The sequence below is a fragment of the Tetrao urogallus genome (assembly GCF_951394365.1).
Source record: "Tetrao urogallus genome assembly, chromosome: 2".
Classification (NCBI taxonomy): domain Eukaryota; kingdom Metazoa; phylum Chordata; class Aves; order Galliformes; family Phasianidae; genus Tetrao; species Tetrao urogallus.
The window spans coordinates 27221915-27294003 of NC_136814.1; the positions used below are offsets into that span (position 1 = coordinate 27221915).

Sequence of the window (72089 nt, forward strand, 5' to 3'; positions counted from 1 at the left end):
TCTTTACCTACTAGTGCAGCATCATACACTCCCTGCTCAGTTCTCCCACCAACACCCCTAATTTGTGTTGGAGTTGATGACAACACTGGTGGTGATGTGCAGGGGCTAGCACAGGGTGCAGCTCATCCAGCAAAGTCTCCCATGATGAGAGGCTGGAACCAGGTACCAGATAGGCCACTGTCCCCGCACTACTGCTGCTGAAGACTTGTGTGGGCAGCAGCAGGCTTTCTCCTACACCAACACATGAGTTCACCAACACATTTCTCCTTCGCTTAACCTAGGCCTTTCCTCACATTGCCAGTGAAACCATGAAAGTTTAGGGAATGGTATTTCTCAGCTTTTGGAAAGATCTTAATTTTATGATTCTGCCGCTTGCCTCATTTGATGCTTGCCTAGGCTTGGGCTGGGGAAGAGAAAACTGAGGCAATACTGTGCCACCACAACTGTACAGCTTTGGGGCATTTGGCCACTTCATGGCTCTAACCCACATACACTGGGGACCATCAGGGAGGTGGGAAAGATCTGGAGGACCTTTGGAGAAGGCAGCACAACTAGTGTTCTTGTCTGTGCTAACTCCTCTGGAGGGAATGGAGAGTAAACACCCCTCATCTTCAGTTTCACTGGTGTTCCCAGGCCTGCAGCAGACAAAAATTGCTGAGCGGACTGGCAACTGCAGCATGGAGGAGGATACTTTATGTGCCTGGTATACTGCCTGATAAAACTGCTGTGAACAGTTTGCGGCAGGGCATGAGCTGTAGACCTCTGCAAGGCTGTCCTGTACCCTAGCTCACCCAGCTACCCTCTGATGCCATCCAAGCTCAGTTCTCTGCATGGAAAACCACCAACCATGCCAGAGAATTAAGTGAAATACCATTTCCCAGCTTAACAGACAGATTTGTTATGTATACAATGAATTACCAGCTCTTTCAGTGCAATAATTGTTCACACATTGTTTCCCTGCCTCTTTCACTGTTTTTTTATGATTCATGCTGTTTGGTTGCCCAGCTGACATTTCCAAAATGAAGTTTTTAAGCCCCAGCCTTTCTCCCCTCCCTTCTCCTCTTTTTGTTTGCCCAGTTTATGGGCCTGAGAGAAGTGTTTCCAATCATGATCATATCTTCATGTTTTGTTGACAAAAGGTCAACCTAGGAATAAGCCAAACTGGTTTTAGGAAAAAATATTTGCTTATTTAGTTAAGGGATATGTGTTGGAGATCAAATTTATGAGGGTGAAATTGAGTCTGGTTATTTAAAGGACTCTGAAATAAGAGCTTCCCACCCACTCACAAGGGGAAGAACAAGAGCTATAAATTGCTTTAGGCTGAAGGGAATGTAGAAATAAACCCAATTTCTGTGCAAAAGGTAATAGGATCCAAAGCAAGAACTAAAAACAGAGCTTAACTGACAGCAGCCCATTCACTCCCTCACACACAGCCCTCATTCCACACTATTATTCCTTTCAGAATAAAGGTTGCAATTTTCCCCAGTATCTGAACATCCGGTTCCACAACAACCATCTCCATCCATTGGCCAGGCACTAACTTGAACTCACAAAAGAAAGATCCAGCAGTTAGATCCTGGGAATCTGTTTTGTAGCATGCTTTCTCTAGTTTGCCTTCAAATTATTGTTCCAAATCAGATACTGTGAGCTGTGCCCATGCTAGGAACCCTACCCAACACAGAAATAGTGAGCTCTTCACTGAATTTTGCATGAGCAAAATGTGCTGAAAAAGCACATCTGAAGGATCACATTAAGGGATCTTTTTCCACTGAAAAGACAAGTCAGTAGTGCAAGAGGTTAAGCTGTCCTTTTTCACAGAGAATGTGAATTTGAAGAGAGAATGTACCATGCAGCTTGTGACTTCTGCTTCTGTTCTTATCACCTATGCACACATAGAATCATAGAATCACCAGTGTTGGAAAAGTCCTCCAATATCATCTAGTCCAACCATCTATCTATCATCAGTATTTCCCCACTAATCCCTTAGTAAATCTCCTCCTTTCATGTGATTACAGAGGGCAAACATACACACACACACACACACACACACAGTTTTCTTCTGCTTCTTCCTCTGTACATCCAACTGACAGTAAGTTGAATAGAGCCTTGGCCCAGTGCTGCTATTCTTACTCCTAGTGAGCTCCAAGCAGCTGTGAAAAGTCAACATTTTCCTCTTTCTCTGGCTCTTGCACAGTTCCAGCTCCTTTGCGTTGTTTAGCCACATGCCCCCTCGTGGCTTGGGACATGAGATTACTTTCCTCTTTAAAGGTGATTATTACAAAATACAAATTGGAGCAAGACCTGTAGTTTAAAAAATTCTTCTAGTCAAGCCTCATTGATGCTGGATAAAGCACAGCAGAATGTTAAGCAAGTCTCTGCATTCTTAGATGGTTTAACTGGTTAGGGTTAACCCTACTACCCTTACAGATATCAGCAAATTACAGAGGGGAAAGAAGACAGAACAATGAAATCTGATTTGCTGTAATTTTTATGTCATTTTTAAATAAGACAACAATATTGTTTATAGATACTCTGCAACCTTCGCTGTGTACAGCCACCATAGAACAACTCTACCTGTTGTAAAATGCTGTTGGGCGCCACGCTTTGAAAGTTGGGCACAGCCACTTGTATCTTGGCTTACAGCCCAACAGTGAAGCCCAGTTATCTTCCAGCATAAAGGCAAAATGAGGAAGCTGCCTGAAGACGAGGTGATCCTCTCGCTGGGAAAGCTACTCCAGATATCAGACTCTTTCTGTCCCTTAGCAGACCATGCCTCATGTGATCTAGTCTGTGTAAAGAAGATTTGAAGGAAGTATATATCCAGGTTTACGGGAATGGAAGCTATTTCTGGCAGTTTAAAAAAGATTAAATTACTCATACGCGTGGACCACCTGGCCTGTTCTCTCCCTAATGGGTGTCAGATTTTTTTCTTTTCTAATTTTTTAAGTTGAAAGCAATTGTGCGGTCAGAGCTATGGTATCTACCCACTGCTCCACACCCAAAAATAAGCGCATCTTCACGTTTGTCTTTGGGGAGCACCAAGGACACTAATCTAAGACAGGATTTTAAGTACCCAGGTACCAAGAGCTAACCAGGATGAACTTTTCTTGGCACAATAACACTGCATCTTCTGCCTACTGCACCTCCTGCTCATTTGCTGTTTCTCAGAGGCCCACCCAAGTGTTCCTCCACAGTCTGCCTTTTTCTACACAGAAGAGATCCGGTCATTCTTTCCTCTCTCCCTTCTACCCCTAACACCACTCACACTTCTGAAGGATAAAACATTGATGGCATCCTTCACTCCAGATCCACACAGTTATTCACAAACAAGATCCTTGACCCACTGCCAGCATCCTTCAGAGAGACAAAGATTTCACTCACTGAGTACATCTTGTTTCTGTTAAACTAACCATGTTTCACTGCTGGGAAAGTTGGGCAGCAAGTTAGTGGCTGTAAGCTGCACCAGGGAAGGTTCACATTGGATATTAGGAAAAAATTCTTCTCAGAAAGAGTGGTGAGGCACTGGCACAGGCTGCCCAAGGAGGTGGTGCAGTCACTGTCCCTGTGGATGTAGCTCTGAGGGATGTGGTAGGTGGGCATGGTGGGGATGGGCTGGATCTTAGAGGTCTTTCCAATCTTAATGATTCTGTGATTCTAAGGAAATGCTGTAAGAAAATCAGGGCTGTGAGTGAATCACAAAAGGTCAGTAGTTGATTCTGCTTGGGCCTGAGCCTGAACTGTTTACTACGCATCTGCATGTTTTGAACAGCAGAAGGAAATCTATCTGCAGATCATCTGTGCTTCACAGTATGTTTCCTTCTATGATGGCTTTGCAAGTGCAAATGCAAGCTCTCAGGCAAATCTGCTAATTTGGAGAGAAAAAATGGCTTCATCTGTTCTGCGGTGAGACACCTGAGCAGCCAAGAGAGCTGTTTCAGGAGGAAGCACAGAGAAGGTCTGTGTAGTTACAGCTGTGCTTTCAACACCAGAAAATAAATCATCCTTCCACCACAGACCCTGTTATAATTACCTTAGCATGTAAGAGCAATTAGGATGTTACTGAATTGCTGTTATGGAGCAGTCTGGAATGCTGTTTCCTTTGAAAAGGTGTAATGGGAATGGGGTGGATGGATGAATGAGCGTATTAGGAGATTCACAGTGATATTCCTCTGGCATCCCACCCTATCTGGAGCTGATAGCTCTGCTGTTCATCCCCTGAAGAAATTCAGGAAAGTAAACCTCAGAGCTTCCCCAACTGTTCTGGTTAGGGAAGAAGGCAGAGATGCAGCCCCACACCAGCAGCCTGCTCTGCTCAAGGTGGGCTCCAGGGTCAAGAGTAACAAATGAAGTGGCTCAGCACAATGCTTTGCTACCCCACAGAAGGAGCAGTGGCAAAACACCAGAAGCAGGGAACCAGACCAGACTGAGTAGAGTGGGAGAAAAGACATGCCCAAGGGATGAGATACCATCCAGAGAGACCAAGGCAGGCTTGAGCAGTGGGCCCAGGTGAACCTCATGAGGTTCTCAGGAATGGCTCATGTCTAGATGTTACGATAAACTGGATCTGAAAGAGGTACTCAAGCAAAACCAGACGGTCTCTTGAAACGCCCAGACTGCAGTTTCAGCAGACTGTGTCCAGCAAAAGCAAAAAGCTGAGATTCAAGTGGTATAACAGGTCAAAGCAGAAAAACAAAGCAATATATTTATGGTTGAAAGTGTGCATACACCTGCACATACATCCACACAGCTGCACAATCAACAAAACACTGCCACAATTCAAGTGTAATTAAACAGATTGAGCTGATGTATTGCCCTTTGCTTTAACTTAGAGAGCACTTTCCACATCTTCCCTCAGATTTCCTCTGAAAATGAGAGCTCCTAAGATAAAATAAACCAAAAACGACTGTATAATGTCTACAACTACACACAAATACATATGCTTAACTTTGTGCCCCAACACAGTAGAATGCACTGCTATACAGATATCAAAATGTATATTGCTTTGCTCAGAGAGCTACAAAACCGTAACACCTTGCAGCCAGCTGCCCAAATACGAGGTGCTCACGGACCTTGTGGTGTTGATGCTCTATAAATTTAGGAGTACTTATTAGGTGAATGCAGAACTGGAATTTTCATAGCAGCGGAAAATAAGGATGGTAATGAGGTAAACACATGCTGCAAAGAAAGCGCCAGCTAAGTGTATGCTCTGTGCAGGAAACTGCAGCTTTAAGCAAGGAACTTCTTCTTCTGGAACCCCTGAGCAAGGCCTGTGAGCTGGCTACAGGATGGCATGCTTGTTAATTACATATCTCTGTGTCCTGTAGCTTTTTACTGTACTGCAAACTCAGTTTGACAAGTAGGTGACCAAATAGGTGTCATGATCCTTTGAAGGCTTTGAATAACCATGTGAATGCTCTTTTCCTTTCCAAAAACGTGACCATTACATGCACGGTTATAGCATCAGTTTTCTTCTGACCATTCATCAGAGGCCCATACGTACCCCCAATCACACAAGGATTCCCTTCTTGCCGATGGAGAGCTCAGGCACAGCGAGGTCTGTGCATTATGAGCTCCCCCTGGAGGTTATATGCTCTAACTTGTGGGTTTTAAAAGAAGCGGAGAGCTAACCTAATAGCACTGGGTCAAAATTAGCAAGGACAAGGGGTAGCTGCAGAGATGTCCTTGCAGCCTGGAGCTGGCTGCTGAATCAGGAGCTGGATGTGGATGTGTTACACTGAGGGGCTGGATGATGGGATGGGCTGTATGGTGGAGGAGGATCATATGTTGAGCAAATTTCTGATGACTTATACTAGATATTAAATCTTAGTCACTTCTTTTTCTAGCTGTGTCTTGAAGCTGTCAGCATGCACAGCTTCAAACAGCCTTTCACTATGAGTCTAGGTACTATGTATTCAGAGAGAAGCTGTATAAGTGTGCTGATACAGTCTAGAGAGAGCACTGAAGTTTTGGTCTTGACTTGGTATTGGTCTTCCTGTTTGTCTACAGTGGCAGTAAAAGCTGTTGGGAATGGGCTGTGTAAGGCCCTGCAGTCAATCATCTTTCTTAAGTCACAGACAGAAATTCCAGTCTCTGTTTTGCTGGAAGTCTCACAGTGCTTACAGCAGCAAGGGCTCTGACTGATGTAGAGCTGTTGAGTGTGGCAAATGTGTGGAAAATGGAGAGGTTGGTGCACAGAAGAGCCATACAGAGTGAGATCCCCTTGTCTGAGGATGTGCTGCAAGTTAACCTTAGGTTAGGTTAGATAGTAGGAGGAAGGTTTTTCAATCAGAAGGCGGAGACGCATTGAAACAGGTTGCCCAAGGAGGTTGTGATGCCCCATCTGTGGAGGCATTCAAGGCCAGGCTGGATGTGGCTCTGGGCAGCCTGGTCTGGTGGTTGGCAAGCCTGCACATGGCAGGGGGATTGAAACTAGGTGCTCTTTGTGGTCCTTGAGCTCTCCTTATCCCTTTATGAACTTTCAGGTTTTGTTTACCCTGATGCTATTTTCAACCAATATCAGAAGCAAAACAGTAATGTCAGTTTAATTGCATAAAACCAACCTAAATTAAATGTCAAGCCTGGAAGTGTAGAGGTGTTTAACATCTTTATTTACAAAAGGAGAAATGAGTCTGCAGTTTTACACCAAATAAAGATAACAAGGCTAACAATAGAGGGATAAGGCAGAAGAATATGTGGGCTCAGGAGTCGGTTTTTTGTTTTGTTTTTACAAGTATTTGGAAGACAAACAACAGGACACAAAGCTCACAGCCAGCACAGCTGGAAAAGAGTCTGAAAACCCATCTCTTTTATCACTCAATGGGTGGTGAAAGAGTCTGAAGTAGAGCAGACCTTCAAGCTTCAGATCTGTTCTTGGGAGCTTGAAGTTTAGTAGCCGTATTTCTCATTGAGATGCGTCTTGCCATCACCACTCTGATCTAAGGAACAAAGATAAAGTTCTAAGTAGCCTAGGACAACAGCATAACCTACCAAAAAACTAGCACAAGACAGATTTGTAGACAAGTATTATTCTCTAGCCAGCACCTGCCAGACAGGAATAAAACCTGGAATGGATACTAGAGACCAAATTGTCTTTTGATGTATAACTCCTCTTAACACAACATTAATATTAGTGTCAAAACTTCATCTATTCCTGATTTGTTTCTCTTCTTTTCCTGGGATCCTTATTAAGACAGCTGACTGTAGAGAGAAAAAGGAGCTCCCTCTTACGGATGCAGTTTACTTAACTTTTACTTACCTACTGCCCTTGGAACCTGCCCACATTGTAAGGTTGCAACAGCCTTAATAAAAGTTATAATCGTGAATCTCGTAAATGAAAGTTGAGCTTTGATCTCATTATAGAAACTCCTATGCACAAAAATAAATTTTCAGTTTTGGAGCAATTAAGAATAACCCCACTTCACTAAAAACACTCTGGAATGAAGGTGTTCAGTTTTAGCTCATCTTCACAAAAGAATTAGCAAGATTTTTCTCTAAAAGATGCCCCAAAGTTTGTATTTACAAAAATCTGCAGAACACTTTCAGATTTCACAGGCTTCCATAAGAACTGGGAATGCTGAGGTTGCTGGAATATTTATCTTTAGTGAAGTTTTAAGCTTTTCTTTCAGATGTGTCACTGTATGCAAATACAGTTAGGTCTCCCAAGTGTTAGAAAACTGAAAAACAGAGTTCAGGTGCACCTGACCATTGAAGTGGAGCTGCTATAGACTTGGTACCATATGGTGCTCTAAGAAATAAATATGGAGCATAACAAGCCAAAAATTGTTGTGTTCTCAGTGAAGTATTCCCATGTTACTTTTTCCTCAATACATTACAGGAACACCCTGACTATTTGTTAGATTCTCAAATTATATGAAAAAAAACAAAGAAATAGTCAATACCTGCAGGAGGAATCCAAATGCAGTAGTCTGGGTCATCATCTGGGTATTGTGAGGAAAAAAAAGGTTGTTGGACCTGCAAAAGGAGCAGAGCTTTTTAAGGTGCTGTGCCAATTCAGCAATGTGTCAGTCAATAAATCTCTCATTAATCCAAATACAAACGCTGACAGATAAGGATTATTTCTACAATGGTTGTGGACTAAAACAAACAGTAAACACTCTATTTCAGTTTATTTCCAGTAGTGTTGCAGAACCAATGGTTAGACTGGATCTCTGGAGATTGTCTAGTGCCAAGTCCCTCTCAAAACAGTCTATCGCCAGCACCAAATCCAGTTATCAATGGCATTCAGACAGTAGAGCTGGGCAGACTAGTCAGGGAATATGAATTCAGTGCAACATTCCACAACTTTACTGAGTAACAGAAGTATATTTGAGAACATTTGGTTTCAAAGAAAGCTCTCCACTTGCTTTCACAACTCCACTTCCAGACAGTTTGTCTCACTCTAATATTTGGCAGTGTCATTCAACACTGAGTTTCTTTATGCAGTGCAAAGCTTTAGAGTAGGATTTTGAAGTACTTCGGTGCTCTCATAGCACAGTCCCACCAAAAACTTCAGGTTTAATGTGACTCGTAGAAGTACACTACCTGTTATATACTTTTAAATGAAAGTTCAGCTATAACTTAGTTTTTCAAAAGAAAACCAATTTTTGTGAGGTCTTACTGGCATCACTGCGATATTTAAAGCAAACAAAAATAAGCTACCGTTGACACAGCTGTATGACAGCTTTTTGTCACATCAGCATTTTCTTGATGCCTTTTGTTTTCAACACGTACAGGTAGCTCACAAATAAAACCATACCACTGTAAAGTGAAAGGTTTCAGAGTTCAAAATGTACCCACTTAGCACTGATTTGCATTACTCTGTAGTGTCGTGACACAGTCCTAAGTTACGCAGTTGAAGCAATTTTTCATTCCCTCAGAAAGCTTTCTTTCCCCAAGTAAACCTCTAAGAGAGTTCTTCTGTAACACTAATGTTTCTAAAAAACATTATACTGGAGCTGAAGAGTTTCTAAATGCGGTTTGAAAAGAGCCACTTAAAAAAAAAAATAAAAAACAATTGCTTTTCCTGTTTTGTACAATTGGAAGATATTCTTCAAATAGCTGAAGAGAAAAAAACATAGGCTGACTTCAGGTTGATATTTTCCATGCAAGATCTGAGCCTGGTAGCAGGCAGAGCCTGCGGAAAAAGTGATTTGTAATGGGAGAGCGAATACAGCTAAGCCATCTGGTATTTGGAGAATGCTCAGTGTTAGAGCAAGCTCTGTACTGATGAGAGGTGCTGACTTGACTGCTTCAGCATGAGAAGCTGCCTTGTTCTACCATATCCATAGAAATGGTGCATTCTGGGCTCTAACAGGCTAAGTTCACCCTTACCTTCTTTATACTTCAGGCCAGTAAGAAAGGATGATTCTAAAGGCCTCGTCTCCAAAATCCTTGGGTCCTTTGCCAGAGCTAGTAAGAGCAGCAGCAGCATACGCATGGTACAGGGAGTTAAGTTTCTTTAAATAGGCTAAACAAGGCTAAAACTCAATGGCCACTACAAAAAACTATCATAATGCTCAGAACTCATGGCCCACCAACTAGAGTAATTGTCTCTGGCAGCCAGCATAAGGGTGGGATGCACTGTAAAGGGAGGAGCCTCACAATCACTAGGCTAAGTGCAAACCATCACAGAAGTTCCTTCCCACCTTGCCAGGAAGGCAACATTTTCCTCTGTCCTAGAACATGGAAGACTCATACTTTACATTTTACTGCAAATCTTATGCATGGAGACCACGTTATTTGGTATATCCACTCAAATTTAATAATAATTAGGCTGCAAAAAACAATAGTCATGTTAGATATCTTACCATATCTCAGTGAAAGGAATGAGGCTTGGTAATGGCAATACAGACTAGCTACAATTTTAGTCCAGCATGTCCTGTGTCAGTGTTTCCCAGGCTTTTCTCCATGAAAGTTTTGCAATACTACTTTGAAAGCCCAGAGATCACCTACGCTCTACAACACTTGTGATAAAGGAAAAGAAGCAATTACCAGAGGCTTAACTTCAGCTCTTCCAAGCAAAAAGCTAGAAAAATAAATTTGTGATTCAATTGGGAAGCCTTGTTAGCTTACTTCAGCTTTGCAGAACACCCCTGTTATGCTTGAAATACTGTGCTTTACCTTCTCACCAGAGACTTCAAGAGCTGCATCCAATGTCAGTGTGTAGTTCTATGTTACTATTACTATTTCACTAATGAGGAATCTACCAAGTGATTCCTTAAAATTCCTAGGCTGCAGGAGACACAGTTGTAACTGACCTTGCTTGAAGTATTACTTTTCTTAACTTCCTCAGATGTCTCTCTGGATTCCTTGCATACTGCCTCAGATACTGAGGGGGAAAAAAAAAAAAAAAGATTTAAGATGCATTAGAAACTTATATTAGAAATAAGCTCACATGAAGACGTATTTCCTTTGGAATATATCCATCACAGCTCACTACATAGGGCCATCATGTTTTTTCTTTATCATTTTACAGTAATGTAGGTGAGAGGAAGTAAAAGAAAAGTATCTCTGACTTTTTTGCCTCTTAATCTATGAGATACTGACCTTTCTGACTGAAGTCTATGGATGTGATGATGAGGACAGGAAAACATGCACTAAAAGAACTTGAGTTAGGGAAAAAATAGAAAATTCAAACAGCTCTCTCCAGTTGCTCGTTACACTTACACACACACACACACACACACACACACACACACACTGTTCATTTTGAGAACTGACTTTTTTGTGTGTGCACGTTCAAGTAGAGGGGTAATTTGGGTCATTAAGAGTGCTAACTAACATGATATAGTAGTGGACAGTACAGAATGGCAGAACTTCCCTTTTACGAAATGACACAACTTAGTGCAAGAAAGTAAAAGGGGGGGGGGAAATGCATTATATTTACAGTCCTAAAAGAATTGTTACTTCTTTTTTTAAACAAAGAATGTCAATGCAGTTAGTGACTATGAAAAGCAAAACAATCCTTCATTCTGATTCTAGAGTCTAAAATAAGGCTTAGTTTCTTTCTCCTAATAAGAAAGCACTAATTCCTTTAGGCAGTTTCTGAATGTAATTGCTACTTTACTGCAGTAATCTAAATTGTACATCTCACCTTGAGGTTTCTCTTGTGAAGGTCCCACCTGAGATTTATTCCTTAGTATCTTTGGCTCAGGCTGAAAACTAACTCCTGTTAAATACATAAAAGGAGTTATGTGAATGCTATGCAGCAATTCCAAGTAGGAGTGCTAGCATCCCTGAGGAAAACAAACTTAAAAGGAACTCTTAGCTACGCTTGTTTCAGGAAGAAGTTTTCTCTTGGAAGTCCTTCACGTTACTTCATCTAAATCCATTGCAATACAGTAATAAAGGAAAACTTGTGATCAGTTAGAACATACTTTTCAAGAGCAAACTGCCCAACATTCTGACAATTAGAATTCTAGAAGGTAGAATTAGGTTTCTGCCACCAAACACACCATCATTACTACACTTTTGCATACATCAATACATTTGGCAGGGGGGGTTGGTCTCGATGATCTCTAGAGGTCCCTTCCAACCCTTACATTTCTGTGATTCTGTGATCAAGTTAACTTAAAAAAGGATGGGTTATAGACAAACCACATAGGTGCAAAGGAAATACCTCTTCCTTCTTACTTATTAAATTACTTTCCTCCTTACAAGCTGTCTAAAACTTCACACAGGCATTTCTTTTCTTATGAAATACCTCTCCCTGCCAAGAACACATTACATTTACTATCACATGGACACTCACCCTAATGAAAGCAAGACTTATCAAAATATGACCATTCTTGAGTCCGGGAGATTATTGCTGTTTTACCAAAAGTGTGGAAAAACTGACTGCCAAGCAGAGTTCCAACTTGAGCCAAGTGAAACTCACCTGTTTCTCCCCTGCTTCCATACAAACGTTGGATTCATGGCAAAAATCTGTGGAAAAGCTATAAGCTGTTGGAAAACCTGTGACCGAAATCTTAGAGGATTCCCATAGCTCTAGACAAGAAAATCAGTAGTTCCAGGCTCAGTTTTGCTACTGGAAAAATCAAAACTCATCATTTACCGTCTTGAAGAGATTCTAGTTTCTTGTTATTACAGGCAGAACCATTGCGACCATTTGCTTCTTTTCCTGTTTCTTCCTCTGCTGTCACCTTCATCTCCACATCTGATGTTCTGCTGCTTACTGCATCTACTTTCTGCTCCTCCTCAATTTCTTCCTCTTCTTCCTCCTCCTCCTCCTCCTCCTCCTCAGGTCCATCATCTTTCATTTTTAACAAACTTTCAGGAACATGTGGACGCTTGTCAGGCAACTTCTGCACGACAAACAATTGTGCATTAATGCGAGGATAATATGGAAGCAGGTGTCACCAGTACTTGTTACAGGACAAAGGATGCATGTTACAGTCACAGGTAGAGAACACTCACAGGATGAAAAATAGTTAAGTTGTAAAGGAAAAGATATTGGCAGAGGTGGAAGAGGAAAAAGGATGTCTAACCCATAGTTGGAGAATGCAGGCTTTTCCCAGGAACAACACTGAGTCTGACAGTAAATGCTTGCTGCCCTGCACATTTCTCCACTCCTCCAATCTTGCTCCTCCATGGTGTTTTTTGTACATGTGATAAAACAGTTTCCACCTGCAGGCTCCATAGCCTGAGATGATGTCTGAGAACTAGTGCCTGACCCAGAGCACTTACCCCTAGGCTTCCAGTTTTCAGCTTGAATTTGCTCCCCCCTTTCATAGCACCGAAGAGAGGGAGGGTAATCTTTTTAGACTTGCTGTTTGCTTCCAGACTGTAACTCCCAGTCCTAATGAAAATTAGATACAAAGAAAAGCAGTATATAGAGTATCAATCAAGTCTTATATTTACAAATGCAAACAAATAAAGATGTTTGCATAAAGACTCTATTTCTCACTTGAAGCATCTAAAGAGGAGCTTTCAGGAGATGACTCCTCCATCCTACATGTCTGTTTTAGGAGTCAGACACTTGTCATAACAGGAGAGAAAAAAACACCTATCTCTCTCAAATTCAAATGCCCTTATATACTTACATATGTATAATATGTATGTGTATACATATAAACACTCGGAGGCCAAACCTCAATTTAAACAAGTTAAGCAATTAAGCCTCTAATTAAACCTCTAAGTTGCCATTAGCAAGTGATGAGCCCAGCACACGCTCCCTTGAATAGCTGCGCAGTATTTGAACAGCCATTGCACTTGACTTCTACCTTTCACAAAATGAGTTTCATATTGTAAAAAGTACTGTAAAATTCTTCAGTTCCTTCTGGATACAATTGGGAAAAATAGTTTAAAAAAAAAAAAAAAAAGAAAAAAAAAAAAAAAAAAGAAAAAGCTGACACCAGGCTTCCAGCTCCTTCCAGCTCTCATCTGGGCTTACCTCCACCTGCAGTGCATCTACCTTGGCCACAGAAGCAGCAGTGGCTCTTTAGGGACAGGGCAGGTAGTTGTGAAGGCATCGTTGCTTCTGCATTTGGAAAACTGTCTACTTAATGGGAGGGTGCACAATTGCCCATAGAAAGTAACAACATTGGTTTTTAAACTTTATCCAAAACTTACGGGGGCTTCAGCTCAGGCAGTTCTGCAGGCTTGACGAGCTTTATTAACCCTTTCAGCCTCTGCTGCTCTTTCTTCAACTCAAATGACCGCAGATGAAGTTTCTTTCGAGTCACGCTGTCTAAGGTGCTTCCTGATTTTATTTCTGTCATGAATTCGTCCAAGGAATCTTGAGCTGCTGGCTGGGATTGGCCTAGGCAAGATAATGGTAAGAGGCATATCGTTGTGAGGGGGGAAATGAGACTAAAGGGAGCAATATAACGTATACAGGAATGACTATCTTCTCTGGAAGATCTTTTTGAATGGGAAATAATGGAGGTTGACAGATCTGGAAGGATGAAAACATTTCTCCCAACAAAGCCTAACAGTAAATCTTAAACCACTTAGATATCAAAGCCTCTCAAAATTGAATGTTTATTTACGAGCAAATCTGTCCATAATGTACATTGGTCATCTCAGTTCAAGATCTGCTGTCCCTAGAAAAAAAAAAGTGGCTGTTGGGTCCTTTTTGTGGTCACAGTCCAAAAATAACCACAGCTACAATGTATCCCAAACCACTGCATGGGGAATCCTGTTTTGGCTTTCCTGGAATGCTGATGTAATTACATTTGCAAACCTAAAAATGAATCACATGATGCTGCCTCCCATCTCTGAAGGACTGAGTATGTATGAGAATAGTTTTCTACAACCACATAACATCTACCTGTGTTTTGACTTGATTTTGTAACAAGAAAACATTGCCCTGTACTTGGGGGGCAAGAGGGGAAGGCAGAGGTGGAGAACAACAAAAACCAACAGTCCTTTTACTTCATCTTATTTCAGATATTAGTATTTCTATGCATATTTGACTAACTAAAATACAACTCAAGAGGAAAAAGCTCAAGCTCTAACAAGTAAGAGAAATAAATACACAGTTCTAACACGAATTTATAAACAAAGCAAACCAGGAAAACTTTTCCTGGGCTTGGACACTGCTTCAAATGTTTTTATATTATGCTCAAAAATAACTTAGAGGCAAAGAAAAACATTGTTGCCATTAACACCTTTACACAAGCAGTCTTCTGCTGTTCTACTTTAAAAACTGGCAAACCTGATATTTATTTGCAGCTTTACAAGCATTTATCTTTTTATGCACATGAATAATTGTGACTAGTGAGTTAATTTAATTCAGCTGTAGCTGATTAAGTAGCACTTGCAATTTTAAATATGCACAAATCTGAATTATTGTTATGAGTATATACTTAAGCAGTTGTACGTGACATGAAATATTTACACAAAAGTCTAATAAGTCTAACATTTTCCAATGTACTCAAATGGAAAGGATGTTTCTGATTTGGAGACAAAACCTAGTTTGCATTTTGCAATCATAAAAAGCCACAACAATAACTGAAGACACACAAGATTAATAGGCTCCAAAAGACAAGAGCATCCATCTTCAACCAAATATAAATAACAATGAAATGTTATAAAAGCTCAGACATAGTCTTTCCTAGCTGCGTGTATGAACTTAGATAGAAATGATCATTGAAAAGTCAGTTAATAAGCAGTCTGAATCAGCCAGCAGAAGCTGAGAGGAACGACCATTTAATTGAAGCATTGAATTGCAACAGTAGCATTTCATGTCTAGTCAGGTAATTCAGAACAGCTGAAGGAACTGCAGTTTCACAGCTCACTACTTTAGTCCCAGACCAGCATAAGGGTGCTTCACTGGATGATCTTCACTGTGTCAGATGATCCTCTTAGCAAACAGGTTTCTCTGATTCCACCCACAGTGCCTTACATCAGGTAGTTGAGCACACAGGGTTACTTTAGCATACAGTATCTGCTGCAGCCCTTTTCCAAGCTATTTAAGAGAAATTTGATATTGCTGGGAGGTGAATCAATCCTGGCTATTATACTTAACATTCCAGGGAATAAAAAGCTATTGGGCTATTTACTGCACCATCAGCTTGGCAATAATTTTCCTCTGAACTGGCAACCAAAAATGAGACTGAAAACCTCTGTGTGTTATTTTTTGGTTTTGTTTTTTTCATTCAGTTGTGTCAGTGAATTAAGAGAAGCCAAGTCAGTCTGTTTGTAGTTAGTTCTGAAAAACTCTAATGGACAATTTATGAACTTTCACAGAGACTTTTTCAACAGCCACTTAATCTTGCCGAGTGCTTGGTGAGAGGTGTTGCAATTTAGCCACTCATTCACTCATTGGTCTCTCTTAGAAAGAGCCAGACAAAATGCCTTACAGCTCTGAAACTATATGTAATGCTGCAACTGTGCCAGACAGCTCCAGAGAGTACATGGATCACTCACGACCAGTGTGTATGCTCCTGTCTTAAAGATGTATTCCACATCTCTGATTAACCTGAGGCAACCAAAGAAATCTGAGAAAATACAAGCAACTAAAACACGCACACAAACTCATGGCAGAATACTTTGTTCTATCCTGGCCTAGTTTTAGGAAGTTTGCATTTGATACTGAATCATTTTGTATTGCAGTACCTTACAGGCTGTTAAAGGTAACTTTTGAGTGCTGAAATTGCTATTTTTCTGAGGCTTTAAACTAGCTATATAACAAGCTACAATTTACCAAACTATGACAACATATCATTGGAATTATATGGTGTTACTAGCAGTCTATAAATGAACTGATTCTTTGTTCTCCTAGTCTGTATTTCAATCATCCTTGTTGAAAAACAAGAAACAAAAGCTTCATGACACATGAGAGATGGGAATTACCCATCTCACACCATTAGCTTCTCCTACTAGTTAGTTGGTCATGAACTACTTTTCAGTAAATTCACTTTGAAAACAGTTATTTCAAAGGCACTGAACTGATCCATTGGCTCACTGAAAACAGTAAGGTTTTCTGAACTGTCATTTAGTAGAATCAATCATCAACACAAACATTCGTTCAAATGTGTTTGGGTGCAGCTCTGAATAACCAGGAAGAAATGTATACACATAATTCACAAAAGATAGCTCTGCTGTCAGATTGCTGTCTTCTTGCAGATTGCAGGTTTGCTGAAGAAGTTCTGACAAAAAAGGCATTGCAGCCTTTAATAAAGTTGATTTGATTAGAAAGCTTTTTGTATTGTGAACCAACCTAAAAAAGGTTTCCTTCATGCCTCCCTTTAATTCCAAAAGATGTTATCAGTAATTTAAATTAAATGTACTTCTTTGTGTAGAATGCTTTAAAATTAAAAGTTACTAGCCGATATATTTTCATAGAATCATAGAATCATAGAATCATAGAATCACTAAGGTTGGAAAAGACCTAAAAGATCACCCAGTCCAACCGTTCACCTATTCCCAATAGCTCCTACTAAACCATGTCCCTCAACGCAACATCCAGTCTTTCCTTGAACACCCCCAGGGTCGGTGATTCCACCACCTCCCTGGGCAGTCCATTCCAGTGCCTGACCACCCTTTCTGAAAAGTAATACTTCCTCATGTCCAGCCTGAATTTCCCCTGGCGTAGCTTGAAACCATTCCCCCTGGTCCTATCACTAATGACACGAGAGAAGAGGCCGACCCCCAGCTCACTACAACCTCCCTTCAGGAAGTTATAGAGAGCAATAAGGTCTCCCCTGAGCCTCCTCTTCTCCAGGCTGAACATTCCCAGCTCCTTCAGCCTCTCCTCATATGGCCTGTGCTCCAGACCCCTCACCAGCTTCGTTGCCCTTCTTTGAACACGCTCCAGGGCCTCAATATCTTTCTTGCAGTGAGGGGCCCAAAACTGGACACAGTACTCGAGGTGTGGCCTGACGAGTGCTGAATATAGGGGAACAATCACCTCTCTGCTCCTGCTTGCAACACTGTTTCTGATGCAAGCCAGGATGCCATTGGCCTTCTTGGCCACCTGGGCACACTGTCGGCTCATGTTCAGCCGAGCATCAATCAATACCCCCAGGTCCATTTCCTCTTTTCCCACTTAGGAAGTGGTCTGCCTTCATACACAGACATAATCCTGAAAACCTGAAGGATTCCCTAGCTAGCAAGCTCAGTGAGCTTTCCTTTTTAAGATGCACTTGCAATGAGAGAAGTGAAATGAAAAATACTGTCTTTTCCCTTTCAGTCCTTTCAGGTTGGCTTGTCCCTTATAAATGGTTCTGGAAGAGATAGAAAAATGCAGTGCTTGAATTGGGTCAGTTTTGCTATTATCGGCAGATGAACAGTAATAATGTTCACCCTGTTCCAGGTGATGTTCCAGGTATGCTCTCCCCTTTACCTTTGATGTGGTATACTTCTGGAAAAAGTTGCATTCATTAATAAGTGACTAAACACACAATAGCACATAAATACTGGATGATGAGCAGCAAGCACCCTCCTTCAGATAACTCTGTTACCTGCACACTTTCCTGCCCTTTTATGAAAAGAGTATATGAAAAAATGCACTTAAGCATGATTCTATGATATACAAAAATGCATTTTCATTTGTTGTTTCTTTCTTTTTTTAATGAAAAGCACTACAATCAGAGACTTTGTGTCCTACCTTTCCCCGAAGCCTTCAGCTTTTCTGTTATCTCAGAGAGCTCATTTTCAGCCTCCTTTAGCTTTGTAACCTATGAGACAAAAAACACACTTGTGAGATTTTTACGTTCTTAAAGATTTCCTTCTAAACGTTCCTCAAATAGCCTACCACATTGTTTCTATTTTTCTGTTTCCTGATTTTTGATCAGGAATTTGTGGGATGAAAAACATATTGTTTTTAAGAATGATCTAGATTATATCAGAAAGTTATTTGAACAGTGTGAAAGAACTTCTTGAAACACAAGAGAACATGTAATGCTTTTAGAGCTATGTTCTGCCATCATTACAATCCTCCAAACCTCCCTACACCCACCTCCTTGCTTCTCCCACAACCTATTGCCTGTGTAGAACTTACAGTTCACTCGTCTCTCCTAGTTTAGGACAAATTAAAGACTGTATACAGTGACAGAACCTCAAGAACTGAGCCCTCCTCTCTGAAGAAGCTGAAGCAGCTGAAGACTACTTCTTTGCAAGCTAACTTGGTTTTAAGTTGTGACAGTTCCTGGTAACAAGGCAGTTCATGCTCCATAGCAGTTATCCTTTTCGCATAAGGTAGCAGATGGGTATGAGTTAGTACCAGTCCCAGTAATGGTTTGTGTGATGTACATCAAGTATTATGTTTAAGTAACAAATTACTTTCTGATATTAAGGTTTCTTTTAGATCCAATTCTTTTTCTCTCAAGACTTTAAAAAGCATTGCATTCTATAACCATCAATGTTAACCTGGTCCATTAATAAAGATCTGAAATAATACTAGAGTTCAGGCTAACAACAACAACAAAAAAAGATCTGGAAATGTTTTTAAACTTCCCTTCTTAGTAATTATACATTCATTAAAGAATAGGCCTGGCATGTCATAATTACTCTTACCAGTGAGTCATAAGTCTCTGGTTTTTCTTCTATTTTACCAGCTTTTTTCATTCTGTTCAGTCGCTTCTTTTCTACAGCACCAGTTCGATCAAGGAAGGTGTCATCATCACTGTCATAAAAATCCTCATCTTCCCAATTCTTTGACTTCCTTTTTCGAGATACTGGGAAAAGTTTAAGGGAGAAAGCAAGGAACAAAATGATTTACAGGCCACTGAGAAGTCAAAGAAATTCAGTAGAGCAATCTTGAATTCCTAGACCTTCAGTTTTTTTTAGAACTAGCTCAGCACTTAACAGGTTATTTACCTGCTTCTTGCCTCAATACTCCCCTAGCATCCAGTAGCCTGCAAGCTTCCAGTGCACACTGGATCATTGCTTCTTTCTTCTTTCCTGAATGGAGAACCTCTGCTACCAGCTGCTTCCCTGATGCATCGTCCACAGGCAATCTGTTCAGTTCAAAGTATTACAGAACAGCTTCAACAAAAACAGCTTGTCATGGATGCTACTCGCATATTGTGTTTGTCACGCTGACATTGTTTCTTCCACCTCTCTATAGTCTTCTTTTGTGGGTTACCTATTTTTACATTTCATCTGATACACTACTAACCCAAACACAAGCACGCACTTTCTAAGCTTAAGTAGATTTTTATTTTGCTAGCCCAAACAAGAAATCTTCCTCCATTCACATTCATCTTGTATCTACACAACACCAGTAACAAATACTTTGTGCCATACTGAAGCAAAGCTTCCTTAAGAAATGATGAGATGTTGTGCCCACTTTTTGAGACCTATCCTGCTTACTTCTCACCTGCTCACCTTCTTCTGCTTAGTAAGAGAATGATGTTACTGGCCAGTGGAAGGGATTCAACAAAAACTACATTATACCATCACATAACTGAACTGGGGTGCATAGTAGAATAAATGCTTTTTTCCATCTTCTTTTCCATTAGGAATTAAAACACTGCTTCCTAGTTTCTTGTCTTGCATTTCAATTTCACATATTTCTGAAAACAAGGGGAACTGAGAGAACCTGCAGTTTTCCCAATTTTTATCTTTTAGTCGTATCAAATGCTGACAGATCAGGAAAAAGTAGTAGACACTAAAGTAGACACTGATCCTTGACCTTTTTAGTATCAGGACTTAAGTCTAATTCCGGCTGGCTTCCTTGGCAAGCATGATAGACAAGTAGTTCCTTCAGTTTTTGTTTGTAAATTCAATGAAGCCAGTTTCTATGTACAAAAGTGAATGAAGTTATACATACTTAACCCTGCATAGCCAGCTATTGTGCCCACGATCATCATATTCGTATTCTAACTCTTCTCCTGGAGAGGAAAAAATGAAAGTTGATGTAGTTAGCAAAGATGAAGTAAGAAGGAATAAACTTTAGAGCAGAGAAAATTTGCCTTTTTCTTTTTTTCTTTTTTTTTTTTTTTTTTTAGGCCATGTGATCTTCAGTTGATAGTAAGCTCACTTGGACATTTTTCACAATCAAGGATCTTTAAATGATCTGTTTGGTAGAACACACATCAAAGAAAAAAAGAATCTTGCACCTGCAGGCATAGAAGTAAATAACACTGAGGCAACAACAGTTTGCATTTTGGGTTTACAAATATTGTTTCCCTTGAAGATTAATTTCTCATGTTAAAAAGTACCTAAGCCATTGGTAAGTTTAAATCTATTCACTGTCTTTCAGTACTTTCCAGTTCTATCTCCTGAATAGCACCATCTGGAATTTAATGGTTTGGGACTTTTCAATAGTTTCAAAAGATGGATGTGATTTGAGTGCCACTCCAGAGAAACACAAGGTGCTCTCTGCAACTTCCAGTTGAGAAGTTAGAAATCAAAAAACACCAAAACCTTGACAAAACAAAAAGCCCTGCCCACAATGTAAAGTTTTACTTTCACACTTTAATTCCCAGAGAAAAATGGGAAACACCCAACTCTACTAAGCAAAAATAATCTACAAGTAAAAAATACCTTCTCTGTCAAAAAAGCCCTGCAGAGCCTTCCTGGGATCCTTCATATAGAAGGCATCTTGTACATCCTGAAATTCAATAGCAATAGGGTTTTCTTCAGCCTCATCCTCCTCAGCATCCTCCCCTGGATGAGCAACATACAAAATAAAAACAAAATGGTGAAAAGTTAGAATGAGAACACCAAATAGTTTCAAATATTGTCATTTTGAAAGAAGTATCAGCTATATCATCCTACAATGATAAGCTTTAGCTGTTTCTGTATCCAATCAAAAAACACTTACTAGTTATTCTGTTTTAAGATACAGTTTTGCACCTCAGTGCTGTTTCTGCACTTCCAAGGGTTTACGTGCTTACACATTTTAACTCACAAAACAATCCATTTGTACTGAAAAGCTCATTAATAACTATTTAAGATGTGGACTTCATATTAAAAACCTGAAGACAGCCTCCTTGCATAAGCAGTCTCAAGTATTAAAATTCCACCTGCCATGCAAAGACATCAGTGTGGGAAAAAAAACAACCCAACAACACTGCATAAACTAAACTCTCAGTTTCATGTCATTTTTTAAGTACAGACAAACCCCCTTTTCCCCAATTTAAAAAAAACAAAAAAACTCTCCCTGTTTTGCCTTCTCACAGCACTCCTATTTTTAAAAAGGGCCGATTTGTACTCAAAAACATTCACTGGTGTATGGAAACTGCTGAATCATGGCTTGAACCTCTGATTGATCACCTGAGGCGAGCAGTGAGTCAGCCACCAAGCAAGGCAATTCACCTGTGCTGCCGGAAGGGGTGGAGCCTGGCTTCACCTTCCTAGACCCCATTTAAGAGCTGACTCCCAGTGAGGAAGGATCTCTTCTGGAGATCCCTCCTCTACAGTTTTGCAGCAAGCCCAGGATGCAGATAAGCTTTCTATCTATTCTCTTTTTATTATTATAACCTGCTTTGCCTAACTCTCTAGTTTATTTCATAATTACAACATCTATATATTCATTGATAAAACTCATTCATTATAAAACTGGCTTTGGAATCCAACAGGAATTTCAATGCCAGTGCTCACTGAAAATTCACTTAAAAGTGTCCCAAGGTGTATCAGCTCATCTATGTATCAGTACTCACCCATTCCCCATGAGCAGCTCATATCAACGTTCTGACTGCTCTCGTTTCCTTGCTCCTCTTTTCCTTCTTCCTCATCAGAATCCTCTCCCAGCATGGTCTTTTCCAGCTTTGCTTGCTGCTGCTTCCGCAGTGCCTTCAGCTGTGTCACGGTCAGCTCTGACTCAGACTCCTGGTCCTCTTCGGGTCCCTATGTCACAAAGAACAACTTTATGGAAGTGTTTTAGATAGGAGAAAAAAAAACACTTCTCTTTTCAATAGGCGTGCAAATTACAGGCAGTAACATAAATGGATCACAGTGCTCATGTAAAAGCTAAATTACTGGACCAATTGTTGTAGATTGTATGCTCAGATATATCAATTTCAGTGGCCAAAGGGGGCAAAAAGAGATGAGCATTACTGTTTAGTTGTAGGCAGCTCAAACACAGTTTTATTTAAAGGCAGAAAGCAAGGATTTCCATCAGTGCCACAATAGAAGCATTTGAGGAACAAGCAGCTAAGTCCTCTGATCCTACTAATACAAGCTCTCTTTTGGGCACAAGGAATCACAAAATGGTTTGGGATGGAGGGACCTCAAAGCCCGCTCATTTCCAACCCTCAGCCATGGGCAGGGCTGCTCCCACCATCACAGGTTGCACAGGGCATCATCCAACCTGGCCTTGACACCTCCAGGGATGGGGCATCCACAGCTCCTCTGGGCAGCCTGCTCAAATTGATACGAGTGCAGCCGAACCGCCCCCCATCTCAGACGCGTTTCCTACTCGCTCCAGGCCCCTGAGTGGGCACAGCCACCTGAACTGCCGCGTGTGACCGGGGGAAGCCGCCGTGCAATCTCTGATTCCCGGCTCACCTGCAGGAGGAAGAGGCGGGAGCTGCCGCCGAAGCGCAGTCCGTGGCCCACCCGCACACGGCAGTAGGTGCGCGGCGGCACCCGCGCCTTGTTGAGGAAGGTGCCGTGCGTGCTGCCCAGGTCGTACACGTAGAAGCCGGCATCGGCGTCGGGGCCATCGGCGGAGCGGCCGCGGTACTGCAGCACGGCGTGGTGCCTCGACACCGACGGGTGCTCCAGGGCCAGCGCGCAGCCGGGCAGCCTCCCCACCAGGAACCAGCTGCCGCCCTCCAGCCGCACCGAGCCCAGCAGCACGCCGCCCTTCAGCACCTCCAGCCCATAGCCGGCATCGGCGGGCGGCCGGCCGCCCCACGGCGGCTCCTCGTAGCGCGGCGCCGGCACGGAGGCGACCGGGCGGGGCGGCACGGGGCCGGGCGAGGGGCTGGGACTGGGCGCGGGGCCGGGCTCGGCGTTCTGCGGAACGGGCAGCGGGCGGCTCGGCCGCTTGAACTCGGCGGGCTCGGTCTCCGTTTCCATGGCCTCCGCCATCTTGTCTCGTCCGTCCCCAAATAGGGTCCTCCGGGCACGAGCGCCTCCGGGGCTGTGGTACCGGGCGGAGGGAAGGGCGCGGCTCTGCCGTTCGCACCGTCCCCTCGGCCACGGCTGGGGGTAGCGCGAGGGACGAGACCGGCGGGGGTGGGCGGGAGGATAACGGGGAAGGGTGGAGGCGGCCGCTGGAGCTCCGTGCGGGAGCGCGGTGGCTGCGGGGTGCCGCGTTTGGCGGCGGACCGAAGCCGAGTTCCGGTAGGGCGGAGGGGAGCGCGGTACGGCGGGGCCGAGGTTGCGGCCTTCCCCTCCGCCGAGTTTCCCGGCACCAGTCAGAGCCCGGATCGCTGTGCGGGGCTGGGGCGCAGCGCCGTTCTGCTTAAAGTCTTTCCCTCCTCGCTGCTGCTTTGCTTTCTTCTTTCCCCCTTAGGAGAAGCAGCTGTGCGATCTGTTGCACGGACGTTGCATCCTGATGCTGTCTTGAAAGCTGGGTTTCTCACGGTGACTTCGGAAGAGTGTTCTTGCCGTCGGTTATTTGCTCTATAGTCTGTTCTACCAGTCTGTTGCTGCCCAAAGCTGAGAGTTTCTCCCCACAGCTTGTGTTTGGGAGCCTTCCCGGTGCTGTGAGGACGATCCTGTGTCACAATGCTGCGCTACTGGGGCGAGATCCCGGTGCCATCCAACCAGGCCAACCGCAGCTCTTTTGACCTGCTGCAGCGGGAGTTCCGCACAGTGGAGGTGCAGGACCCTCCTTTGCACCAGCCGTCAGCCAACAAACCGCGGCCCACCACCATGCTGGATGTCCCCTCCGAGCCCTGCAGCCTCACCATCCACACCATTCAGCTCATCCAGCACAACCGGCGGCTGCGCAGCCTCATCGCCATGGCCCAGGCACAAAACCAGCAGCAAGCGGAGGGCATCAAGACAGAAGACAATGAACCTCTGCCTTGTCGTCCAGCCTCGCCGCCTCTCCCTGATGACCTGCTTCCTCTGGACAGCAAGCCCCCCAAAATGCCATTCCAGCTGAGGCACAGTGACCCAGAGAGTGATTTCTACAGGTGTGTGGTATTTCCTTGGCTTCTTTCAAGTTGGAAATTAGGAAAAATTTCTTCTCAGAAGGATCAGTGAAGTGTTGGAACGAGGCTGCCTAGGGAGGTGGTATAGTCATCGCCATCCTTGGAGGTGTTGAAGAAGTATGCGGATGTGGCAGTGGGGGACATGGCTCATGGGCATGGTGATGTTGGGTTGGTGGTTGGACTGGCTGACCCTAGAGGACTTTCCAACCTTAATGATTCCACGAATCCTGTCTGCAGGACAGCTGAGTGTTCTTAAATATATATGCTGTTTTGTCAGTTCCCTAAGGCTGATGAATTGTATGTAAAGAATAAAATAGGCCTAGGAACAGAAAGATTGAGATGCACGCAACATACAGTTTGTTTAAAACAAGTGTGTCTTTGCTTTCTGTCTATAAAATGCAGATGTGTAGTGCTGATTTCTGTCTCATTAGCACTCAGCTTAATGGTTGTTTTGCCATCTTCAATGGTATTTTGATAAAGCTAGTTATTGAATGCGAAGTCTTTCATGTTTAGGTCACTTACTATTAGACTGTCTGTATTCTGACAATTCAGAAGATACACAACTGGGTGTTGGCCCTTTAGGTTCTGAGAATATGCTTTGTTAATTAGTAACTTGTAAGATTTCAGTGCCCAAGGATGAATGGTGTTGCCATCTCATCCTACTGTCAGTGTTTGTGGCCTGGTCAGAGATGGCAGTGAGTACTGGTGAAGGTAGTTCCTGTCTCTCCAATGCTGGTTCCGCCAGCCAAAGACTTAAGGAAATAGAAAGGAAGGTTGCATTGCTCCTTTGCAACTGATCTTTGTTTACACAATATTGCCACCTCCTCCTTGCCAACTCTCTGATGAACACTACATTCACACGGAGATGCTCCATTTTTTGCAGGGTCTCATGGTACCTCTTAGACCATGCATTTAAATTCACAGGTTAATCCTCACTGTTCTTAAGGCTGCTCTAATAAATGTGATATAGGAGAAAACAATATCTTTCATTTATTTTCAAATGTGGAAAGCTTACATCCATGAAATATAATCGGTTAAATGTGTCAGATCTTTTATGGCCTGGATAACATTCAGTGATTTTTTTATTGAAAGATGTTCCTTTTGGTAACATAGTCTCTCTGCATAGTGGAGCAAGACTTTAGTGCTGTTTTTGGAGGAACATTATGTCCTGGTTTCAGTTGGGATAACAATTTGAATATTTCAAGCTTGAATTCCTGTAGTATTCCTGAGTGGATTGCCATCTGGTCCTGGTGATTTGCAACTGTTGATGTTACAGTTCTTGGAATACACAATAGGGGATTAACGTTTGATTTTGGCTGGTATAGAAACAGAAGGTAACCCTAAATTATCACCTTCATCCTTCTGGGATGAAATAAAGTGATTTGCCTGAAGGGATGAAGGGATATCCCATGTGTATAAGCTTGAGCCCTGTGCCTCCTGCTCCTTATTGCGTTACGGTTTGTAGAGCTGAAGTAGCCTTGTGTACCTTACAGTCTGCTGTGCTGACCTTTCTAATGCCTTTCGCTGTAACTTTAAATTTTCAGTGGCCCTAACCGTGGTCTGGGGGCCGCTTTGCCCTTTTATTGTCCCTTGGGAGTCTCCGAGGTGCTAATAAACAAATGTTATTTAACAGTCAACCACATGGGGGAGTTTAAGGACTAGATTGCAATAAGTAGATGGGCGGTTTGGAAATGGATCACTTTGTGGCCGACTGATTTAGTGTGAGCCGTAGTACAGAGTAGAATTTAACTATATGCCTGCTAAACCAAACACATTTCTGCTTTTCCAGGAGGCAAGCTTTTGGTTTGCTGTTGCATATTTGCTGTTTTAAGCAAATGACCTACAAGATTTGTCAGTGCTTGTTTTTAGTGGGTAAAACAATCAAGGGAGGGACTGTTCCTCTTTTTGCCAAAACATGATATTGCTTGATTTTATGATGCCTTTTGTGTGTCATTGCCAGAGCTACAGTGTTAGACTAAATGCATATTTTAGTTTCATTTTCTTTAGTAGTAACTTCAGTCTCAGAAGCAGTGTGTAGGTATGTTTGTCCGTAGGAAGAAAGGAAGAGTGGCCAGCCTGAATTAGACCACAAGTTTCTTTAATATAGCCGTGTTCTCTTCTTTTTCCCTGTTATTCATTTTTTCCTTTGAGCTCACAGCCTTGTCTTTTATTTCAACAATGTTAACCTCTTGGTTAATTTTTTTTTCTTCTTTTTTTTTTGTAGCACATTCTGCCCCACACCATACCTGTAATCCCTGTTTCCACATCCCTTTTGTGGTGAGGAGGAGGCAGAACCTAATTTACTGCTACTTTTCAGTTTTCTGGCCTTTTCAACCCCTTTCAGAAATCTGTGCCAGCAAGAAATTTAATTAGGACTCTGTTCATTTTCTGCATTTTTTAGGCTGTGGATAAATATGTGGGAAAAAAAATTTGACTCTGGCACAGGTCCTTGAGGAATGCCCTTAGCTTTCCAATGTAGATCTCTTATATACTTGCTTGTCAATGGCTTTGGAGGGCTGTGGAAGGCTTGTGAAGCAGGTTTTCCACTTACAGGAGCTGTCTGGAGTCTTTCTGAAGGTATCACATTTACCCATCTGTCCTCTAACTCTGTTCTTATCATTTCTGTGAATTTTCCTGATGTACCAGAATAGTACAGGCTTACCAGCCTATTTTTTACCAGCCTTTTTTTTTTTTTCCCTCTGAGTACATTGAAAGAGTATTATCACACTTCCTACCTTCTGGTTCTCATGGGCCGTGGCACCTTAAAGCAAGAGGTGATTCACCACAGCTATTCAGATGTTTCATCCCTGAATTTCTGTAGTATTCCTGGGTGGATTGCCATCTGGTCCTGGTGATTTGCAACTGTTGATGGAATACACGAATACACCGTTCTTGGAATACACGATAGGAGATTAACATTTGATTTTGGCTGGTATAGAAGCAGATGGTAAATTCAAAGCATAGTTGATGAGGAATAAGTAAGGAACTGTAAACTTACAACTGCCATTTCAACAGGAGATTCTTACCGTAATATGGCTGTTAGCTCTTCCTTCCTCTCTGTTCAGCTTCCCCCTATTAATATGGATCCATTGTCGAAAGAAGCCTAACTTACTAATTATACTGCTCTCCAGAGGATTTTTTTCGTGTGTGTGTACATGGTTGCTTTCTTAACGGATTTCTCTGTCATTCTCTCATTTGTGTTCCTGACCACATCACGTTTGCACTTTGTATTGAACTGAGAATTGAACTGGGAGCTCGCAGTGGGATGAGAGCTCATGGCAGAAGGTCTAATAGTTAAATGTTTGTACAGAAGTAGGGAAGTGCATGTTGGTGGGATAGCAGGATTAGCGTTGAGGGGGATTTGGAGTAGTAGAAATCAGAGCAGGCAGAACATGCTTAGCCTGTTGGATAAAGCATTTCAGTTCCACCTCCTAAACTTTATGGCATTCTGCGTTGTCCCACTGGGACCCAATTTATTTTCCAAATGTTAGCTATTACCTGTTGCCATTATCTGCTGAACAGTTTCTGTATATACCTGGGCATCCTCCTGCAGACAAAGCAGAGCTATTTGAAAATAGGCTTACTCAGGATGAGGCAGAAAGAAGCCCTTTCCCAAAAGGAAGCTTATTTTTCATTTTGAATTGGTGTTTTTGTTCACCAATACGCTCTGATTAGTATAATCTCTTTTTTTCCCCCCAATGTTGTCCTTTATTTTATCGTGTTGGGAAAAATGGCTTGATGCACCTAATTTGGTAGAAATTCAACTCTACGATGAAATGTTTCCTAAAACTAATGTGTTCATAAGAAAACAATCCCTCCCTCCATCTGCCGCTAGCTTATGCTCTCCTATGTGGGAGAAGAGCACTTCAGTCCATTACCGCAGGTGAGTAAACCTCAGCTGTTGATGTTTGGGCTGACTCAGCCCAAACACTTTCCCTGAGGTGGCACAGCAAATGGACCATAAGGTCTCCTTTCCTTTCAGAAAAAAGTCTTTACAGGAGAGGAGCTGGGGTGAATAGACTGTGGTGCTCTGGGGGCTGGCTGTGTGTCATGTTAACTGGCTGAGGAAACGAGCCTTTTGTGAGTTCTGAAACCTTATGAATAATGAAAATGAGCCCAATTGGTGTAAACTGGTCATTTTTTCTCATGTGTTGGTGTAAAGTTGTACGTGTTGCACGTGGGTTGGTAACAGTAGAAGAGGGCTCAGCTTTTGGACCGGATGAATTTGTTGTATCTTGGCAGGTTGATTTCTGTCTGGAATGTCATCTGGTGTTAGTGACCCATGGAAATGGCCATGGAAATTTGGGAATATGAAACTGAAGAGTGAGAAGGTGGCCAGTGTTTGTGATAAGTTTCATACTGTATCCTCCATAGGGATGATCACCTCTAAGTCATAGGCCTACCTGCTGGTCTTGTTAATCTCTAGGCTTGGTTTCAGGTGGCAGCTAGATGAAGAGCCTTTTGGTAAAGCAGCAAGTACTGCAGAGAATGGCATTCTGCATAGTAGTATTTGGGGAGCTGCTTGTGGAGCTGTTGGGCATCTGGATGAGATCTAAGACCAGTGCACTTTACCTGTGATGACTGGAGGAAAGAAGTTTGCTGGGAAGACTTGGCATTAGCTGTTCTCAACTTAAATGTGTCTGTATGCCCATTTCTGTTTATTTTTCATCTTATTAGATGGTACCTGGAAGTTAAAGGAGATGAAGAACAAAGATATTGTTGTTTTCTGTTAATGTCTATAGCAGTGTTTCCTTTTTTTTTTTTTTTCCTGTCTAATCAGGTTTTTAATCATCTTCCCTTTATTGTTTGCCGTGGAAAACAGGAAATCAAAGGAAGGAAAAATAAGAAAAACAAAACAAAATTGATTGACCTTAGCAAGAACAAGAAGTGGGGAGTTGGATTTGAGTACAGTACCTGAAATTTCTTTTCTCTCTGTCTTTAATTGATTAGACTTCAAGTTGATTATATCCCTTTCAGCACAGTGACCTAGCTGCATTTTAATGCTGGCAATTAGTTTCTTCTCCTCTAGGAATTTAAAAGAGGTATGACATTCTGTGCTGCTTCCTGAACAGTGATATGCATTCCTATATGCATATTCACTTCAGAATTGGCTGAATATTCTGCTTGGGCTGCCACGTTCTGTGTCTAGCGCTTAAGTTTGCCCATAATGCTTTGTATGACTGACAAACCATCAGTAGCAGCTATTTACTTCTGTATTAATTGTAAACTAGTGTTTAATGTTTTTGGTACCAGTTTTGGTACCGTTTTGGTACCAAAATCCCTTCCTAGGTGCACATTTTGATGGCTGCTTTCCAGTTGTTTTTCTTTCTTTCTTCCTCCTCCCACTCTGCCTCCCCCCCCCACCTCCCTTTTTTCCCTTTTTTTTCTTTCGTTGTTGTTGTTGTTGTAACCTCCTTTTCCCAGCACTGTATGAGTTGTACAGCTCTTTGTAAGCTGCAGAAATCTGTCCCTGAGAGATGGAGGGCATAGTTAGGGAGATGTAAAAACAGCACGGATGACACTTGGTTTAGAAGGGTACTGATGAGCTTTTAATTCATTTTGTCAGAGCACCGGCTGTTTTCTTTCCTTAGTACTCACATAATTGAGTAGGAAACTGGGATGTGAGTCATTTTCCAGCAATTAATGACTGGGATGAATCCATGACCTGAGATCCACATGCTGTTCTTAATATCCACTTAGTAATATCGTCACCTGCAGCTCTTAATATAGTGCGCTTGCCACCCCTCTGCCTCTTTACTTGAATAAGCAGAAAGTGTTGAGCTAAGCTGGTTCTTTAAAATGAACCTCTGGGCTTTGGTTCTCATAGCTCTGAGCTTAACCTCCCATTGTCAGTTCTCTGTAATGTTATCTTTTTCTACTGCTATGTTTCAGTATGGGTCAGTTCTGAGGATCAGCGGGAGCTGTGGCTCTGTGACCCAGTGTCTCAGTGAGAATGAAAGATTCTCAATGGCTTGTTGGAGAAGCAGAATAGTGAGAATTTTACCAAGACTACTGCTACCTTCTATGTAAATCATTGGTGTTGTTTAATCAGGTCTTGTTACTGGAGAGGTTGTGTGCAAATAGTGTATGGAGAGTGAGACAAAGTCTCAGAGTGGGCTGAATGAGATGTTGGGAGAAATTGATCAGAAACAAATGAAGGGTGAAATTGCTAGCTTTCTTCAGCCATTGATTCCAAATGGAGTGGAAGAAAGTAAATAAACACCGTACTTAGCAAAAGGATACTTGATTTTTGACATCAGCAGCTGAGGATTGTTATGGGCGAATAAATGGCATACGTTTAATTGTGAGTTTAGAAATATGATAGAAGTGTGTTTACATTTCTTGTTAAAACTTCTCCTAGCTCATCTTCTTTGTTTCCTACGTGGAATATCTGTTTGTTATCACACTGTGTTGAAAAATTTGGTTGCTTGACTGTAACTGAATGATTTGGGAAGTGCTCATGTCAGTTGTGCTGTCTCCTGTGTCCTACACTGTCACGTATTCCTGCTTAGCAGAACAGAGAAGAGAGGTCTCAGGCCCAAGGCCAAGGAATGCTGCTTTCAGGGCAGAAGCTCTGCAGGCTTCCTGGGAGGCTTTGTGTTTACTTGCTGCGTCACAAGTTGGGATACCTAGTTCTCTGTCACGCTCTGTGATTATTGGGAGAAAGGATATGGAAGTGGTCTTTCTGGCTACAGTGTAGCTTTATGAGATGTTCCCATTTCTGACTTTTTATGTGTGTCTTGTGCATTATAAATTCAAATCTTGTCTATCCCAGAAGCCTTTGTATCTGACTATTAGGCCTATGACATCAGAGATAATAAGGAAAAGAAATGTAATTAACTGAGAGGGGAAATGATTTGCATTTGTTATTTAAAATGCCTTTCTTTGTTGTTTGTGTCAAGTACCCATTTAATTCACATCTCTAGGAGAAAAGCTCTTTGGTGGGAAGGGAGTTGCTTAAGGATTCAGAAGATTTGCATCCCACACTTATGAATCACCCAAGGATTCTTATGGCATTAAAAGTGAAAATGGGACTCAGTAGCAGTGATTTTGAGGGAAAGGGAAGGAAAGTTGATAAACCTGTTCTAGATGTATTCTTATGTAATGGAGAAACTGTGGTGAGCTCCAAACAACTTGCTTTCCCTCTGTAGATCATATTGAAAATATGTTTTGAACTGATAAATCATTTGAGTTTCTGCAGATGTGCTCTTTTCCTCCTTTCTGCTTTTTTAGAGGAAAAGGGGAACCTGTGACTGAGCTGAGTTGGTCCTCCTGTCGGCAGCTTCTCTACCAGTCAATGGCCACTATCCTGGCTCACACGGGCTTTGACTGCGCCAACGAGAGCGTCCTGGAGACCCTGACAGACATAGCCCACGAGTACTGCTTGAAGTTCACCAAACTGCTACGCTTTGCTGTGGATCGAGAAGCCCGACTGGGGCACACCCCTTTCCCAGACGTCATGGAGCAGGTCTTTCATGAAGTGGGCATTGGCAGCGTGCTCTCACTGCAGAAGTTCTGGCAGCACCGCATTAAGGATTATCACAGCTATATGCTTCAGGTGAGAGGAGCAGTGGTGTGAGTGGGCTGCATGGCTCAATTGTTTGTTCCCTTAACAGTATGGAGGTTTTCCAATTAGAAAACCTCATGGTATGGAGAAGAGTCACAAAGGAAAGGGGAAATAGGCTTTTTTGGCGGAGATGACTTATTTGTGTCCCTACAGAGGCTAAGAGTGCTGTGTTGATAGTTTGGGTTTAAGGGGAGGCCCCCAGCTGTGTGATGACCCAAAGTCAAAGTAAAGTCAGTAATGACAGATTAACTGAACTTTTTGCTTTAAACGGATGTTTGGCTGCTTACCAGTTCATAAATAAAGGGAGCAAATGAGCAAAAATTACTTAGCTGTACAATGGCTTGTTTTGGCATTAGCAAGGGGTGGTTTGCTTAAGCAATTAGAGTATAAGACTAATACTGTACTGATATGAGTTACTGAACAAGATTATCTATAGGGAACTGTATTTCTGTGGTGAAAGGAGAGGAACTGTTAAATCTCCTGGGAATGAGAGGTGCCCTGTAAATGTAGGTTGTATGAATAAGGGCATAGTTTTTCTTGGTCCATATATTCTGTGGAATTGAATGTGTGTTTTATTTGAGTGACAGAAGAGCTTCAGGAATGCAAGAGTTGATGTGGGAACTTTATTCAAACTCATCAAAAACTGAGATTTGAATCAAGGAGGTGGCCCGTGACCAAAGGCAAAACCTACTACAAATAATCTTTCTCTTCCTCATTGTCATGCTGTTTGAAAGTGCTAGTTGACTCACCTTGGAGCAGCTGCTTGTGCTTCTTCCTATCCCATGGTTGTCACCTTGTGTATTACAGAGGTAGCATAAATCAGAAACACCTATAACTACATGTAGTATGTAAATTGTGATGGACTCTGGCTTGTGCATAAAAATAGCATCATCAAGATTTGTCCTCATTAAAAGTGTTTTTGTTCCAAAGGACTGATTGCATGATTGCATTAGTTAAAAGATACTCTTGTGTTGTTGGGCATTTATTTATTTATTTATTTATTGTCCTCCCTGGTTTGAAGGGCTGTGAAGCTGCTTGTAGTGAATGTTTGCATCCTGATACCTAGGTGTTGTTTCTTTCTGGAATTCAGGTTTTCTGTAGCTGATGTAATTCATCCCGCAGCCAGTTGCTGTCTTTCTTATTGTGGTTTTAATATAGGCTAACGTCCACGCTAACCCTGTGTTTAGAAACTTGTGTTTAGAAGGGGGAAATAAGCTCTGATGTTATTTTTCTTTCTTCTTGTTTAAAAAGGCTTTGGGCTTTTCCTGAACACAGTTGACTGAACATTGGGATTCAAGTGGTACAAACCAGTACTTGTTACAAGCAGACTAAATCTGGAAGTCTTAATTTAATTGCTTACAGTTTTAACACTTCTAGAAGCAAGGAGATTGTTCCAAATCTCATTCCTGCATTTCAGTGGTCTGGAGAAAAATGCTTTTTTTTTTTTTTTTTTTTTTGCTATGAATCTTATTGAGGGTAACCAGGCTTTGCTAGTGATGACTATAGAACCTAATGAATTTCTGATCTTGTTTCTTAATGCTGGAGTAAGTTTTAGTACTGATAGACAGAAAAACCTTAGAGGTACAACCGAAGAATAAAACTGAGGTACTTCTGTCTTGATTTTTTCCTTTGCTTAAATTTCTGGGCCTCATAGTTTTTGTCTGTGAAATAAATCTGCTCGTGTATATCAAGCAGATGTGTTAAGGAATTAAGCCTTCTTTTAAAGTTCCTTGATAAGGGTAGAAGGTTAACTTAAAGGGGGAAAGGATCTTTTTTTTTCCTGTAGCTGACGACTCTGTACTTGTTCAGCCACATCAGACAATAATACTCAAGTGGAAAGCACACTGCAATGTAACTGTCATCAAAGTCTCTGAAATCACTGTGACCTTTCCTGTCTCTCTTTTTTTTTTTTTCTATCTTCCCTGATCTTTGACAGGTTAGCAAGCAGCTCTCTGAAGAGTATGAGAAGATTGTCAACCCTGAAAAGGCAGCAGAAGACACAAAGCCTGTGAAGATTAAGGAGGAGCCTGTTAGTGATATCACTTTCCCCATAAGTGAGGAGCTGGAAGGAGATCTTGCTTCTGGTGACCAGTCTTTGCCTGTTGGAGTTCTCGGAGCTCAAAGTGAGAGATTCTCTGCAAATTTGGAAGTAGAAGCTTCCCCACAGACTTCAGGTAGTTGCTTGTTGTTACTACAACAAACAGTCCATCAGCTGTTCCGTGTGATCAGGTAGTGACAGGACAAGAGGGAACAGTTTCAAACAAAAAAAGGGGAAATTTAGATAAGATGTTAGGAGGAAATTCTTCATTAAGAGGATGGTGAGGTACTGGAACAAAATGCCTATGGGTGCTCCATTCCTGGTGCTGGTTAAGGCCAGCTTGGATGGATCTTTGAGTAACCTGGTCTAATGGAATGTGCCCTGTCCGTGGCAGGGAGTTTGGAACTAGATGATCTTTGATGTTGCTTCCAAGCCAAATCATTTCCCCTGAAGAACACAAAATGGTTTGTTTATATGGTGCTTATTTTTAGGGGATGGTCATTCTTGGCTTTGTTACTAGTAGCTGTGAGCACTGGAGTCTTTCTCCCAGTCTGATGTAAGGAAGACAGAAATAACCAGAGTTCTATTCTCATTCCTACTCAGGAGGAAAAGGAGTGCAGGTGGGGTCTTCTTTGTTTCTTTGTTTTAGTTTGGTTTTGTACTTTTTTTTCTGAGTAGTCTGGAATTCTTGTCCAGAGTTTCGTGTTACTGAGATATTGAAGGCTTGTGACTAGAGTAAAGTCAGGAGTCTGTGTAGGCACTGAATGAGTTTGGAAAATACTAACGATTCTTGTGCAGACTTCTGTATTTGGAAGACATCCTGGTAGTCACAGCCATTGCTTTATGAAAGTTTATCCTTGATTTAAGTGAACTGTACTTGTGGGAGTCTCTTGTCCTCTTGCAAGTTTCCTGAAAGCCTGCTGTAGTTAGCTGCCACCATGGAAAGTGAAACAATGAGTGGAGTTGTTATGGAGTCTGTCCTCTGTTTCTCAAAGTCATCCCTGTGTGTTGGCATTGAAGCATGCTGGTGGCTGACACTAAACAGTCTGCTGCTGCTGTACTGTTTCTGTGTCTATATAGGCCAATTTTATTCTCTGCACCTTCTGATAGCACTGAGTTTTACAGAAAGTGAAGTCAACGTTCTTTCCTCAAAAAACAAATGGTGTTTTTTTGGTGGGTTTTTTTTTTTTTTTGGTAGAACCTTCTGAGCTTTACCAGTCTTTGCAATAATAAATGTTTCCCTTAAAAATCTGGTTTAAAAACAATGAAATATTAACCTTAACATATGTATTATGTATCGAGGGCAGAGTGTACCTCTCAGTTCCTTAGCTTTTTTAAAAAATAGCATATTCTGTTGAATTAAAAAAAAAAAAACAACAACAAAAAACAAACAGGAGCAACAACACAGAACGTCCACAGATCCATCTGATGTGTTTCTAAAAGCTTACATTGTTTTCCATTATACTTCTGAGATGTGAAGCAGTCACGTTTTTGCAGAAGAAAGAATAGCAGGTTCTTCTGGCCCATCTGGGGTTGCAAGTGATTCATCTGAAAAGTTTGGTATAGCATCTACCACTTGAGACTCAGAGGTTAGCATGCTAGCTGTATATTAAATGTCTTTTGCCTCTCTGATACCGAATTGATGTTTTCTAATTAAGAATACAAGTGCTCTGTTCCTCTCTGAAAATCCCTCTTCACTTCACAAGGGTCTTTGGAAGTCTCATTGCTGTTAAGAAGTCCCAGTCTAGAGATGGGCAGGCTGGAGAGTGTAATATCACCAGACGTGAGAGAAAGCTGCTGCAATTAGGACACCATCAGCTCAAATATGCAAATGTGAGACCTGTAGAGAGGGCAGCAGTGCAACGGTGTCAGATGGCAGAATGTCCTTTCAGCCTTCTCTGTTCTGCATGTGTTTTTGCTTATGCCAGAGGTTACAGCTGTGGGCTAGCTGCTTAATTTCAGTGCAGCTGGAGAAGTAGAGGCCAAATTGGAGATCTTGTTCCTCCACCCAGACAGACAAATGAGGATTAGCTCATTTGTAAAGTACTTGGAAGTTGAAGTGCTTTGAAGATGAAATGTGCAGTGTCACCGCTTAAGTACTGTTAGTCCTTGGTGGCACTCTTGATGACAGATAGTAGAGCTGAAGGGAATAAGGTTGAGCAATGCAGAGCAATTGATGAAAGAAAGAAACAATAAGTTTAGTGAGCACCTTTGATTATAGTGCAGGCTGGAGCTGCAACTCTGTGGAAGTAACAGCATTTTAATGATGTGTCCACTGTTGTTGAGAGGAATACATTCACTTGTGGTTAACAGAAAAATAACTTTTCAATAAGGCAGCTGGACATCAGCAAGCACTTCAGCTCTGGCTCGCTGTCTGACTACTGAACTGATGCAGGTTGTGTTTTCTGCCCTTGTCACCTAAGCCCTGGTATGGGCTGCATGGCTATTGAAAAGATTCCCAATCCATACATAAGAGAAAGTTCACAGTACAGACAAGTTGGAAGACTTGTTCTTGGTGTAACTAGTTGGTAGTGAGGGAATATTGATAGGCATATTTTAGTAACAGAGAATAGTAATGGTACATACGAGAGGTTTGGTTGTGACTTAAACAGTTGCAAAGCTTAATAAAACCTAGTTTCTTAGTTTGTGTTACTATCCGCATGAATTTAACCCCTCAAAAGAGGGATCAGATGTAAAGTGAGAGAAGATTTTAGGCTTTGGTAAGATTTGGGCTCATTATGTGCGTGTCAGCAAGGGGCCCAATTAGTGTGTTTTTAATAGGATTTTTGTCTCTCTTAAAACTTTAAATAAGAAGATATAATGCAATCTGTAATTACTACTCTTGGGGACAAAGCATTTGCTGTTTTTAAGAAGCAAGGTTTCATAATCTTAGAAAATCCTCAGTCTGCTCACAGTTTGCACACTAGTCCAAATGAAAAACAAAACAAACAGCAACACATTACACTAGCATGGATTGGCCTATCTTCCTCTGCAGGATGAATTAAAAATGGGAAGATTCCTCTTGAGTGTCTGGCCACCCGTGTGATAAGAAGTCATTCATTGTTGCTGTCAAGTTACGTTCAAACAGGTTTTGGAGGAATTAAACATTTATGGCCTATGTTTTGAACCATACTAATGGCTTAGAAGGGGGTGGATTTATTACTTCTTATCTGCAGTAAATGCTCTCCCTCAGATCTGTTACTCCTGTTAGAAGTTAGGAGAAAAGGGAGCATGCAAATGACACAGCGCAAAGATTTGCTTTGGATCGCTAATCCAACTTTCACAAGCATCCTGAAGATGTTTGTGGTCCAAGATTTGAAAAGTTGTTACTAATTTTTTTTTCATTTCTTGGTTTTTTTTTTTGTTTGTTTGTTTTTTGTTTTTTGTTTTTTGTTTTTTACATTTACTATTAGGAAGCCCCACATCCATTCTGAGTTAAATAGTGCAAATCTGAGCAAGCTTGAAATACTGTAGCTTTACCATGACTAAACTATGTTACAATGGTGTTGATAAGGCTATGTGCATGAAGAGTGCAGTGAGGGAGCAGGGAAGAGCAGGTTGAGTATTAGGAAAAGTTAATTCTCTGAAAGTGTGGTCAGGCACTGCAATGGGCTGGGAGGTGGTGGAGTCACTGTCCCTGGAGGTGTTCAAGAAATGTTTAGGTGCTGTACTGAGGGACGTGGCTTAGTGGGGAGATATTGGTGATAGGTGGACGGTTGGAGTGGATGATCTTGGAGATCTTTTTCAACCCTGGTGATTCTATGATTCTATGGTAGGAATCCAAGGAAGATTCTGCAAGTTAATTTAGATAAAATATTCAATGGTTTTTTTCTGTGTTTTAATGGAATTGTTTTAATCAGCCATTTAAAAAAAAATCCATATGATTCCCTGGACTGTTTAACTTCCTTCTTTGTAAAATGACCTGGGACTCACCATGTACCTGTTTCCAGTCTCCAGCCTCCTTGCACAGATTTCCCCTATCTGAGAACAGCCGGGGTTTACCTTGACATAATGGGAGGCAGTGAAAAGCAGTGCTTCCTATCAGCAGCTGCAGAGCCACAGCAGGACACACGGCTTTCACCCCTCTTGGCCCCTGGGTTGATGGCCGTCCCTGGCTGAAGCCATGTAGGCCTGGCTGCTGCTTGCAAGGTGGGGCCTGCATTGATTCTGATAACTGGATACAGGGCATGAGAAAACTGCACAAGGCTGTGTCAGGGGAGATAAGACTGGATATTAGGATAATTGTTTTTACCATGAGAGTGGTCACATTCTGGAACAGACTTCCAAAAGAGGTGTGTTCAGGGGTTGTTTGGATAATGTCCTCATTAATATACTTTAACTTTTAGCTAGCCGTGAAGAGGTCAAGTGGTTGGATCAGATGATCTTTAAAGGTCCCTTACAACCATTCTGTTCCATTCTAAGTCCTACTTGTACAGTGTATAGTCAATGTGCTGTTGGCATACTCATTGCTGCTGAGACACTCCTTCCTTGTTATTTCTAAGTTGTTGTTTCTCGTGAAAGAAGCCACACAGAGAATAGCATTGTATTTGCTCTGAAAGCGTAGCATCATGTTTTTTAGAGCTGGAATTACTGGGCTATTAGAAAAAAAAAACAAGCTAACAGATTTTTTTTTTTTTTAATTTACTGTTTCACAAAAAAAAAAAAGCTGACAGATTTTTTTTTTTTCAATTTATTCTTTCGCACTGGTTGATGGTTATTCTCCAGATAATTTCAGCTGTAGGTTTACTTTTACTTCTTCACTGGTGCCACTGTGCCTTGCATCGGCTTACTGTTTGTAGTTTATTTTTTCACTTGGTTGTTAATGTATGCTTTTTCTTTCTCCAGGGGCTGAGGTAAATGCTTCCCCACTCTGGAACTTGGCACAGGTGAAAATGGAGCCACAGGAAAATGAGGAGGCCAATGTACATGGCCATGGAGTCCTAGGCAGTGATGTCTTTGAGGAGCCTATGTCAGGCATGAGCGAAGCTGGGATAGCACAGAGTCCCAATGGTTCTGAGAGCAGCTATGGTTCTCATTCTGCTGACAGTCTGATGGGATCCTCACCTGTCTTCAACCAGCGCTGCAAGAAAAAGATGAAGAAGATGTGAAGAGAGAGGGCCTTTTTATTTAGTTCTGATGGACTTGAAACAAACCAAGAGAGTTCTATGATGGCTGTGATGCATAAATGGGGCTGGCCCTGGTGTATGAGGAGGCTTGCATGAAATTGTTATGAGAGATTTGATGTGTAGTGCACTTCATCTCCCCTCATAGCTGGCTTCTGTGCTCCATCCTGCCTGACTCATGAGACTGAAGATAACTGGATGCGTTTGAGGGTGTCATGGCTTGCTTTGGCAGACTAATGAGGAAGTTACAAGTAGAAAACAGCCGTGAGGAGATTTGTTAAGTCACAGAATCATTGAATAATTTGGGTTGGAGCTTTCTAGTCCAGCCGAGGCAAATAGAACAGGTTTTCCAGGGCCTTGTCTCATTGAGTTTTGAATAGCTGCAAGAATGGTGAGTGAAAAAAGATGGTGAATGCTCTCTTGGCAACATTTGCCAGCATTTGACTACCCTCATAGGAAAAAGATTATTCTTACATCCGCTGGAATTTTCATGTTTCAACTTGTGTTCATTGTTTCATTTTCTATCACTGTTCATCTCTGAGTTCAGTCTGACTTTGTCTTCTCTAATCTGCATATTAAGTGGTTGTAGATGATGAGATCTCTCCTTAGCTTTTCCTCTTCTTATACCTGTAAAAACCAAGCTCCCTCAGCCTCTCCTTGCCTTGTGCTACAGTCCCCTACCCATCTCAGTGACTTTCCAACAAAATTGCTGCAGTGCCCTTATTGTAATAGGAACCGTGGAAGTGGATAACATCCTCCAGATAAGGTCTCACAAATACAGTATAGAGAGAAATAATAATTTCAACATTCTGGTCACACAACTGCCAACTGTTGCAGGCAGCAAGACAGTCTCAAGTTGAGTTATTTTACTGGGGGAGATCCTTCACTGATGATGATGATCTAGCAAAGATGCTGGAGTGTGGCCTTACGGTGCCATCAGCTAGCTCCTTTGGTGCCTTCAGGTCCATCTTGTCTGTTTACATGGACTTGAGAACGTCTAGCTGGCTGAAGTTCCTGCTAACTCATTCTTCCTTTGCTCTACATAATACCTTGTCCCCTTGCACTCTTCTAGTAGACCCAGGGGGGCAGACCTAAATAGTGAAAATGTATACTTGTGTTGAGTACATCAGTCTCAAATTGCAGCCTTTGTTTCCAGGTTGTCAAACAGCAAACCTGCATTTTCTTCAACCTTTCTTTTACTTCCGTTGCATGTAGAAAAGCCCTTCTTCGCATTTCTGTGTGTTTCGACTCCAGCTGAACTTTGCCTTCCCTAATTCTCTCCCTTCATGCTTGGACTGTGTCTTTATATCCCTCCTGGCCAGCCCATTCTCATTCCCATTTCTGTGTACATTTCTGTGTACATTTCTGTGTACATTTCTGTGTACATTTCTGTGTACTCTGTCGGTGCAAACTTTTCCTTCACTCCTGCTGGATTGAGTGTAGCCACTTCAGGCCAGTTGCTATCTTGACAACTTAGTCTGAAGCAGAATCTGTTTTACTGCTTGCTTTTATGGCTGAGCTGACTGATGACAATTTTTGTTCTGCACAGTCCTCAGTTGATCAACTCAGTCTTTATCTTGATTCAGTGAGTATCTCTCTCAAAAGAAGCTAGCATGAACACGAATCAAGAATGAACAGTCACTTAAACTGGTTTTATACCTGTAACCCACTGGGATGTTTGAGGGAGATTTATCAGACCTCCCATTTGTCCTTAGTATTTGCAGGTTTATCTTTTGAAAGGATGAGCTCCAGGCATAGTATTTTTTTCCCGTTTCCTTATAACATGCCTAGTCTTAGTTCTTTTTTCCAAACTGTATTTCTCTTCCATTTTGCAGAAGTGGAAGCCAAACGTTAAATTCCTCTATGTCTAATAAGAATGTGTAGCTACAAGCTTTTATGGACATTGGAGTTAAAATTGCCCATTGCAGTTTTAAGGGTTCCTCCTGGGAGGTAAATTCTAGCTTTTTGAAGTCTAGTCAGTAGTTGAACAGAGGACCAGTGTATCAGGAAATCTTTATTTTGATTCCCTCTGAGTCACCATTAGGAAAACTGCAAGGCCCCTGTTTTCTCAACTGTAAAAAAAAAAAAAGAATAATAGTATTTGCTACTTAAAAGTCTGTGAGATTTAGTTGCTATTTAAAAAGGTACTTTGTTCCTTTAGAGAGTTTAGTTAGAGCTGTGAGCTTTTCTTCCATGGGAGTATGACTGTTGCTGGCTGGAACATGCTTCCGTGCGCACTGAAATGTTAGTGACCTACATTATACTTGTTTTAAACAAAGCAGCTTATTATAAACAAGTATAGGACAGCTGTGCTATCTGACTGCCATAGTACAAGGAAAGCATTTTAGACGGTGTCCTCTGACTGAACTTTAGACTTCTGCAACTGAATTTGTTGCTCAGGGCCCTATTTGCAGCTGAAAGCAAACAGTCATTTTTAGGTCAACATGGGTCTGACCTAGAAGTAGAAGTCTAAAGGAGGTCAGAAGAGTGTTGTTTTAGAAGTATCTATTTTTCCACTATGCGCCAATAAAGTGAATTGATCTTGATTACCTCAGCTAAAGGCATCCACTCCATCAATATTAGTGAAGCAATCTGAATTCAGCCTTTCCTGTCTTCCTGCTAGGCAGATATTTTTCGTCTTCTTCTACACATTCAGTATTGCTTATCATTGAAATTGTAGTACTGGTCTAAAAGCAGAATGCTCATTTTACTTCAAACAGCAGATCCAGGGTTCTCCACAGCACACAGGATGTGCTAGACCAGGGTCCTGAGGTTCAGCCTGGTTTGGCTCTTGGGTCTGTCCTTAATACCGCATTAGAACAACTGTACATGAAGCATTTGCCAAACTGTTGTGAAATATTTTTGAATTTAGGACACATAAGCAAAGTCCTTTGCACCATTTTCAGGAGCTAGAGGACAGAGTGGCTGCTGTCAGCATGGCTTGCTCATTTGCAAGATCTCAGAGGGGCTAAAAATCTGCTGCTCTCCATGGCTTTAGTTAAACCGCTTAAGCCTCAGTCTTAAGTGCTTTCTTTATATTGCTCAAGTACAGATGCTCTGTCTTACTTTTAATCGTGCTTTCGTATTTCATATCCCCTTTCCACACTCACTTCGCCCTGTTATACACATGCTACAAGCCAAACCTGAACCCTCTATTGATTCAGCTGTGTTGTTGCAGTATAAGGGAGATGTGTTATTGATTCTCTTTGGGAAGCTTGTTTATGCAGGGATTAGAAATGCATCAGCATGGTTTGTACATGTAAAAAGTGGTGGCAGAGTTAAATCTGTACCTTCTGTTTCCCATTATGCTGGGTTGCTTTTGACTTTTGTGCACTGGATGTTTTCTTTTGTGCATATGGAAGCTTTACCTTGTAGGTGAGCCTTTCCCTTCTGAATGTTTGCAGACTTGGAATTTACAGCGCTGTACATCATGCATGAAATAGTGAAATTTCAAATCTAGCACACCAGCTCAGATACATACAGTATGCTCTTCTGACGAATGAAATAAGATTTTACTAGGTGTGAGGAGCTAGTGAGAAGTTCATTGACCATGTAATCCCCAAATTTTAAGCTACACTGAGATTACACAATGGCTTGGAATGAAGCTCTGCTCTCGCAGTTGGTTCTTTTTTTTCTGGTCCCTGGTAAAGTGCTCTGCTGGCCTATCTGCCTCAGAAGTTTACTATTTTGTTCATTCTTTCATCTTTATCCCTTCCCTTTCCTAAGGTGAATGAATGGAAAATTGGAATATGGAGGGTTTAATGCATCCATGTCCAGTAGCACTGATGTCCTTAGAGATTTATTTTGCTATGAATTACTAGGCTTTTGAGGTACTTTGCATGGGAATGATAGAGGATTGCAGGTGAGAGAGTACTGGGCATGATATTTGTTTCCTTTTTTATTCCTTTGAGAAGTTTTACCTGGCGTCCAACAAAGTTCACTGTCAATGTGAAAAGTTTAGCGTAGGTCAGACTATGCTACCTAGTGATTTAATTCTGAGACTATTCATGCTAATTTGAATATGCATAACGCTGTACAGAAAAAGAGATGTTCCCTGCTTAGAAATTTACAACTGAAAAAGAAAATAGGAAAATAAGATTAGATGGGGTAGGTGAGGCCAATCTGATTATATGCTGAATTCTGACACTAATGCTTATGTTATGTGTGAAAGATATTTTACTTAAGATGTTTTTGAACGTGCATGGGAGTGAAATACATGACTTCGTTTGTGTTTATATGGAACAAAATTGCTCAGAAATATTTCAGGCTTTTTTGCTTGTTTGTTTTTGTTTTTTCTCCCCTGCTCTCCTGGAGAGAGTATCTTTGCAATTTCTAAGGAAACAAAAACACTTCTCCAGAAATAAAAATTCTTGAGGTTTTATCTGATTTTTTTTGTTGTTTGTTTGTTTGTTTGCATGGAAGCATGGCATGGTGAATGCAAAGCCCAGTTTTGGAGTTCTGTCTACCCTTGTGTGGAATTTGGAATTGATCTTTTGCAAGCCTAAATAATGCTGACATTATGGAGATTATATTGGTGTTAATATAATAACTAGAGAGATAAGATGTTACTCCAGGATGTGGCTAGGGGAAGTGGAAGTCTTATTTTTTACGGGTGCTACTCCTGGCATGCCCTAGAGGAGATGTTGGTACCACAGTGTTAGTGTTGGCATTCATCTGACATCTCATAAACAGTTTGATATTTCTGAAGCACCACTGCCTAAATTACCAGACTACCTAGGAGCCCTGCTCCAAGCCTTGTGATTTACTCTTTTATGTGCTGGTCTAATTGTGTACATACTGCTTTATTTATCAGGGACCACGATGAATGAAGAATAGGATATTTTCCCCTCTGCGTAGGAGCAACATGTTGGATTTGATAGCCTTGTGAAATGACTGAAAATTTCTTGTCATGAATTAAGAATTAAGATACACACCTGTATTACCTGGGCAGGAGAGTGGGAACAATGACAGTAATAATGCCCATCTTATTTTAAGCAGAGTGGAATCTGTCCTCTGAACCACGTAGAATTGAATTAATTGAACAGTCCGTGGGAGTCTGGGGAGTGCTTTGCACTTTCCTGGAGGAAAAGGACAGTAATTACCAGTTCAGGTTACATGCCTCTGCTTTAAAGCACAAGCCTACTTGTGTCCTGGGTTCACGTCACTCTACCCCAGTGACTGTGCAGTATCACCTGTGTCCTGGAGCCGGTATGCTCTGAATAATCTTCTGTGTCATGGAAGGTGCTCTCAGCTGAATGATCTGATGCCGTATGGACGGCTGCAGGAGTTTAACTACAAACTGTTCAGTGGAACAGAAAGGAGAAACAAATGGGTTTGTGCTATGAATCTATACGGGAAGATCCATATACAGAATGTATGTTTTCCTCCATCTCCTTCCACTGTTTTCCACTGGCCAAGCTTCCAGGCACACACCTCTGGCCAGGCCCAGTAGACATGGAAAGGGCAGACTTGTTCTGCAACACACACCGTGCTGGCAGCTCCAGAGAGGTCCCATCTTGGAGTGCCACAGCATGGGGACTGACTCCATTTCTGGTTGTGCTGCCTCAGCCTTAAGTGTGCTGGCAGCTGGGAGGCAAAGCAAATAATGAGTGAGATCTCAGCAGGGGCATCTCACAAGCTCTCCCATGACTGTGGCTTGCCTCCTGCCCAGAAATGATGCTCAGGGGCTGGCAGGCTGTGTGCCGCGTGGTGGTGCTGGCTGCACGCCATGCAGGGGCTGCCAGCAGCTGCAGATCCTCTCTCCTCCCCAAAAAACACCAGACCCCAAACCATGTCATTTTAACGGCATCTTTTATATGGGAGATTAGAATCGCCTCTGCTTGTTGCTATGGAAACACTGGAGTGAAAGGAAACGACCTCATCATGATTTATGATGAAATCCCTTTGGGGTGGGCTTGCTGCCCCAGCATGCTTGCTGTGGGGGGAACAAGGCTGGGGGATGCCTGGCCTTGGTGTGGGGGTCCTGGAGCCTTGCCTCCTTTGTGCCCTCCTCAGCAGTTTGTCTTCCTCTTGGTCTTTTCCCTTTGGCTCAGCAGGTCAGAAAAGCTCCTGCTGCTGGAGCAGCTTTTTCCCTTGGAAATCAGCTCCAAAGTTGTGGCTGTGTCACTTCTACATGGTGTTCTGAGTGCCTTTGGGAGGGTCACTGCTATGGGAACAGGGTCCCATCAGTGAGCTGGACAAACAGCTTGGATATTGTAACAGGTTTCCCAGGGCCCTGGTATCCTTTTGCATGTGTTTCCTTCAAATTATGGCTGCTGCCTTGGAGCCCCAACTGTCTCTGGAACTGTGCCTTACTCTCAGCTTTGTGTCCAATCCAAATGTTGCTGAGATGCTCACGTGAGCTTGCCCTGACTGGAGGGGGAAAAAAAAAAAAAAAAAAAAGAAAAAAAAAAAAAAAGAAAAAAAAGGATTGTTTATGTTAGTTTTAGCTAAAGTTTTCTTAATTTTCTCTTCTCTATTTTTCTTTGAGGAAAAGAATGCTCTCTTTCTAGAGAGGCTAAGCAAGTTTGTGATGTATCTTTGGGGAGGTGACCTTACATCCTTTTGTTAAGAGCATTATGTGGTCACCAGGGCTGACTTGTCCTTGTGCTCATGAAGTACATCTTACTGGGAGGAAAAGAAGAGGTGAGATGCTGCATTGTGAGGAATTTGAGATAAACTGGGCTGTTACTACTAGTACATGTGCTAATGTATCCCTAGGAGGCTGTAGAGGTTGGTAAAAAATGAGCAGCTGCCTCCAGACCCTGCTATAATTACTGGTACAGCAGCTGCTTCATCCTGCTGCTCCTGACGAGCTGCTGGCCAACATGGCATGCATACTGGCCTCCAGGTCCAGCATGAGAGCTCCTCCATCCCTGTCGTATCCAGACTGCAGGGCAGGGAGGGGCAGGACTTAGAATAGGCAGGAGGGGGCTCTACTGCAGCCTGGGCTGGACTTGGAGTCTCTTAGGGTCTGTGCCAAGCAGTGGTCACCTCTGTGGCTCTGGAAAACCTGTACCCCCAAAGTTGCTTTTGGGACTTGTGGGAAGAAAGCTGGCAATTTACCCTGTCCCCTGGGTGAAAGCCTGTGCAGTCTGAAGGATAGTTCAGATCTTGGAAAGCATTGGATCCTTGGCCAGACAGCTTTTCGTTGTTGCTCCAGTTGATGGCTTCATTTTGACAAAGCTCACTGGGAAAGAGCTGCTAAATGGAACAGCCCTTCTGGCTGTCACTGCACCTCCCTGTTCCCTTCAATAAATACTAGGGTGTATTTCACCTACTTCAGTTTACATGTACTTGTACATGTACATGTACTTCAGTTTACAACTGAAGACCACTTTTTTCATTGGAAAAATCTGGAAGATATTTCTACCAAGGTGCCATTTTTTTAGCATGCATCAAGGAACGCAGTGCTGTGGGCTGACCCAGCACTGTCCTTGGGCAATGAAAGATTTCAGCACGTGAGGAGAAGAGCGTGCATGTCCTATGTGCGCACAGTGGGAGTTTGCCACAGGAGCACGTGTGCTGCCATGCTTTGCTAGAGCTGGCATTTTAAGTGGTAACCCTATGAAAGACTGCAGAACCTTACCCTGTCTGGGCTTTGGAGTAGTGGAAAAAAAAAAAAAAAAAAAAAAAGCTGGAAAATGACAGCATTTGCCAATACTAGCACTGTATGGGCACTGCTGAGTCACGGCCTGAACCTCTGATTGATCACCTGAGGCGAGCCACGAGCCAGCCAGAGGAGCACAGGTGAAGGCAATTCTCCTGTGCTGCCGGAAGGGGTGGAGCCAGGCTCCAGATCTATTTGAGAGCTGGCTACCAGTAGGGAAGGATCTCTTCTGGAGATCGCCTCTGCTGGTGTTTTGTGGGTGAGCCCAGCATAAGGGTAAGCCTTCCATTTATTCTCTTTTGTTATCATAGTCTACTTTGCCTGACTCTCTTGTTTATTTTGTGACAATAACATCCTAATATTCTTGATTATACTAGCACACAAACAAGCGAATAGGGAAAACAGGCCTACAGGCCTTTGGTTTTTTGTTTTTTTTTTTTTCCCCATGCATGGAGCAGCCACAGTGTTGGTTTTGGCGTTCCTGATCTTGCTGGAGGGAATTTATTGTGCGTGGTAAGTCTGATGTTTGTGCTATTGCAGTTGCTTTGAAGAGAACCATGCTGAATATTTAGCAAAAATCTTTTTTTTTTTTTTTTTTTTCTTCTGCAAAGCCCAGTAATAAATGGACTTTAATGACCACAACCAGCCCAGTTTAACATTATCCGTCTTCCTCCATTGCTGTTTTCTTAGCTCTTGTAATACTATAATTTTACTATTATTCAAGTCAATATAGACTCTTCTATCATATGTCTGTCCTGAATTTTTCTAGTAAAGAAACAAGGAAGCCAATTGCTGGTTGTTCCTAATGCCTGAAGAAAGTAACATGAAATAATTCTAATCTAAAAAGCTTAGTATCTGAAAACATTTTCTGGGATTCCCTCACATTCTGCAAAATAAAAGTGCCACTCAACTTCCCAGCATCAGAGATTATGTTGAAAATATAGTAGTTGTATTTATATTCTGCTATCTTAATTAAATTTGTCTGATATGGCTGAGATGTCCTGGCCCTGTTAACTCTAGGTGCCCTATAACACAAAGTATTTTTGAACAGGCAGATAGGATAAAATATAATTATTTGTCTGCTGAATTGATTTTACTGTGGAAAAGAGTGAGCTAAGCAGCCACATTTCTGTATATCCAAATCTTCCACCACAACTTCAAAGAAACTGGAGAAATTAAATGAATAAAAAGATGCTCTCCTTTATGTATTCAGATCCGCAAGCCTAAAGCTCAGAGACTTTTCTAGACTCATTTCCAATCTTTAAAAAATGAGCTTTGCACAACAGATCCATGCGAGCTCCACAGCTCTCAGTAACTATTTCTTTACTTTTCTCTACATCTCTTAATGCTGCTGGTATTCTCAGCTTTGATGAGCCATAGTCTTAGGTTTGATGCAAAATAAGCAGCATTGCTCCTTACTGAAGGCACTAATTAATGCCCAGTCCTAACCAAGCACAGCTGAGGCAAATGGGAATTAAGGACACCTGGCCTTGCAACTGTAGGCTAGAAAGGTGGATTCTTGTTGGTATGGCACAGACCCTTATGTGCTGTTTATTTTGTAAATTCTGCGTGAGCCTGGCATCTCTCAGAGTTCTAGCAGTTTCAGAACTGTAGATACAGGCTATAGTACTGTTCATGGGAGTTTTTAGAACGCTTTAATGAGACACAGAGGCAATTTTGCGGAGTCATGCTGCAAGTCGACATGTACCTGTGAGCGCCAGTGTGGGACTGTGAAAGAACTGAAGTTCCTTTTGTTTGAAAGGCAGATGGAAGAAACAGTGACAGTCAGTACAGAAAAATCTGTGAGAAGGCTGACGTGGAGGGAAAGCATGAGCTCTTGGAGTGCCTACTGAAATATTGTACTTGTGAAGGATGTAAAAGTGGAAAGAAAGGCAGAGAAGAGAGAAAGATGAGACAGATTCTTTTCAGTGCTGCAGAAGTTTAAGATGACATCTCTTGATTCTTGCCTCCCCCTCTTGCCCTGAATCCTGTTGTATTGCTGAAATTCCAATGATTCAAAGTGACCTAACAAACTCTCCAGAGGTGGAGAAAGCAATCTATGCAGGTATGTATTTGAAGAATTCTGATATAGTTATTATTGGTACCTGCATTTAACTATGAAGAGATGTACGTAGCATATATGTATACGTGGTTTTGCAATGCCTTCTTTATAATTTACAGTTCCCCAGGGAATGTTTCCTAATTCTGTTGGCACACTGGCGTTGTGGGATTTGTGACCACAAGAGTTTTGGGTGCTTGAGATAGCCATGTGGTGCTCCTAGATTTTCATCTAACAATCCAGATAGATGAGTATGTGTAATTTTAGGCATGTGAACAACAGAATGTGGCTATGCTGTGAATTATGTGCGTACCCCATGCTTTTCTGGATGAGAGCAGTACAGTGCAGCAATGAACAAAATTTAAAAATGCTCACTGTGCTAATTTTAGATCAGGATTTGCAGTTCATCTCTCTACATAACTGATGCCTCTAGCTAACCGGCACGATTGGGCTGCTCTGGGAATGATTTTGTATTCCACTGGTCTGACAGCACCCATCATTTCCATGTATACAAGTGTCCATACCACTCAGTCACCTCTGCCACTGTTAGTGCTAATTGCCTCCCTCACTGTAATACCCTTAAAGGAGTGTGAAAAGCCTGGATGGGAGCTGAAGGCCCGTCTCTCCACTGAGCAGTGCTGATGCAGTTCCAGGGACGACCTGTGAATATGTAACAACTTCTGCTGGCCTGTTATGCTTCCTGGTCTCGCTATAGAGAGGCTTCCAAAATCCAGGGCTGTTATGCTTGCCATTTCCTGTCAAGTCTGAGCTTTCCCCCTCAGAAGGAACAAGGGGCTTCCTACCTCAATAAAGGTGAGAGAAGAAGGGAAGAGACAGAGCTGACATCTATAGTTCATGCATCAGAAGTGAGTTCCACTATATTAGTTTCCTTGTGAGGATTTATATAACCCTGAAATCTGATTCTGAGAAGGGAAAAATGGAGTGGGCTGTGGAGAATGGAAGTGTCAAGATTTTGTTCCAAGGAAACGGAGGAAAAACACACAGTTCTTCAGCAGGAAAATAATGTTTGTTGTCCTCTGTCACTTCTGATGCTGCCCCATCAGATGCAATGGAGTTCCTAAGGGAAATAGAAGTAACCAGAAGGCATAGAAATCATTACACATTTTCAAAGCCTGTCTGCGATTGAAGCTATTTATATTCTGTCTTTATCTTGTCAGTTCTAGGCCCTGAGGGCCTTCCTATCCTTTACCTCTCAACGTGTGTGTGTGAATGGTGACATCCTTTTGCTCTCCTCTATCTCCTTTAAGGTCTCTGCTTGGTTGCCAAGTGAGATACACATAGATCTGCTATCTGACAAAATGCAGCATTGTTATTCTGTACTTTGCTCTAAATCTTATGCGTCAGTCTCCTTCCAGCTTTACAGGTTTTGTTTGCATAAATGAGTGAATTCCTACCAAAAAGAGTCTGGATTGGCAGCTGTGAAGACTTTATCCTCTTTTCACTCACAAAGCAAAAATAATGCAGCAGCAATGTGCCTGGGATGACTACTGTGCTGCCTAACAGTAGGGGTCGAACTGGGGAACTTCCAGAGTTTAAAAGCATGGCCTTCTTTATAACCTGAGCTGGAGGCAAGAGGTCCATCAGAGATCTGTAAGCTCTAGGGACTGGAAATGCAAAGGAAGCTCTAGATCACAGACTGCCTTCTCAATTGTGTGATCTCCCTCAAAAAATGAGATCTTTCCCAGTGTTTGGGCTTTACAGCATTGCAAATCCTGTTCAAGTCACTACTTAAGTGATGGAGGTTATCTTACTGGTCATACCAGAAACTGCAACTCAGTCCTTAACTGGAGGAAAAGTAATCCTTGGGTCAGGTTAGATTTAGATTCTCTGGAGATGCTGTTGACGGATTCTCTGGGCTTGTTCTACGGGCATGATTCCATTGTGATTGCCAGGGTAAGTGCACCTCTAACTGTCCCAAATATCAAGCTTCTGGGTCTTGGATCAGCTGAGTAATCCTCCTCCTCTCACCCTGTCTGCAAACCCCTGTGTAGCAATGGAGTGGCTCCACCTCTCCTAGACCCCATTTAAGAGCTGACTACCACTGGGGAAGATCTCTTTTGGAGATCACTCCTCTTGGAGTCTTCTCAGCGAGTCCAGGACAAAGGTAAGCTTTCCATCCATTTTTCTTTAGCACGATAACCTGTTTAGCCTAACTTTGCTGTACATTTCTTAATTATAACATCTGTATATTCATGGATTACACAACCTGTAAGGCAGTCAGGCTGCTGCAGGCCCCCATGCTCCTGGGAAGCTCAGGGCCACCCTATAGGTTCTGTGTTTCCATGAAACACAAACCTTGTCCTTAGCCTGTAGCCAAGGGTTTTGGAAATTCTAAATACGGTGCTGGCCACCAGGCTTTTCTAACAGAGGGAAGAAAAAGATGCCAGCTACATACATCTCATCCCAGATATGTGTGAGTTGTTGTACTTATCATTACTATTGTTCATTTGTTTCAAAGCAGGTGTTAGCTGAGAGAAAACATAAAAGCTGCATTTTGTATTGTTTGTTCCTCGTTAAAATGATCTGGGCCCCCGTGGGCATGTGTTGTCTTAATATTCTGGTGCTGGGAAGTGCCACATTTTCATAATGAAAGCTGTTGCAGAAAAGCAATTCCGACCTCAGATAAAAGGAGAAGATTACACTTGCCACTCGAGTTATGGTATTAGAACAACTGATTTTATTTGTTTTCATTTCATTTTCCTTGTCAGCTGCTGCTGAACCTCCGTGCAGCATTCTTCAGAGATGTTAATTGTATTTTGTGTGTCTGGATCCCCCTAAGAAATGACAAATGTTTTCACTCACAAATTAGATGTCTCTTTTCATTTAAACACCAACAAGGAAAGCTAATTTAAGAATGGTGGTGCTGTTGTTGCAGCAAGAACCTTGATATGTGATAGAAACTGATAAACAGGCATAGGGACCTGGAGCAGCAAATTCTCTATTGGGAATGTAGATTGGTGAGATACTCATTTAATTTTTCCTTTAGCTGGTTCACAAATGAAAAAAATACAGGGTCACATGCATTGAGTAGAGCACAGGAATAAACTACTGTACTTCAGGCTACAGTACTATATTTTTAAGTACAGCGTTGAAGCAGACATAGTTATGTTTGGTCAAAGTTCCTGGGGTCATCCGTGGGTGCCTTGTGTGGAAAAAATACTGGAAGGATTCTTCTAAGTTTTCAGTGAGTCTAAAGGAGGAAAGAATTGGTGAATAACATGCATGTGGGAGAGGAGAATTTCAAGTACAGTGATCTGTGCAAAGTGGGATGCTCAGAGGAAATTGGTGGTACTCCAGACTCCAGTTTCTGAAGGGAGAGAGAAGGTAACTGGTGCAAACCTTGCTCTTCTGGCAGAGGTACCATGGGAAATTCACCCAACAGAAAGTTGTGCTGTAGACCCACATGAGTGTAGACATTTAGATCTGGAAACTCAAGCCTGAACTTGAGCTCCATGTCTGACAGTAACATGGACAGGTAGCATAAAAGCTACTATAACTTCACATTGGGCAAGCAGCGATACAACAAAAATGCTCAGAAGGTGTTAATAGTTCTCTGTTGTTAGTGAATTTATAAAAGGAAATGTAGTAAAAATATGATGGCAACAGAGATCTCGCCAGATTGTCTAGAAGCCTTCATGGAGTACAGTGCCATCGTGAACAGAATTACCTCCTTGGCTAGAAGAATTAGTTGTTTCTCCACTTTGCTTGTTCTTCATGTGTACTGGGGAAATCAATGCAAAACAATGTGTTTTATTAGGTCTCTGGCTACCATTAAGCAGAATCAAAATTCTTACAAAATTCATCCCTCTGGCTCCATGACTTATTTAGATTGGTGGAGTTATGATTTTTATGAGTACTGATTGTTCAGGGACCTCTAGAGGGGAAAAAAAAAAAAGCACATGCAAGTTGTTAACTTCTTGCATTCAGTCACAGTGCCTCACATGCAGAGCCATCATGGATTTGGTGGACTTTGGAAGCTATGAAGCGGCTATAGCTGATAGGCTCTTTCTCCTTGCTTTGCACAGAGCAAAATATATTAGACTGCTAAGTCTCCACAGAAATAACGATGGAAAAAATACACCAGCGCCCCATATGTTCTCCTTTCAGGGAGCTCTTGCTTTCTGATTCTGTGTGGACAGATGTTTAATGGAAAAAGAGCGTGTGAACATCAGGAAGGCAGTGGATTGTCTCCCTCTCCTTTGCAGATCAGTATATCCTACGCATTTCAGTGTTCTCCTCCCATGTGTTCAAGGGAATGTTGCTTTTCATTCTGTTTCACCATGCTGGTGCATTCTGAGCAGAGGCAGCTTTACAGCATTTAGCCAGCTGGCACTTTCTGATAGGTGTTGTGCTCCCCGTGAAAGATGCAACAGCCTTTGACCAGAATCAGTCACTGTGTTCATGAGTAAATGCTTGAAGGTGAATCCAAAATGCGTGTCCTAGACACGTTTTTCTTGCTTCAGTGGTCGAGAGGAAAGAAGTCATCTCATAGTTACTGCAACAGGGCTGCTAGCTGCTATGGATCCTGTCAGCCTCTGGCCTCAGCTTATCCATTATGGAACAGGCTTTCTTATCTGCAGGTGTGCCAAGCATGCTTCTAACTTCATACCTTTATCTTTTCCTATGGATCCAATGACTTGTTGAATTGGAAATTCAGAGGAATTTAAAGCAACACTTCTCCTTACTTTTTGACCTATGCAATGTGTAGGTTGTATAGCTTGTAGAGAATGTAGCTAATACAGATAGCCAGCAGACACCTTGTCCCAGCCATGGCCAACCAGGAGCTGTGGTCCTACTGGGGTAAGTTCCTACCTGAATAAGTCAGGCAGCAGCTGGTCTTTAAGAGCTGGGAGTTAGAAGTCTAGCAAGCAAGCTGATTAGAGCTTATCTGCATAAAAATGGAAATGAGTCAGAGAGGGGAGTACCATATTTGAGTGCAAATGCAAGCAATTAGCTCAAAGCCATTACTGTAATGGCTTGAAAGATTTTTTTTATTATTATTATCATTACTGAAATGCATTAGCAACATCTTTTTAAAAAATGTAAATATACACAGTACAATCCCATCTCTCTGCAAGAGCATGAAGTAACCCCGTGTCGGTGGTACACACAGAGGAGTCTGTGGAGGCTCTTAACCACCAAATGCAGCAGAGCACAGAGGAATACGAATGAAGGCATTACCAGAGAGCACTAGAGAAAGGCAGCTGTGATTAGGTACCAACGCAAATATTTACTCAAATGGAAAGCTGAAAAATTTTCAGAAAAATTTCTAGAAACATCTGCCCAGCAGTACCCCTTTCTGGCCTTAGCCTGCACTGATGGCTCTCTTGCCCTGAGAATCACTTTCCCTCCATCCTCAGCAGGGCTATTGGAGCATGCCTGGCTCCGGCATGGGACATACAGGTCCCATCGTGAGGTATAGAAGCACTGATGACTTTCAGAGTCCTGGTTACGTGGGGAATGGGTGTCAAGCACAGTAGAGGTCATCTGTCAGTTCCAGGGTGCTCTTGAGCAGCCTTGGAGTTCTGTACAGAGAGGATTTTTCCCTTCTCTCCATGTGCTCCAGTTAACATTGCTGAAGAATTTGGGATTGCATGATAGAAATAGATGCTCAAGGAAATTGAGCTCCTTTCTATAGGAAAAGTGGTGAAAATGAGAAGTATTGTTTTCAGTTGAGCTGGGAGCATTTGGAGGACTTCTCCCCGATTGTAAATTTTTTTTTTCTTGATCTTTCCTCCCTTGAAAGAGGAAGAGAAAGATTTAAAAAAAACAAAACAAAAAAAACCAGCAGTTGTTTTGGCCTGACTCATAGAATGAAGTGAAGGATTGCTGTGAGCTGGGAGTGTAGAAGACTAGGAGGGTTCACGGTGAACTTGTCCTTTCTCCTGAGATCTTTCCACAGCTATTCCTGTTGACTAGAGAGGCTGCCAGGACAGCAGGTCCTGCTGTGTCCTATGGTTCTGCATGCTGATCTTTGTGTCTCCATACACTTCTTTGAAGGGCTTTGTAACATCACTCTGAGATAACAGCATGAAGCCATACCGTAGGAAACCAAACTTCAATGCACATATGGTTCTCAAGTGCCATTCAGTGGGAGACGCTCTGTCTTGTTGTAGAGTGGATGAGTTAGCCACATGATTCAATCCAATAAGCATAATTACACACATTAGTGTGTTTCCATTGCTGTCAGAGCAGACAAATGGGAGAAATGTTCTTTAGTTGAGATGAGAAAGTTTCTGTGTTTTCTGAGTCCTGAGCACTGCTTCTTTAACTATAAATCTAGAATATGAACTGGGCCCTCCTTGGTAAATCTTTGTGTTTGCAGGATTTTAATCACATCAGTAGGTCTGAGCCAGTGTTGTGAAGAATAGGCAATAGCAGTGGGCTTGTTTGACGGTATGGGTATTTGCTCCATTGACCGTTCATGGTGCACACCAAAGACAGCAGAAATAAGTAGAGGTGGGATGAAAAAGGCTGTTCAGTCCCTGCAGACAGGGAGTGAATTTACTGAACACTATCTCCATGGAAATACAGTGTGTGTGTTACTTATGCCTGCCTCCAGAGCTTCACTGAGTTTGAATCTGGCCCACAGGTGGCACGGAAGCCATTGCCTCCTGGAAAAGGATGTCATATTTTATGCGCGTTGTTTTCGATTCAGCGAGGTGACAAATGTAAGCCTGTTTATTATTACTGTGTGGCTGCTGTATTTCTCACAAGTGCTTATTGAGAATTGTCTGACAAAGACAGAAAGCCCAGGATTGTGCATTCCTGTATTAATATGCGAGGCCATTCTCTGTAATCCTTTCAGAGAAATGACTAAAGCCCTCAGCCCCACCAGTTCAGCCTGGCGCTCACCTCCCTGCTTCTGTCTCCCCAAATGTCATAGGGTGGGAGGCCAGGTGTTCCATTCTTCTCTCAGGCTCTTAGTGGTGCTTTGAGTCACATACAGGCAACCTCACCAGCTTCTGGTTCATTTCATGGCTGTGGCCACTTTCACCTGACACAAATCACAGACTAGCAGAAGGGCTTTGTGGCAGCAGTGGTAGGTGACCTAATGCACAGCTAGTCCTCACCATGAGGCATCTTTTATTTCATTTCAGAGGGCTCCAGTTGAGGCCTTCATCTAGCATGGTAGAGCTGCTTGGAGCTGGGCAGCCACAGCCTGGTGCAGGCGAAGACTCCTGAGCTCTCACCAGCTTGTTCCAGCAGCCCAGTTGGCATCAGTGCATATGGCAACGACTTATACTGAGACAACTGCATATTGGTGGAAAAAATTATTTATCCATCTCTGGGTTCGGGAAATGGGAGCTGATTTCTGGGGTGGGACAGCACTGTGAGCACAAAAGAGCTGGGGATGAATACTTGGGTGAAAGGCATGACTTTCCTGAAGTACTTTAAAGCAGGAAGAGCGGAGCATCCGTAGGAAGAAATCTCCCATGAAAATCTCATATAGGTCTCTGGTGTTCTGATGCCCCACGCTATTTAAATGAGTCAAGGAGTCTTTGCCAGATGTGAAAACATAGCTTGGCTCACTGCACACGCCACAGACCTTCAGAAAATAAATGGTGGCACCCACTTTGACCGGAAAGCCTGACATGAAGGACTTTGCATCAGTGTGTGGGCTGCTGCCGGAGCAGGGACCAATGGGGTGAAACAAGCCCCAGCAGGATGCAGTTCATTTCAGCTCAGGATGGACATCAGTTACTGACACGGCCCATTAGTGGAGCTGTTTGTTATACCAACTTAATCGTGTTTTCAGAAAGGGGAAAAACAATCAATATTCTCAGTTCATTTTAAAACAATAAATAACCACAGGTTTCTCTCCTGCCTCATTTATAGTACTGCTCTCGATTGGGAGTGCGAAAGACTCTGTGTGGGACTGTCTGACCAGCAAGAACAGGCACTGCAGTGTGAGCACTTTTCCTGCCTCCAGGCATGGGAGCTCTCACTTCCCATGGGTGATGTGCAGAGCAGCTGCAATATCGTTTTGTGACCTTAGCTTTCACATTCATCACGACTCCTTGCTGCAAACTGGTTTTTCTGCTCTGGACACTTTACTTTCGCAGGCTCAGTCCATGGCCGTGGAATAATTTCCTCTATTCATTATGCTTAAAGGAAGGCTCTGAATCAGAAACGGTGCAAGGACTGTGAAGGCAGTAAGTTAAAATGCCTACTAGTGAGCTTGCTCTTTTCTTCAAAGCTTGAGTGATTTTTTTTTTTTTTTTTTTTTTTTTTTGCTTCACAAAGCACAGGGACCGCATGCATCCTGGGATGCAGAGAGGGCAGGCAGAACCATGCTGGGTCCAGCAGACCAAAGGCAACCCAATGTGTGCAGTCCTGAGGAGATCAGAGAGCATGCCTTCTATGCACCCTTACATTGCATGAACTACAGAATGGGAAAGTGTGACCACGTCAAACACAGGGTATTTCCTTTCTCTTTGCTTCAAATGTGTAATTTCACCACTATTGGCTTTCATTAGGTTTTCTCATGAAGCTTCCACAATTCATCAGATATTGAGGGTTTGGTGTGAAATCATATGGTTAATAAGAAAACATTAAAGGTGGGTTGTACTTTTTTTGTTTGTTTTTCTAAAGACTTACTAGGTTTCTATATGTTTTATTTCACTGAAAACACAAGGAAAAAGAAAAATGTAAAACGAAAAGAGCGCAGAAGATCTAGGCAGTAGGCCTTTAAGATGTGCTGTAAATGTTGCAGAAATGCCAGTGAGGCCACAGCAGTTTGTGAGAATATCTGTCTATTTAAAATACAGCCTCTTAGTGCAGGATCGTAATTCAGTCTTGTGCGTGGAGAAATATGCTGTAAGTGCTTAACAAATTTTAGAAATAATAACAATTAATAATAGATGAAACCTGGGCAAAGATGGATCACTACATTAGAGAGCCCAGTGAATATCTTTGGTTTCTCGTCAAGGACCCCATGGTGACAACCACAGCAAGATATGCTAGAAAAATGCTCTAAGACAGGGCTTGGGTGCACAGTTTTGTAAGATGAGTGATGGCATCTGGGCGGCAGATTGTGGGTAGGATTGTCCCACAGTCAGTGTCTCCCCTTGCTCCATGCAGCTTGCTCAGCCGTGAGGGGCACAGCATGGTGTGGTAGCAGGACTGTGTCTCATGGACAGAGCACAGCTTATGGGAAGTAGCCTGGGGAACACTCCCCATGCTCTAGTCCTGGAGGGCGTAGCATGCTGTGCAGTTGCCAAGCACAGAGAGCGCATCTTGGCTTTGCCAGCAAAGCAGAAATTGCTGCTAAACAGCAAGTGTGCCCAGGGCTCACCTGAAGGCAGAAAAATCCATATAAGTGCGGAGACACTGAATGTTTGCTAGCATTGCCCTTTCCACTTTTAGCATCCTTTTGAAGACACCTTTCTGCTGGGTTGTTCACTGTGAACCAAACAGATTTGTACATCAGGAATTGATTTTCAGTTATAGAAAAGATTCCTTTTGCTATCTTGGAAACAGAGGAACCATACATTAATAATAGATTGTGTTTTTGACTACGTCCTCTTTACGTTGCCAAAATAATGAAAATAGTCCCAAGTATAAAAAGGGTTTTAACATAAATGGCAAATCATTGTTCTTCTCCAAACCTCTGTCATCTTATGGCTTACCCTTATAGTATGAGGTCTTGAGGGCTGGCTCCATCCTTCCTCAGTGTTTGGAAACTGCTCAGCACATGTGACAGGCTGCTGTAAGCATGTAATAAATAAGCACAGCATGACAGGTTACTACTTGGGTTTCAGATTGGTTTGAAGAGGTAGTGGGAGCGTTACCCAGCTCAAGGCTTGTTATACTTCAAGTAGACAGAACTTTTAATGAGAATTTATCCATACAGGTACTGGAGAAGGCTTCTAAGGTGGTCAGTGATGCAGTGAGATTTTGTCACTGTCATAATCTTCTGTTTCCTTATGAAACTCTTATATTTTTTTCCCCACTGGAAAATTCTCTTATTACATGTTTTCTTCATTTCCTCAGTTCAGTTCATTTGGCCAAAGTCACCCATGCCATGCCTTATGTAGACACAGGGCAAAATGGTAAATGCAAAAAAAATCTCCGTTTATGTGATACAACACAAGAGGGTTGATGCAACAAAGCAGATGTGGTCATTGTTTTTCAGCATCGCATGCGAGACTCTGCTATGGAAGGACACTTCCCCTTCTCAGCTGAGCTCTGGAGAGGAAGTGGCCTGGGAGAGAAAAGCAGCTGCATTTAAACATCATCTGGATGTAAAATTGCACCACAGTTGATGAGAACATCCATCTCTGCCCACCGCTGCTGCATTTACCCTGGTCCCAGTCACTCAGGACTCTTAATGCAACTTCTTTGTCAGCTCTTTAGTGTACTTAAAGGAAGGAAGAGAAGAATTCTGGGTCATTTCCATAGCTATGTCTCCTTTTCCTTACTTGGAATGACAGCCTCACACCAAAGTTTCTATTGTCAGCTGTTCCTTAGAGGGGATGATGGAAACCTCAAGAATTTTTTATTCCAATTACAAATGTAATGATCTCTGCAGAACGAAACTCAGTATCTGTCTGTAATGCAGACAGGTTGAAAGAGAAGATGTGGAAGAGAAATAATAGGAAAAAGAGCATGACACACATAAGAGATGCTTCTGACATCTATCCCCCAATGATCTTCCTTCATTATTTGCTGAAAAATTCAATTTACTTCTTTGGGGATGAAGAAACTGGAAAATACAGAAACAAAAAGATCTGTGTGTCTTGAAAAGGGGATGTTCTTTTTTCTCCCACCATCTCCAAGGTTTTGGAAAAATTGATCCCTTTGACATAGCTGGACATCCTTGTGGATATCCAGTGATATGTAATGTCTAACGATTGGCAGCAGTTGGCATATTTTAATTTTATCAGGATGTTGTTATTGATTTTGTCAGCCCTTAGACCCGATTCGCACCTCAGCTACATCAGCAAAGTCAGACCCTTGCTCTGCATCCCCCCCGGGGCCACCAGAGGCTCTCTGTGTGCAGTCAGCTTGTGGATCATCTTTTTCATTTCTCTGACTGCAGAAAGCATTTGCCCAAGCCTGGAGGGATCATGATCAATGTGCTAAAATTAGTGCAGCATAGAACACTGGAAGTTTCTGGTCTGGTTATCTGTGCCATTTTGGGGCTCTTCTTTTTTGAACAGAAGCAAAATCAGAAACCTTTTCCTTTCCATTAATTTCACTTTACCCTATTTGTTTTCCTACTTCCTGAGGGCTTTTGTAACCAAGCATTTCAGACTATTTATCAGGCACATTTGTAGGTGATAAGCTGATGACTCAGAAGAGCAGTTAGTGCAGCCAGCAGAGGCACCAGTAACAGCGTGCTTTTGCAGAGTGGTTTAGGAAGAAATGTTATCTGCTTAGATGCTGTTCTTTCCTGAACTTAACGTTTCTTTTGATTATTAGAATTTTTTTTTCTGTGTGTGTGTGTGTCTTTGTGTGGAGGAGCTGTTTCCACCTGTGAGATGATGTACTGTCTGAAGCACTGAAGGGCTCTGGAATGGGAAAACTGGAGGAGTCTGGCCAGAGTGCTTAAATTGGTGCCCTTAATGTGCTGAAGGGCTGGACCTCTCCAGCTGGCAGTGGTTAAAGGCTGTGAAAGTGCATGAGAGAGGATGAGGAATCATGTAATTAACCCTATAAAGAAGCAGGCAGCATGCAGTAAGCTGGTGAAATAAAAATATTCTAGAAAGGATAAACAGCTGCCAGGTGAAGTTGCTTGGGCATCAGGTGGCTTCATGAGGGGAGAGGGAATGGGATAAAATCATAACTGCTTGACCTTTCCACCTCCTCACATCTGAGAGTCTTGTGGCATGTTGGGGTTAAAGTTTCTAGGCTACAAAAAGTTAACTCGACTGGGAACATTCCCTGCTTCACTTTCAGATGAACAACCTGAGATGAACTGAGTATGTACCTGTGGTGGCTGGAAATGCAAAGGATGGGCACTGATTAGCTGGCTTCCCCTTCAAGTCTGCTTTTCCTTTGAAGATTGTTCCATCCTGCTTCCTGAAATGTAGGAGAATCTGAGCATTTTGTCCTTTTCATCATCTCACATGAACGTACTCTTTGCCTGTCGGCTTTGCCCTTGCAGTAGGTGGGGAGGGTGGATAAGGCATCGTTCTACTGGTTAAAAAAAGCAGTTTTCTGTGCTTCTCTGCTTATTTTAGTTTGAGAACTCCTCTGAACCAAGATGATAAAAATGGGGATATTCTGTGTATCTACCACGAAGGCTTGCTGGGATAATTATGGCTCCATGCTTATACTGACTAGCCCCTGTTACTGTGCACACAGCGTTCAGATGTGTGGAGTGACAGCTTCTTCAGGCTCTAACCAAAGTACTGGGATGCGCTTTTTCCCATGTGTTTTAGTTAAGTGGATAAGAAGAACCTTTGTACATAGCATGGCATGAAACCTGTCTAACAAGATCTATAAGAGCCAGGGTCTCTGCTTGAGCGTTTCAGATCTTGTCCTGGAATACACATAAATGTACACCAGCATCCTAACTGTGACTGTAATGTATTCGATGTTCCTAATTTTAAACTAACTACTACAGAAGAAGGCAAGTCATGGAAAAGGGCAACTTGCACCCACACTGAGTCTTCTGGCATTGTTATTACAATGCTGGCTGAGAGAGCTAGTTGAAATCTTACCCTGGTTAATCTGTGACCTTAAGACAACAAATTGTTGAGGGTTGTAAATTACAAATCTTGAAGATTTCTGTTCAGAGCATCACCTGATGCAGAGATCCCCTAGTGCTCTGAAAGTTTGCTGAAGACATACAAGTGTAGATGTAGGTCTTTAGGCAGCTCTTCCAGAGTGTCTCTCCAGAGCCTTATCTCCCTTTGGAGATTGCAGAAGTCATCATGTTTTGTGTCTGTTGGCTCTTCACCTGCCTCTGATGTTCAGGATCAGAAAGGTAAGCAGGTTCTTACCTCCTTGCTTCTAGGTGAGGATGGTGCATTGCATTCCCCTGTGGGAAGGAGAGGAGAAGTTGACAGCAAGGAACCAGCAAGTGATTTGGCTGAACCAGAGAGGCCATCAGGCAGTCACTCTTCAGCATGGACACTGAGCAGGGTGCAGAGCAGGTGGGCAGGACATGAGCCATTGCTGCAGGACTTGTCAACCAGTAGTCATATCCCAGGGGCAGTGGTGAGGGGCTATGGGTGACAGGGCCCACGAGTGATGTGCAGGGATGGATGTATAGGTCTGGCAGCAAGGACAGGGCTGCTCAGCAGTGGGGTTCACAAACTGAGCTGTTATTTTGTTGTTTGTTTGTTTGTTTGTTTTCTGCTTAGTTGATGTTATGCACCATCTAAATAGATTTAAATCCTGTTTGCTGCATCTGAGGCAAGTGTAGTCTAAATGCTCTGATCTCTAAGCATGGGATTTCAACTCTAAAACATAGTCTTGGTTAAAATGCATAGATTTCTGGGCTTTTAGGCTGCTGCTGGGGATGAATTTGTTTCAGATTTTCTCCTGTACTGCTGTGAGCTCAGTGCAGCCACATTGTGCAATGCTGGAGAACCAGAGAGGATTAACAGGAAGTGAAAGGGATTCAACCCTAAAGCCAGGGAAATATTCCTCTAATGCCAGTTTTCCAGCTGAGTAGTAACTTGACTTCAGTGGAATTACCCGGATTCATACCAGTGTATGTAGAAGGTCCTGGATACTGACCAAACCTCTATTTGATTTAACTTGCTGCTGATTTTTTGATTTCTCCAGTAGCAAGTGTGACTTTGATATTGATCCTATTTTCTCCCAAATCCCTGAATACAAATCTGTAGAAAATACAGTTTGGATTTGGACCCCATCTCTGTCAGCTGGTCCCACCCAACTTTACCATCCATTGTTGTCTCCAAGGACAACAAATAGATTTGAAGAATGTGTTAGAGTTAAGATGAGAGATGAAGGCTGAAACAATGAAAATTTTCCAAACCCACCTTGCTTTGTTAATAAGTCAAGAGAGGAGACATCAATTCTCCAAATGTGATTTCTGCCCTGGTAATGTTCCTTTAAGAGGTGTGAGGCATAGTGAGATACTATAAGGTTTCATTCCTGTTGATAGGGTCTTTGCTGTGAGCGTTGTTATTCTGATCAGCTTTGACATCTTATGAAATAGCACTTATTCTCTGAGTAATCCGAGAAGCTCTTCAGAATTCATGAGGCTTAAGTCCAAATAATTACATTTATTGATCTCTGCTATGTGAAGAAAATTTCCAATTTATTGCAGACTTGTTTGGTGTTAAACCACAAATTAGGACATGTCAGGTTTTTCTCTTTTTCTGTCTCTATTTTTAATGCTTTTTAGGGGCCTGAGATTGTTCACTGATAGCAAAGGCTGTCAAAAGTGTTGTTACTGAGCAGATAAATTGAGATGCCTGGTGCTGCCAGAAAGCCCTGGCCTGGGGCAGCCCCTGCAGCACTGCAAGGGGAGGATAAGAGGGCTGAGGTCCTGCAGTTCACAACCCTGATGTTCTCCTTCCCACCTTGCCACAACCTTGCTGCAGGACAGTGAATGTTAACTGCTCAGATCTCCTCTGAAGAATATAACAGGGCTAGTGGTTTCTGCCAGAATAATCCTAACTAATGCCTGAGTACTTGGAGATCCATAGATTCACCCCCTGCCCAGAGGTCTCCTCTCTGGGAGAAGGAAGCTCCTATTCCCTCTGGTCATGCCAGAACTGAAGGAGAATCACCAGTATGGCTTACTGGTTGGTAGAAGAGCCATCTGTGCTTTGTCTGGATTAATTCCCAGTCGCACCAGCTAGTCTTTGTGGAGTAATGATGGTTTCAGGTAGTCTTCATCCCCATGCACCCACTGCTAGAGGACCCCACAGCAACAGTGAAGGAGAGGAAGACTCAATGTATGAAAAAAAGACAGTCTGCTAAACAGCTAAATGATAGGTCTGCTTCTGTGACTTGGTGCATCCTGCTGACTTCATGAGTGATGGGGCATATACAGGAAGGCAAACTGTAAAGACATTCACTGTTGCACTGTGAAGTTCAGGGCTCGGTATGGATGGTTGGGTCTGTTTACAGAACAGTCAGGTTGAATGTATGTGTTTCTCCTTCTGAAGGGAGTGCAGACAAAGAAAACACTGTGAACTTTGAGCATGGCATGTGCCCAGGTGCTGAGCAGTTTGCTAGCTTGGAAGTTCAGAAGCCAAAACTGATGAATACAAAGCCATGACAAACATTGCAGGGATGTCTTAGTACACACTGCATTATGTGCTGGCTTTCTGCCAACGGAAGCAGGGACTTCACAGCTTGCTGATCTTCCTTGCTGCTGGGCTCTGCACCAAGGCTGTGGACAAAGAGGCTCAGTAGGCATTCCCCACGACTGGGACACTGATCCGGCCTGGCTGCAACCATGACAAGACTATCCCAGCGCCCTGGGATGTGCGGCTTCACCACTCTCCAGTATGGCAGTGGAGGCTTGACTGGAGCTGGCAAGGGATTCAGCTAGGCAGGAAGTGGAGGCTTGCGTGGGGCTGAAAGGCTATTGGCAACAGTTTAATAAATGATGCCTTTTCCCAAATATATCTTTAAATTTAGACCTCAGTTTAATAAGGCAGTCTTCACATGTTCCTTCAGGGCACATATATTATTTTAAAAATGTTTATAAAGGATTAATGCACACCAGAGCCCCACTGACACAAATCCCTGTCATTTCCAGTGCCAAGAGCCAAAACAGTCCAGTTTATTTGAAGAAACTCTTTTCATCTGTGTGTTTATCTCTAAATTTGGCACTGGGAGAAGTGTTAGGTTCACAATCTTTTGTTTACCTACAGGAGTTCTTTGTTTATCTAGTAAAGAGGGACAACAAAAGCAGCAGGAATGCTGTTTCTGCCCATGCTTAGTCTATCCTTGATGTTTTGCATATAGTAAGTTTCCACAGAAGAACTTAAAGCTTTTGATAAGTTTGTATTTATTTGGCTGTGTAGGCTGGTGGCCTGTGCCTCCGGTGTCTTGGGCAGGGAATTGTGAATTGTACCTGTCTTTTGCAAAGCATTTATTTATCTGTGGCGGTTAACAGAGGCCCCTTGAGGACAGAGCCATGTTTATTTTAACTTGGCTGATAGCTGTGCAAGAGAGAGCACCAGCACTGGCTCCCTCCACCACCTGGCAGTGGGCTCCTGGCGGTTGCCCCCGTGGGAGAGCAGTGGGTTTTGTTGCTCCTTTAGCTGGAGCCAGCAGTATTTCCAGATGGGGCTGAGTTTTGGCCTTCTTGCTCTGCAGAAGGATTGGCTGAAGTCAGCAGAGCTGGATGTAGGGAGTACCGGTTCTTATTGAGGGAGGAGCAGGAGAGATTTAAGGGGGCCTTACTGCTCTTCTGGCAAGTTTCTGAAGAACTTCTGTCTTGAGCACCATCTTCAGATGTTCAGTGCCAGTGATAACCTCACCAATGCTCTAGAAGAGTGGTGGAGACTGGACACACTCTTTTGCCTTGTTTGAGCTGCTCTCATGCAGCCCTATTTCACTTCTGGGAATGTTGGAGTTCCTGGGATGCTGTTTGTGATGTCCTTCAGTGGGGCTGCTTTGTTTAGCAGAGGGGAAAATCACTGCTGGGAGGAAGGAAAAGGCTGAGTGGAAGGTGAGCTGTGCCTGGAAGATGTGGAGGCTTTGCTTCACCATAGGCATTGCAGGAAACAGCTTGTCATTAACAAGCTAGGTTTTGCTTCACCTAAGGTCTTTGCAAATTATTGTTGTGCACTACTCCTCTCCTGCCCTTTCCTTTCTCTGTGCTCCATCCCGCTGGCCTTTGATTCAATAAATCAAAGCTTAGTGCCAAATCTTGTTAAATTCCAACTTCCTCATTAATCCGTTTCTGCCCTTTGGGAGATGAAAGTTTGGAAATGTGTTTAATAATGAGGGTTGTGATATGTGAATAAAAGACACAAGAAATGTAAACTCGGACAATGATCAAAGATGATGCATTAGCTGTGATGAGGAACTATATTGTTACTAACGTGTTGACCGAGCTGATACAGAATGATAGCAAAAAATACCTACTGTGGTGCTGCTCATGAAGTCTCAGCTTGTGTTTGGAGGAAGCTGAGAGTATCGTGTAAAGGAGAGGACCTGTGAGACTTGCACTTCTTGTGCTTGGGGCAGAGCTGAGTAATTTCAGTTCCTGAGGCAGATGAAGGGCTATCGCATACAGAGATGGTGAAAAATATCCAGTTAGGCTTTCATAAAATATACTAGGAAGTATTCCTGTTTCTTTTTTCTTAATTAAGAAATGTGAGTAACATTATTCTGAATTTATTTTTATTGCTTGTCTGCCATCTTTGAAAATTGATGATACCAGGTTTTTAGTTCCACTTTTTTATTTTTTCTTTCTTCACCAAGTCATTTTATTTCCATCATCCTGTTTTTGTTTTTTTTTTTTCCCTTGCACTCAGTAGATTAAAAGGAAAATAAAAGAGGAGTGAATCCAATCTTCTACTAAGGTCTAGATCAGAAATGATGAAAGAGTGTGTATTTTTAAATTTATTTTCAAGCACTGAAAAGGAAAAAAAGTCAATTTCTGTTAGATTTGTTATTCCAAAATGGAAAAAAGTTTGACTGACCGGATTACATACGTTGACATTATTTTAATGCTGAGAGTTAGGAAATGCTTGAAAATCTGCAGATGATGCTGTGCCCAGAGGACATGCTGTTGTGATGACACCGTGGTTTGCCTTTATCCCACTCAGGCAGTATCCGTCTGGTATGACCAGCCAGTGGCCTTATAGCTGCCCAATGGCCCTGGCCCCAAGACATGCTTGTCCTTTGTTGTAGAAGATATTTGCCACTTTCTCTTTGCTCAAACTTCCCTCCCATTGGTGCAGGGAGCACGACACAAAACACCTCTCTAGCCCTGCAGCAAGAACCTGAAGCTTTGCAAATGGGAAGATGTCAAAGCACAAACCTTATGAGGAGCGGCTGAGGGAGCTGGGATTGTTCAGTCTGGAGAAGAGGAGGCTCAGGGGAGACCTCATCGCACTCTACAACTTCCTGAAGGGAGGTTGTGGTGAAGAGGGATTTGGCCTCTTCTCCCAGGCAATGAACGGGACCCAGGGAAATGGCAGCAAGTTGTACCAGAGGAGATTTAGGTTAGACATGATGAAAAACTTTTTCTGTCAGAGAGTGGTCAGGCACTGGACTGTCTGTCCAAGGGAGGGTGGAATCGCCATCCCTGGCAGTGTTCAAGAGGTGCCTGGATGAAGAGCTACAAGTTTGTGGTAGCAATGGTGATGAGAGGATGGTTGGACTGGATGATCTAACAGGTCATTTCCAACCTTGTGTTCCTATGATTCTATAAAGGAAGAGAGGGGCAATGATTGGTCCCTTTGCAACAGGTTGGGAACTAAAGAATTTCTGAGCTTTCAAATCCAAATATAGCCATTTTAGCTGCAAATTTAGTGTTTGGTTTGTTTGTTCTCTACATTCTTCACTGGACATGGAGATCAGCTGAACACCAGTCTATTTATAACAGTTTTCTTGAAAGTTTTCTTCCCTATTTTCTGGACCGAACAATGCTATGTCCTTCACCATTTCATTTGATGCCACGCCTTTGTCTTCACTGCTGCTGTCATTTTGTTGAAATGAATAACTGAAATGATATTTTTCTTGATTTCATTATGTTGAGTTTTTTTATCCATTTGTTGTCTTTTTTGTTTTTTCTATGTAGTAGTGATTTTCATGTAGTAGTCTGTTTCTAGTTTTTTTTTGTTTTTTTGGGGGGGAGGCTAAACAGTGTACATTTTTCCATGCTTTCCCTTTGCCATATTTGAAATGAAGATATCATACTTGTGCTTCTTGAATCTTCTGGGATCACTCCCATACCATGAATTTCAGGGATAATTTCTAAACAGTTCAGAGATTTCTACAGCTGGTACCTTCAGTGCCTGAGGGTGGATTTCAGAAGGCACTGATAATTTGGCCGTATCTCATTTATCTCAGCATTTTCTTCTTTCCATGTTCTGGCTTGCATTTCTGTCCCCTTGTTAAAATTAATTTTTGAAGTATGTTATGAAGCCTGAAGCAGAGATGGATGAGGCTACTTTATTCTTCTCTAGATCAGCCATCGTTTCCTCTTTCTTTTCTCATTAAATAATAGACTCTATGTTCTCTTTTTCCGCTTCTACTGATATCCTAGCGCTTTTTCTTATGGCCTTATGTTCTTTACTAATTTTAATTAATTCCTTGCTTTAGCTTTCTGATTTTTATGCTTCTATTATTCTTTTATGTTGGTCTTTATCTATGTGGTCTACTTTCGGCTTTTGCTGTAAATTCTGTTTGATTTTCCCTAAAGAGATGCAAGTATAATGGTCTCTTATTCGGTTTCCTGTCTTTCTAGCGTAACAGGACAGGTTGCCATTGTGCTTTAACGTGGTCCTTCTCAGTAACTCCAGTTTTCTTCCTCTTTGCTGAAATTCACTTCTCAAGAGGCCTCATCTGCCACATTGCTGAGTTTGAGGCTGAGAGATCCTGCATTTCCTTTGAGTTTCTGCTAATTCAGCCTCTCTTCCAAAGAGGATTCCAGAGTTTGAACTGTTTGCACCCAAATGACTTCCCTGCTGGGATTTTTATCAAGTGGCTGCTGCAATCAAGTCTTCATTTTGAAGAAAGTCATTGATTTTTTTTTTAATTTTTGTTTTTATTTTTTTATTATTTTTTGGCCCTTCCAAATCAGGGTATGTGCATTCCTCTGTTTTCACTCTGCCATGATTTTTCTGGCCAGTCTATACCTTCTCATCCCAACATCCCTGCTGTACCCCATTGTCAGTGATTTTGTGTAGTCACCACCTACTAGGAGATACTGTACTTCCTATTGCTCATATTCCCCAGTGGTGGGGAGATGAAGCTGTGGAATGTGCTTCTGTTGCTTATCCCATGGTTGTAGCCTGTCTGCAACCTGTTGAATGGGCCCAGGAGCAGAACCCTGTCCTACAGATAGATAAAGGGCAAAAAATGAGTCAAAACTGTCAACAGTTCTTCACACAATTTTTTAAAAAAGCCAACATTTTACTGTCTGCCATGAAATTTATTGTTTTCCAATAAAGTGAAAATGCTTTAGTTTACAAAACCACCATTTTATCTTTTTTTTTTTTATTTTTCCTTCTTCTTATCTGGAAATTGTCCACTTTTTTGTTTAAATAGCTCCCCTGAAACTTAAAGAAAATGACATTCCTCTGGACAAATATCTGTTTTTCTGTAAAATTGCTTTGATAGAAAGTATTTAGCCAACTCTATAATTTAGTGACTGCCCTCTACTAAGTACAGCTTTCTCCTCTGCCTTTTGTTTGCCTCCTCTCCCCAGCTGTTCCAGAGGTTCTGAGAACTCATCTTGCAGGTACTGTGATGCCATCAGCTGCATTTCAGAAAGCCAAGTAAATATGTTTGCCTTTTTCATTCTCAGATCAATTTAATCCTGCTTGTATGACTATGAACAGTTCTTTTAATCTGGGAGTGAAAGGGAGGAACTAGCAAAGAAGAAACAGGTATTCATACCCACTAGGTAGTCTAAAGTCCATTTAGCCTGGCCTTGAACACATCCAAGAATGGGGCATCTGTGGCTTCTCTGGACCTGTTCTAGCACAGGCATAATTTGGGTCCAGACATCTGTGTTTTCTGTTTGGTGGATTTGGTTGGTTTGGTTGTTTTTAACTCGGACAGAATCAGCCTGTGCTTTCTGTTGCTGAGAATTCTGATTGGATCACCAGCATATTGGCTGAGATACTGCCTGTGAGATGAGGAATTTGCAATTGAAATATTAACACCAACTACATAGAGAATAGGATACCCCTGCTTGCTTTTCCAGCCTGGAAATGTGTAGTGAGCTTGAGGCAGCCAAGCTAGCAATGTAGGTGTCCCAGAACTGCCATGTTGTCCTGTTTTCAGCTGGGGCAGAGTTGATTTCCTTCATAGTGTATGGTATGATGCTATATTTTGGCTTCAAGGGTAAAACAGTGTTGATAACACATTGATGTTTTAGTTATTGCTGAGCAGTGTTGTCTGAAGACAAGTATCAGTTCTTCAGCTTCTCATATTGTCCTGTCAGCGAGGGGGTTGTGGGTGCCCAAGGATCAGGGAGGAGCAGAATCAGGACAGCTGACCTGAAATGGCCAAAGGAATGATCTATGCCATATGGCATCGTGCAAAAAACTGTAGCACCATGGGGAGCTGGCCAGGGGTAGATGCTGCTGGGCGTCAGTTGGTGAGTAGTGAGCAATTGCATTGCGCAACACTTCTTTTTTGTAAATATGAGTATATATGTGTATATATATATATAATATATATTATCTTTACTATTTCTCTTTTCCTTTTCTGTGTTAGTAAACGGCTCTTTGTTTTATCTCCTGAATTCTACTGTTTTTCACATTTATCTCCCCCCATTCCACTTGAAAGAGGATGAGTGAGTGCACAGCTGCTGCTGGGTTAAATCACAGCACATGTTACTGTCCTGACTGGGGCTAAAGGACATGTATGAAGTGATTAAACTTTTCGTAATTATTTATGTTTATTGTAGTTGCAACATTTTCCTTAGTTTGTATAGTCTCTTTCTGGGGTCTGGTGATCAGCTCTGATGGGGGCGATGCCAGCCTGCCATTTTCTCCACCAATGATACTTCCTTGTCTGCAAGAGCTACTGGCTGTGGGATCCCCTCCCTGCTGAGCTCCCGCTGAGCTTTGTGTTTTCTCAGTCTGAAAATTAAACATTTGGATGCTGGAAGCTGTTCTCTTGGCAGTTTCTGTTAATGATGAAGAATTACCTATTATGCCAACGTTGGGTGGCTTTGACAATTCCATTACATATTACTAATAGTGCTAGTAATGTATGGCAGCTTGTCCTTGTTTGTGCGCGTGTGTGCATACATATGTGTGCAGCTGTATGCGGATGCCTTGGAGAGGCAGGGCTGGAGACAACAAATCTTTTGGCAAAATGCAGCAGCCACTGCTGCCATGTCTCCTTTCCTCCTGCAGGGATGCCAGGATGGCAGGGCAGTGTCTGGCTTTTTCAGATCTGGGAGCAGAAGTGAAGGAAGGATTGCTGCTGGGAAAGATGCTGATCCCCAGTGCTGTGGCATCCTCTGCTGCACAATCTGCCTGCAATTCAGGAATCTGATTCTCACTGTTTCCTATTGGTCAGCCATTCTCCTGCTATTCTCCTTTTTTCTCCTCATCTTTATGCTCTATTCTTCATCTGAACCATTCAGGTTTTGGAATGTGTCTATGTGGTCTCAAGGGCAAAACCTAAAGCAGTGGTATGGGGCCAGCCAAGTTACAGGTAGTGGAACTGCTTTGTTTTCCCACCTCCTCAGCAGAAGCCAAGATAATAGGATTAAAAAAAATAAAAATAAAAATAAATATATTTAATTTTTCCTGTGCTATCATACTGCAGCAACCCTTCCCACAGCAGGGTTTTGGAACTAACGATCTTTAAGGTGCCTTCCAACATGAGCCATCCTATGATTTTGTAATACTGTAAAGGATGTAGATATGATGTGCATGTGCCTGGTGCAAAATTAACTTCCATTTCAGTGTCTGTGGAGCTTACACTCATGCAGCCCCAAGAGGAAGGGGGATGAGAGGGATTGCAAGCCAGAATACTTGGGTTTTTTCTCACTTTGTTCCCATAGGAAAGGTGGAGAACCCTGCACAAGAAGGGTGAGATAGTGTTGCAGGTCCAAAGGAGTGCCATGAAATTGATCAGAGGGCTGGAACGCTTTTCCTATGAAGAAAAGCTGAGGGAGATGGGCTTGTTCAGCCTAGAGAACAGAAGGCTTCATGGAGACCTCATTAGGGCCTTCCAGTACTTGAAGGGAGCTTATAAACAAGGAGGAAGACAGATTTTATATATTTTTTTTAACATGGTCTGATAGTGATAGGACAAGGTGAAATGGCTTTTAACTAAGAGGGGAAATTTAGATTAGATGTTAGGAAAAAAATGTTTACTCATATGGCAGTGAAGCATAGGCACAAGCTGCTAGAGAAACTGCAGATGCCCCATCCTTGGAGCTCTTGAAGCCAGGTTGGATGGGGCTCTGATAGCTGATAGCGGGCAGCCCTGCCCGGGACAGGAGGTTGGAGCTGAGTGGCCTTTAAGGTCCCTTCCAAACCAAGCCATTCTGTGACTCTCTGACATAACCAACAGCCTCCAATT

At 42.3% G+C, this 72089-nt stretch overlaps 2 protein-coding genes across 2 annotated transcripts; one reads left to right on the forward strand and one right to left on the reverse strand.

Annotated features, from left to right (window-relative positions):
- Positions 1-6885: 6885 nt before the first annotated feature.
- On the reverse strand, positions 6886-23427 carry SLC4A1AP (solute carrier family 4 member 1 adaptor protein; the record flags this gene model as incomplete). The annotated part of the gene is made up of 14 exons (XM_079550501.1): positions 6886-6935; positions 7899-7971; positions 10257-10327; positions 11093-11167; positions 12053-12302; positions 12685-12796; positions 13570-13759; positions 18053-18122; positions 18961-19121; positions 19264-19403; positions 20219-20279; positions 20935-21057; positions 22053-22239; positions 22900-23427. 14 exons carry the CDS (start codon positions 23425-23427, stop codon positions 6886-6888), a joined length of 2091 nt encoding a protein of 696 aa, XP_079406627.1.
- Positions 23428-24069: 642 nt separating this feature from the next.
- SUPT7L (SPT7 like, STAGA complex subunit gamma) lies at positions 24070-39213 on the forward strand (the record flags this gene model as incomplete). Its single annotated transcript, XM_079532533.1, has 4 exons — positions 24070-24482; positions 31734-32058; positions 34004-34241; positions 38951-39213. 4 exons carry the CDS (start codon positions 24070-24072, stop codon positions 39211-39213), a joined length of 1239 nt encoding a protein of 412 aa, XP_079388659.1.
- Between the last annotated feature and the right edge of the window lie 32876 nt (positions 39214-72089).